Source organism: Ruditapes philippinarum, unplaced genomic scaffold (assembly GCF_026571515.1).
Source record: "Ruditapes philippinarum isolate M1 unplaced genomic scaffold, ASM2657151v2 ctg993_1_1_1_1, whole genome shotgun sequence".
Taxonomy (NCBI): domain Eukaryota; kingdom Metazoa; phylum Mollusca; class Bivalvia; order Venerida; family Veneridae; genus Ruditapes; species Ruditapes philippinarum.
Window position 1 is genome coordinate 1 of NW_026863595.1, and position 72,089 is coordinate 72,089.

At 33.2% G+C, this 72,089-nt stretch overlaps 2 protein-coding genes and 2 long non-coding RNA genes across 5 annotated transcripts in view; 3 read left to right on the plus strand and 1 right to left on the minus strand.

The window, feature by feature from the left end:
* Nucleotides 1-281: 281 nt before the first annotated feature.
* LOC132722626 (exonuclease 3'-5' domain-containing protein 2-like) lies at nucleotides 282-12,178 on the minus strand. The gene is made up of 5 exons (XM_060707150.1): nucleotides 11,980-12,178; nucleotides 8,069-8,223; nucleotides 6,138-6,292; nucleotides 3,620-3,742; nucleotides 282-3,333 (listed from the first exon to the last, which is right to left on the minus strand). The coding sequence occupies exons 1-5, from the start codon at nucleotides 12,029-12,031 to the stop codon at nucleotides 3,129-3,131; spliced, it is 690 nt and encodes a 229-aa protein (XP_060563133.1). The 5' UTR covers nucleotides 12,032-12,178; the 3' UTR covers nucleotides 282-3,128.
* Nucleotides 12,179-12,202: 24 nt separating this feature from the next.
* Nucleotides 12,203-30,404, plus strand: LOC132722627 (small ribosomal subunit protein mS26-like). Its single transcript, XM_060707152.1, has 4 exons — nucleotides 12,203-12,551; nucleotides 23,608-23,748; nucleotides 26,030-26,153; nucleotides 29,999-30,404. The coding sequence occupies exons 1-4, from the start codon at nucleotides 12,334-12,336 to the stop codon at nucleotides 30,152-30,154; spliced, it is 639 nt and encodes a 212-aa protein (XP_060563135.1). The 5' UTR covers nucleotides 12,203-12,333; the 3' UTR covers nucleotides 30,155-30,404.
* Nucleotides 30,405-46,345: 15,941 nt separating this feature from the next.
* On the plus strand, nucleotides 46,346-59,816 carry LOC132722628 (uncharacterized). 2 transcript variants are annotated; one of them, XR_009624632.1, is made up of 5 exons: nucleotides 46,346-46,537; nucleotides 52,860-52,972; nucleotides 53,489-53,618; nucleotides 55,617-55,773; nucleotides 59,388-59,816. It is a non-coding gene; the product is annotated as an uncharacterized LOC132722628 (long non-coding RNA). The 2 variants fall into 2 exon arrangements; XR_009624633.1 differs by lacking the exon at nucleotides 46,346-46,537 and adding an exon at nucleotides 49,823-51,955.
* Nucleotides 59,817-63,682: 3,866 nt separating this feature from the next.
* LOC132722629 (uncharacterized) overlaps nucleotides 63,683-72,089 on the plus strand; it is a 10,805-nt gene continuing 2,398 nt past the window's right edge. The window contains exons 1-3 of the long non-coding RNA XR_009624634.1: nucleotides 63,683-64,296; nucleotides 71,229-71,312; nucleotides 72,015-72,089. The exon at nucleotides 72,015-72,089 is cut by the window's right edge and continues 71 nt beyond it. This is a non-coding gene — a long non-coding RNA (uncharacterized LOC132722629). The remainder of the gene's footprint in view (nucleotides 64,297-71,228; nucleotides 71,313-72,014) is intronic.

Consider the following 72,089-nt stretch of genomic DNA (forward strand, 5'->3'; position numbering starts at 1 on the left):
TTTAAAAGGGAGATACCAGCTTACACGAAAAACTTAACCAAGAATTTCTAAGTCAAAAAGGGGCATAATTATGTAAAAAAGCAAATCAGAGTTATGGGACTTTGTGCCAATCATCTTAAATAATCACAGAGAACAAGTGTGTGAAGTTTCAATCCATTCCCTTCAGTAGTTATGGAGATACCAGCTTACATACAAAAACTTAACCAAGAATTTCTAAGTCGAAAAAGGGGCATAAAATTATGAAAAAAAGCAAATCAGAGTTTATGGACTTGGGTTGCCAATCATCTTAAATAATCACAGAGAACAAGTGTGTGAAGTTTCAATCCATTCCCTTCAGTAGTTATGGAGATACCAGCTTACATACAAAAACTTAACCAAGAATTTCTAAGTCGAAAAAGGGGCATAATTATGAAAAAAAGCAAATCAGAGTTATGGGACTTGTGCCAATCATCTTAGATAATCACAGAGAACAAGTGTGTGAAGTTTCAATCCATTCCATTCATTAGTTATGGAGATAACCAGCTTACATACAAAAACTTAACCAAGAATTTCTAAGTCGAAAAAGGGCATAATTATGAAAAAAGCAAATCAGAGTTATGGGACTTGTGCCAATCATCTTAGATAATCACAGAGAACAAGTGTGTGAAGTTTCAATCCATTCCCTTCAGTAGTTATGGAGATACCAGCTTACATACAAAAACTTAACCACAGGGACGCCGACGCCGACGCCGACAAATAGGTGACTGCATTAGCTCGATTATTCTGCGAATAGTCGAGCTAAAAATGGACCAAGGGCAATTTCTCCAAAATAACCCATTACTGCATGAGCATTTTGTGAAAAATGGCTGTTTTCATTGAAAAGTCTCCCGTTACAAGTTCAAATTGCTATAAAACTGCTTCAATTCTTAACAAACTTGGCACAAATGTTGACTGGACCATTGCCTTTGCAACAACATGCTCAGTCTTAAATTTCTTATTACCATGGCAATGAGGGGACATCTCAACATTGCCAAAAATCACTATTTTCCGTTGATTTTTTCAATCAAAATTGATTTCATAGTGCTGCAACATCACAATGGTTTTCGATAGAGTCAAAGGCTTTTCAGCATTGGTTACACGTTACCTTATGATCAGGCTGGGGTCACTTTTAGCCTCTCACCTGTCACATGTCCAAAATTTTCTTGGCGATGAGGGGGGCTGGTGCCCCCTTCAAACCCCTAAACAGAAGGGGGCACATCCCATTTCTGGCAACCCCTTGATGTATCTTTTGGATAGGGGGCGGCGCCAAAAAAGTTGTCACTTTTTTAAACATTTCTCAAACAAAAACATTTGTTGGGGGCCTTAATAGGCATTTTTTTACCATTAGAGACAACAAAATGAGGGAGGGGGTTGAAAAAGGCTTTAAAAGGCCTATATATCCGGTAATGGGTTAAGGAAGGCAGAGTTAATGTTTGATTGCATTGATCAATCTACCTACAAAATTTGTTGTTGATAACTCCCATGGTTTCTGACAAAGTTTAAAGTAAAAAAAATGAAAAAAGACAATAACTCCAAAATTAGGCAAGGCCGTGTTATGCTTCTTTGCACTACATTTTAATAAGATCTATCTACCTATAAAGTTTCATGTTGATATCTCTTATAGTTTCAGAGTTATGTCCCGGACAAAGTTTGAAGTGTCAAAATGAACAAAGGGCAATAACTCCAAAATTAGGCAAAGCAGAGTTAAGGTTCTTTTGCACTGCACTTCTATCCAATGAGATCTATCTACCTACAAAGTTTCATGTTGACATCTCTTATTCAACGTGTATAAATAAAACAAGACGGCCATGATGGCCCTGAGGTCGCTCACCTGTATATAGGCCCCCGGAGCAGGGCCAGTTTAAACCCCAGGGCTTTTATTTGAACAAACTTGGAAGACACCCATTAGTAGATGTTTCATGATGTTAAGTTTTTACTACACACATATAATGAAAAAAAAAATGACTTCCTCCACCCCCAACCCCCCCGGGCAGGGCCAATTTTAACCCAAGGGCTTTTATTTGAACAAACTTGGTAGACACCCATAAGAACATGTTTCATGCTAAACATCTAAGCTCTAGCTAATTGGGCTTTTTAAAAGAAGATTTTTTAAGTTTTACTATACACATATAGTTAAAAACAATGACACCCCTGAGGCGGGGCCAGTTTTGACCCCAGGGCTTTTATTTGAACAAACTTTGTAGACACTTTCTAGAAAATGTTTCATGCTTAATATCTTAACTCTAGCTATTTGGGTTTTTTCAAAGAAGATTTTTAAATTTTTGCTATACACATATAAGGAAAATCAATGACCCCCGGGGCGGGGCCAATTTTAACCCCAGGGCTTTTATTTGAACAAACTTGGTAGACACTCATTACAAGATGTTTCATGCTAAATATCTTAGCTCTAGCACTTTTGGTTCTTTAAAAGAAGATTTTTCAAGTTTTTACTATATGCATATAGGGAAAATCAATGACCCCCTGGGGCGGGGCCAATTTTGACCGCAGGGCTTTTATTTGAACAAACTTGGTAGACACTCACTAGAAGATGTTTCATGCCAAATATCTAAGCTATAGCTCTTTGGGTTTTTTAAAAGAAGATATTTAAAGTTTTTTCTTTCGGTTGCCATGGCAACCAGAGTTCTGCATGGAATTAAATTCTTTGAACAATTTTTAAAAGGTGACCACCAAAGGAACATTCCTGTGAAGTTTGGATGAAATTGGCTTAGTGGTTTAGGAGGAGATGTCATTTAAAGTAAAAGTTTACGGACGGACGACAGACGGATGGACACCGGACGGACGGACGCCGGACGAAAAGCGATCACAAAAGCTCACCCTGTCACTTTGTGACAGGTGAGCTAAAAAGGGCAAAAACTCCAAAATTAGGCAAGACATAGTTATGGTAATTAGGCACTGCACTTCTTCACAATTAGATCTATTTACCTACAAAGTTTCATGTTGATATCTCTTATAGTTTTAGAGTTATGTCCCGGACAAAGTTTAAAGTGTAAAAATGAAAAAAGGGCAATAACTCTAAAATTAGGTAAAACAGAGTTATGGTTCTTGAGCACTGCACATATACTCAATGAGATCTATCTACCTACAAAGTTTCATGTTGATACCTCTTGTTGTTTTAAAGTTATGTCCTGGACAAGAGTAACGAACGGACAGACAAAGCTGTGACTACGGGGAGCATAAAAAACCTGTTCTTGAGAGAGCTGTTCTGCCTCCCAATCTCCACATCGAATAGTTTGATCTTTAACCATTGAGACATCAAGAACTCCTTTTGCTATGCCTTGTAAGCTTTGACTTGGGCTGAAAAAAAGAGTGTAAATCTATTTTAGTCAAATTTGTAAAATCAAGTTTGACATAACAGACTATATAAAAGAATATTCTTCAATTTCATCAAATTTCAAAATAATATCTGATAGTAGGACCAAAATACAAACTAGCAGCAATATGGGTTAATGAAAGTCTCATTATTTTCAGTTGATCATAAAAGTCACCAATAGGCTCAACAAAAGTGAAATTGGTAAAAAAGGATGCCTTACAGAAAGGAAATTTTGAAAAAAAAGCAAGAAAAAAATTATAGTTGTATTACCATTGAAATGCTCTTGTTCTTGCTAAGATATGTCGAAGATCCACACATCCCGAGACCATAATACCATAATCTTTCAAAAGTTTTCTACCATCATCTCTGGAAGCTACTCCTACTTTCAAAATACTAAACAAGATGGCCATGATGGCCCTTATATTGCTCACCTGATGACTGAGGCTCTGAGCAATGAATGAAAGGCAAATATAATGACAAAAACTTAAACTGATTAGTATAGTGATATTATAACATTCATATTTGCACCCATCATATTTGCACCTAAAATAGTGCAGATAATATGGATTTTTCATATATGCCTTTTTATGTGCTGTGACCTTTCATGGACCTCAGATGACCCATATTCAAACCTGAACAAGAAATCATACAAACAACCTTTGTGACCATATTTCCAGGATATTTAGACTAAAAATGTAACCACTTTTTGGTCTGTGTGAACTAGATTTTGACCATGGATCACACATGTTCAAAGTTGAGCTAGATATCATCAAAACAACCTTTCTGACAAATTTTCAGGATATTTGGGATTAAATTGGTTTTCCATTATTTGGGTTTTTCACCAACTTTTTTACCCTAGATGACCCATCTAATTTCCAGGATATTTGGACATAAACAGTATCCTCTACAGTGTCAACAAGGTTCTCCCATATTTGGGCTGTTAGACCTAGTTTTTGACCACAGATTAACTATATTTTAATTTGAGCTAGAAATCATCTTAACAACCTTTCTGATCAATTTCCAGGATATTTGGACCAAAACAATAGCCTCTAAAGTGTAAAAAAAGGGTTTTCCATATTTGGGCTGTGTAACCTAGTTTCCGACCCAAGATGACCCATATTAGAAACTGGCCTAGAAATCATCAAAACAACCTTTCTGACCTGAATTTCAAGGATATCTGGACCAAAACATTAGCCTTTAAAGTGTTAAGAAGGTTTTCCATATTTGGGCTGTGTGACCTACTTTTTGACCCAGGATGACAAATATTCGAACTTGAGATAGAAATCATCTGAACAACCTTTCTGACCAATTTCCAGGATATTTGGACCAAAGTGTAACATGTGTTTTTTCCATATTTGGGCTGTATGACCTACTTTATGACCCAAGATGATCCATATTCAAACTTGAGTAATTATCATCTTAACAACCTTTTTGACCAATATCTAGAATATTTGGATATAAAAAAATAGCCTATTGAGTGTTAACATGTTTTTTCCATATTTGGGCTGTGTGACTAAGTTTTCGACCCCAGATCACCCATATTCAAAACTGGCCTAGAAATCATAAAAAAAACACTTTCTGTTCAATTTTCAAGATATTTGGACTGAAACAGTAGTCCCTAGAGTGTGTTTTTCTCCATGTTTAGAAAACCTATGCCCTCCCCCCCAGATGGTCCCAAATTTGTCACTTTTTAACAAAAACAAACTTTGAACAACTTTGTTAGAGGACTTATAGATATACCAAAAATCAAAGCTCTTAGCCTTATATCTTCAGAAGGAGACTTTTCAAAGTTTTAACTATATTAACATAATGAAAATCAATGACTACCAGGGTGGGGCAAATTTTGACCCCCAGGACTATAATTTGAACAATCTTAGTAAAGAATGTTACACAATGTTTCACCTCTAGCTTTTGTCAATCATAAAAAAATGATTTTTTAAGATTTTACTAAACATATATAGGGAAAATAAATGACCCCCTGGGGCGAGGCCAATCTTGACTCCCGGACTATGATTTGAACAATCTAAGTAGAGCATGTTACACTATATTTAACCTCTAGAAATGTCAATCAGAGAAAATAATTTTTTAAGATTTTACTTAACATATAGGAAAATAAATGAACCCCTGGGGCAAGGCCAATTTGGGGTATAATTTGAACAAGATTTGTAGAGTTTCCTTAGACGATGCATCACACAAAATATCTAAGCTCTAGGCCTTGCACTTTCAGATTTCATTTAAAAATCTATTTTTATCCCTTCTGACCCAGATGTTCAATGGAACAGAAAAATTTGAAAAATAATTGTACAGCTTCAAGCAAGAAACATCCCAGGAAAATTTCATCAAATTTGGCCTAGTGGTTTCTGAGAAGAAGTTGTTTTAAAAAAATTGATGATGGACAAAGTGACGACCGATGAACGCCCACAATAGCTCACCTTGACCAGCTTAGATGAGATAAAACGCATATGGTATAAAACTACTGATACATTGGGATACCTGTACTTGATAAAATATTTGTTTATATTAAGATAAGATTAATACCAAAGTAATTGAAAGTTTAGTGAGTATCTAAAAAAGAAACAACTGGTGGAATGTGCATGAAATCATTGATAAATCATCTGCATTCTTACATAGTATTTCTTTACATTACAAGAAACTCCAGAACATATTCCCCAAGGGAAAATTAGAACATGCACATGTACCAAGTAATATTTCAAATGCATAATCAAGTTTAGATAAATGATCTATTAAAGTCTTTAAATAATTAAATAAATCAGTACTATCTACATACCTTTTATCAGACAAGAACTGCCTCAATGTAACTGGTATACTCTTAAGCTGGAAAACTCTAACCAATACACAGTATCCATCATGAGTTGCTATTTGTATAAGAGCAACTGGAAGTCTGTGACCAACAAATACCCACTCACAGTCAAACCCAACAGCCTGGATCATATAAACAGTAAGTACATGTACAAACTTTTCCATTGAATGTTTGCAGATTTTTTTTCTAAATTTCTTAAATAATGAACAGATCTAGAATTAAACTGGGGTGTCATTATTTTGATACCTAATATATTTTTAGAGGTATAACCCACATAAAATACACAGAGCAACTTTTCTGTTTTACTGTTGGATGCACATGTAGGCATTATTCAGAAAGACCTCATATGTACACATGCAGGTATAATTCAGAGAGACCCCAGATACACATGCAGGCATTATTCAGAAAGATCCAGATACACATGCAGGTATAATTCAGAAAGACCCCAGATACACATGCAGGCATTATTCAGAAAGATCCAGAAACACATGCAGGCATTATTCAGAAAGACCCCAGATACACATGCAGGCATTATTCAGAAAGACCCCAGATACACATGCAGGCATTATTCAGAAAGATCCAGATACACATGCAGGCATTATTCAGAAAGATCCAGATACACATGCAGGTAAATTCAGAAAGACCCCAGATACACATGCAGGCATTATTCAGAAAGATCCAGATACACATGCAGGCATTATTCAGAAAGATCCAGATACACATGCAGGTATAATTCAGAGAGACCCCAGATACACATGCAGGTATAATTCAGAAAGACCCCAGATACACATGCAGGCATTATTCAGAAAGATCCAGATACACATGCAGGCATTATTCAGAAAGACCTCATATATACACATGCAGGCATTATTCAGAAAGACCCCAGATACACATGCAGGCATTATTCAGAAAGACCCCAGATACACATGCAGGCATTATTCAAAAAGACCCCAGATACACATGCAGGCATAATTCAGAAAGACCCCAGATACACATGCAGGCATTATTCAGAAAGATCCAGATACACATGCAGGCATTATTCAGAAAGATCCAGAAACACATGCAGGCATTATTCAGAAAGACCCCAGATACACATGCAGGCATTATTCAGAAAGACCCCAGATACACATGCAGGCATTATTCAGAAAGATCCAGATACACATGCATGCATTGTTTAGAAAGATCCAGATACACATGCAGGTATAATTCAGAAAGACCCCAGATACACATGCAGGCATTATTCAGAAAGATCCAGATACACATGCAGGTATAATTCAGAAAGACCCCAGATACACATGCAGGCATTATTCAGAAAGACCCCAGATACACATGCAGGCATTATTCAGAAAGATCCAGATACACATGCAGGCATTATTCAGAAAGATCCAGATACACATGCAGGCATAATTCAGAAAGACCCCAGATACACATGCAGGCATTATTCAGAAAGACCCCAGATACACATGCAGGCATTATTCAGAAAGATCCAGATACACATGCAGGCATTATTCAGAAAGACCCCAGATACACATGCAGGCATTATTCAGAAAGATCCAGATACACATGCAGGCATTATTCAGAAAGATCCAGAACACATGCAGGCATTATTCAGAAAGACCCCAGATACACATGCAGGCATTATTCAGAAAGATCCAGATACACATGCAGGCATAATTCAGAAAGATCCAGATACACATGCAGGCATAATTCAGAAAGACCTCAAACACATGCAGGCATTATTCAAAAAGACCCCAGATACACATGAAGGCGTTATTCAAGAAGGCCTCAAATACAGCTTCCTAACATGAAAAAAAATTAAAGTGCCTGGAAGAGTCAAACCAACTTTAATAACCAAATTAACTACCATCAAAAAATAGTTAATTCAGCATAGACCATACCTTTATCATTGTGCACCTTCTAACCAGCTCTATATAAATTTTCTCCCATTTTTCTACTGTATCAACCACATGAATCTCTCTTGAAAATTTGTCCCTAAATTTCAACTGTTGAACTGTTGACTTCAAATGCTTGTAAAGAACCCAAAGGGCTGCAACTGAACAAAAATAAGAAATAAATATCAGTAAACTCATCTTTAATCAATAAATCATTTAAAGACATTTCCTATAGCAAAGATTGAAAATTTTAACTAGTGGACAGAATTTTTTAAAACTTTGATGATTTGCGGGGTCAATATGACCCCGACAGGGCTTTTATTTGAACATGCTTTGTAAAGGTCCACTGTTTTATGCCATATATCTAAACTAGAAACTCTTAGTAGGATGAGAAGATGATTTTTAAAGATACATGTATCAATATACAGTGATACAAAATTACATGGACATGTGCTCTTTTGTTAACCCAAGTGTAAATGTCTGAAGACCTTGTTTTCAAGTTCTTAACTATTTTTTCATATAAATCAGAATTCTGTGTGTGAATGAAACCTAATAAATTGTTTTGGGCATGTGTATATCTGCCCTGGCCATTAACTTCATCTAGGTCAAAGGCCAAAATGGCCTATGACCTAAAAAAAATTAAATTGCAGATTGTTAAAGTGTTGTTTCATGTCTTCTGAAAAAAATCTCTTGAATCAGTCTAATTCAAGCATTTCTACAATAAAATTTCAAGGATATATCAGACAACCCTCAATGGCTCATATATAAATAAAAACTTTACATGCTAGTGAATGGAGCTAAATTATATTTTTACCATTTTAATTTAAGTTGAGTCTATGGATGAATTATATGCAACATTTTTTTTAATTTCATCATTCTATGGTTGAATGAAGTCCAGGGAAAAAGAAGATGTATGGATGGTAGAGAAAAAAGAACTTTTGTTTATAAAGGATTTGGGATACAACAATTTTAATTTGTATTTTGAAAAAAAATTATGACCCCATCATTTGTCACTCTAGTATGAAACTCATTTAAATTCATATATGCTGGATTTGCACAAGTCTTCGAGCACTATTAGAGAGTTATCATTATATTTCTTGGTTAAATGATCAATAAATAACAGATACTTGAGAAAACTTGTTTTTGATTAGGGATTATAAATTTCCCCTCTAAAAATCATGCAAAATTTCCCACTTCCAATTAGTTTAGTAGCTGAACCCTAACCCAAGCTTCACTGTCTAATGAGAGTCCTGTTAATACTATCATCTTCTAGAAATTTTCTCTTGTTGGCAAGATCGAGACTGTTACTCAGAAGCAAAGACTTATATATCAGATAGATAAGAAGCTCTAAAAATAGAAAATTTTCCAATTCTGACCCATAATCATTGGCCCTTAATGTTGATCAATTTCTGCCATCTTGTTTTACGTAACCAAACGTGTTTTAGTTTACATTTTTATCTATTTACTGGGAATAATTGTGAATGGCACCTTGATAATCCAAATTACTCTTTTTTTATATTTTTTCAAATTCTTTTTGTTTCTTAAAAATCTTTTAATTACAATAAGTAATAGATATACCATTGCTGCGTTGATGATTTCTGGGTTTGCGTAAATTATACCATAATCACGTGACAAAGTCAAGTGAGGTTGCATAAGAAAGGTCACGTGATTATGGTATAATTTACGCAAACCCAGAAATCATCATCGCACCAATGGTGTATCTGTTTTAACCTATAGCTTCGCCCAGAAACACTTACTCCTTCGATCTTCAAAACTGAAAATTATACCATAGTCTGGGTATGGTATAATTTACGGTTATTGGAAATTATACTTGGAAGAATTTTACATAAGAAGCGCTGAAGAGCTATAGGTTAATAAAGTTTAGATAACATGACAGGGTGCATGTATATCAGTTAATTTTTTCCATGTCAAACATGGTCTCGGTAAATCTAACAAAAATATGAACTTAAGGGTTACAATGACTTTATGTAGATGATATCATAGCTTCATCTCCATTTAAATATAGCTCTGTTGCATAAGTGACTGTTAGCTCATATGTTATACAGTATAGTGAAAAATGGCACTCCATTTAGTTTAGAAGTATCATCACAAATCCATGAAAAAAATAGCATCCTTTGTAATTTGCTGACTGCATTGCAAGCATGTATTTAAAACGTATAAATAATAATGTGGAAAGTCACAGACACTTCACTGAAAATATTTCACCTTTATCATAATTATTTAATTCCTAAATAATGGATAGTTTTATATGAAATAAAATATAATAATAACTTTTCAAGATGTTGTTACAGTGAAGGTTTGCTCATCCAAGCACTTCTTTTGCTGTACATATTTCATTACAGTGATCTGATAAAATAGCCAATGAATCAAAAGGTGTCATTTTATATGACTTTAAACAACAATGGATCTTAAATACAAAATTTCTATCTAGAAACAAACATAAAAAGGTTTGCAGTAAAGGACAACATGCCATAATTATATACTTAATAGTAATTGTATTTTATTTAATAATTAATGTTCATTTAAAAAAATGTGAAAGTTAAACAGCTAAATGTAATGAAAAATAATTCTTATATAATCAGTTTAACTTTCAATTCAAATTTAAAATTACAATCCTATCGCAGAAAAAATGTTGACATTCAAAAATTTAATGGTCGTTTTATTTGAATGTCTGTCTACCATTTTATTTATTTGCTTTTTCAAAAATATCACTGTAGTAGATTTATAGGAAAATAAAAACAACAACATTCTAATTTTTTTATTTTCTACATTTATCATAACATAATCAAATATCACAGACTTTTTTTTGCTTTTTTCATAGCCGATATCCGGTCATATACCCAATCGAAAATATTATATTTCCAATCCACAGAAAAAAATTCCTAAATGAAAGTTACATTTAATAAAAATATTGAATAACAAATTATAAAATCTTTGAAAATAAGGGCCTCTTCACTGTTATGGTGCTCCATTGCTTGAAGATGCCATCCTAGACATTGATTCTTTGCATTAATTTAAACTTTGCAGAATTTAATTCATGCATTTTTCCCCAATTTTTAACAAAACATCGCTGAAGTTCCCAATACCATGGGAAAGTGTGTATTGTACGTTTTAAATAAAATTACTATTGCTTCTTATATAAGTGAAAAATGTTTAGTCTTTTTTGTTGATGTACCTCCGGGAATTCAAGATGGTGGTATTTTGGCTACTTTTACCCATGATGCATCAAATCTCGCAAAATCTTGCGACATATGATAACTTGCGGGAACACAATTCTGCCAATACTGATTTTCACTGTGTGACCTCACAGTCTCTTCTCCATCTTATATTTAGCTCCATGACATTATTATGAAATAAGGTTTAAAATAATCAACAGATCAAAGTTCTCCGTTGAGAATATGTATGATAGCGAGCTCGAAGAGCTGGCCCGAAGGGCCTGTTTACAAAGCGAGATTAACGGTAACGGGAGTACCTCCTAGATAGTGATGGTTTTGAAAACTTTCGCCCGAAGTACCAAACTGACACATCGCAACTTTTCGAATTACAAGATAAAAACCGAGGTGTTCTGATTGAAAACAGGGAACCAGCATAAAGGGAACCAGTGTATAAAATACCGAATGACAATTTTAAATTGGAAAATATAAAATAAAATGAAAATTTCACGGGAAAGAAAATCGAGCTCACTTTAAATAACGGCTTTGCCTTTTTCATATTAATTCCTCTTAAAGGCAAAACCAAAAGTAAATAGATATTGAAAACCTCACTGAGTGTTGTTTTACAACAAACCCCACCATTGCTATTATTTCAACTTCAATCATACATGTGAAACACTGTAAACATGAGGGGTGAACAGGTGAAATGCCTACACGAAGAAAATTGTGTTAAAATTGTCTCACCACTAATGACAGCTACTGGAACAACAATTTTTTTAATATTTTCACCGTTCATGACTTTAATATTATAACTATTATTTTACAGTATTGACTATTCTTTTAAATTTAAAAATAGACGGAAATTTCACAAGTTAAATCATTTCTCATGGGCGCAGCCATGTTTATTTACCAGTCATTTCTTACATAAAATTTGATTGGATACAATTCTTTTCACTGGCCAATCCATGAATAGCTTACACATGAATAACGGCATGACAGACAAAATGGACGTCAATGTCGAAATCTGAAAAAAAAGAAAACGTTCTACACTTTTAAGCGTCTGGAACTTAATCAATGAAATAGTTTTTCTCCATCAACATGTCTTGTACAGCTTTTTGCGCTTGTAATATTCTCAGACGCACAAACAATGTTGTGAACTATAACCAAACATTTGTGAGGTTCAGAAAACCAAGATGGGTACCAAAGGCTCCAAGTAAAATTTTCAAAGTGAGAGAACCAACACCACTCGATCCAGTTGAAAATGAGAAAATGACAGAATGGTTAAATAGATATAACACAGCTAGGAAATCAATATTGTAAGATTTGTTTTTATTCCATTGATTCCAATTTCATTGAATAGACCACCTATTCTCACAAGATAGGCCCAACTTAAATTGACAAAATGTTAAAAAATGAACTTGTTTTTTATCAATTTTTTATTACATAGATGGTTAAAGAGATATGTGTCTGACAAATTGGGAAAGTTACAGCAATCAAACTCTGTTAATACCTGTAGAACAGCCACTGAAACAAATTGAGTACTTTTGTAAAATGTAATTTACGTTACCTTAACTTAAAATAAACCAATGGTTCATATTAAAGATATTTTGATTATATTCTATATAATAGCACTTGATACAGATTGTCACTTCGATAAAATTATTTGCCCAAAGTAACATTACATATTTTATGCACAGGTTTTAATAAAACCGTACACCAAGCTTTAACGTTTTCATTTATGTTGGGTTGAATATTTCTGGAAAATATGATCATCAGTAATAATAGCTACATTAAACAACTCATTGTTTGTACTTATATTAGCTGATTTTATTTGAATTATAAGCACCAAATATTAAACAGTACAAACAGTATTTTGACTTTGAAAAAATATTGTATGCAGCATACACCAATACAAACACAACTAGGAAATGTAACGTTTAAATTACACAAGTATGCATCTTTAACTGGCAACAGCAAAAAAAACTCCAAAGATTAAGGACTAAAATGACAGCTATGTTTCATTTTCTTTTGCTTTTGAATAATCTTAGATGTAATTATCAGTAATAAGTTTCAGTCGACTGAGATAAATTTATATGAAAGGTTTATGCTTCAAACATATTCATTTATCCATTTTCTTTAACCAAACTAATAGCTTAAGTCCGTAAAAATACCTCGTGATGAAGCCTATTAAGACATTATCTTTTTTATCAGTATATATAAAAAAGTTATTAAAATATAACAAAGCCTATGACTTGCGTTTAAAGCTGTTACTTTCAGACCAAAAATAACAAATGAAACAAAGTAAAAGAATTGGACCAGTCATGGTAACTAGATTACCTTTATATTCAAGGAAATTTTATATATTGTTGGAACATGTCAAACAATAAAATGTTGATGTTCCGAGCTATTAGCAAAAGGAAAATCAATTAATTCATAAAATTGAAAATAAGAAAAGTCGTGATCAAGCGCATAAGAAAATTTTCGTTTAATTTTTAGCTCGACTTTTCTATGAAAAAAAGGGGAGCTATCCTACTCGCCCCGCGTCGGCGTCGGCGTTGGCGTTGGCGTCACACCTTGGTTAAGTTTTTCGTACCACCCCACTTTATTTCAGAAGTAGTACAAGTATGGCTTTGAAAACTTACCATACTTGTTCACCATCATAACCTCCATCTACAGACAAGAGTACATAACTCTGTCAAGGTTTTTGACAGAATTATGGCCCTTTTTTGACTTAGAAAGTGTATTGAGCTTGGTTAAGTTTTTTGTACCACCTCACTTTATTTCAAAACCATTGAGGTATTGCTTTGAAACTGACCATACTTGTTTACCATCACAACCTTCATCAAACAGACAAGAGGACATAACTCTGTCAAGGTTTTTTGACAGAATTTATGCCCCTTTTTGACTTAGAAAATACATTGAATATGGGTAAAATCCACTTATTGCCTTAACCCTTTGAGATATTGCTTTGAAACTTTTAATGCTATTTCACATTATTACCCCCATCTGTACGCAAGAGAAGGTAACTCTGTCAAGGATTTGTTTTAAAAATTAAGGCCTTTTATCGACTTAGAATCTTGGTTAAGTTTTTAGTACCAGTCCACTTTTTGACTGAACTGTTTGAGATATTAATTTGAAAGTTGGAATACTTGTTTACAATCATGATTCCCAAACATGTCCAGGAGAAGGTAATTCTGTCAAAGATTTTATTTGAATTATGGCCCTTAAACTGTCAATGTTTTGTATTATAGGCAAGCACTAAAAAACTTAAAAAATCTAAAAAAATTCATTCCTATCCACTTGTTCACTTTACCATAAATTATGTCATATAAACATTGCTGTAATATTCAAGGGTATCAAACAACTAGTTCACTTTAAAAATACAGAGATTCTTGTATTGCCTTTTACTGCAAAAACTTTTTTTATTGGCAAGCAATAAAAAAGTCGAGCGCGCTGTCTTACGGACAGCTCTTGTTAAACATGATGTTTATTGAAGGTTAAAAAAGAAAAACAAAAACAAAAAAACAACGGATTTGTTTGAAACAAAGCCGTACAATCATTTATTTAAAGCGGCCTTCTGTTTATATAAAAGTCAAATAAAAAAATATGGTGGAAAATTATATTTGCCATCATAAATTACAGAATCAATAATTAAACTCCTGGATTCCTCTAATCTATATGTCCGCTATCTATTTGTATATTAGTAAAGCGTGTGATTCGTTTTCCGATTTTCTATTTTTTAGAAACAAACATCACCGTCGTTTTTAAAAAATTAAATAGATCTTTAGACACTGTTTTTTAAAAGTAGTACTTACAGTGATATGTTGCACTTTTCTTAAGATAAAATTACTGTAAATACTTTTAATTTTGGAAAAAAAAAAAACATTTTCGAACAAAAGTGAAAGCTTTGAATGTGGCGCCTTAAATTTATCTTATCTCTTCCTCTTTTAACCTGAAAGAGCGGCACATAACAACTAACTTTGTATGACTCATTCTATGCCAGAAAACCGTTCTTCTAACTTGACACAAATTTGTCGGCATTGTTTGGCCAATTGAAAGTTGCTGCTTTACATTTTCGATTTGCTAGTATGAAACAAGAAAAATCGTCATTAGCCTACGACAACCTGTTCAATCAGTCCAAGCCGGGTACCAATGTGCCTAACTACTATTTTTCATGTTTTCGGGTGCTTGAACGTACACATTTTCATCATCGACAATCAGTCTGTCTTCATTTGAACACAACCAGACCAATTAATTGTATTAACTTATATTTGTGTCTCAATCCTCTTTCATTCTGTGTCAATTTTGACATTTTTTTCGGGCCCATTCTATGTTCTGGTCGCTAAAGACCCCCCCCCCCCCCCCCCCCCCCCTGATCTATCTTTTAAACTGTTGTAGCTCAGTATATTTTTTCTTTTTTGTTCTTTTTTCTAGTTATTTTACTCCTTATGTTGATTTTTTCCTTCCACAAAAAGGCTCGCTGTATTTCAGCATATGATATACCCATTCTTGCTGAAACAAAGAAAAAGTAATCTACGTTACTTATTTTGTAATCAACGTTACCATTTTTAGAAACCATTTATTTATGCCTAAATTACAGTTTTTTCTCCATGGAACAAACAGAGTTATTACATTAAACTACCATATAATGATCTACAATATAGGAACATGTCAAATATTTGGAGAACTAACTTATTGGTGTTGCAGATATCACAAGTTGATATTTTTGTAATCTACGTTACCAACATTGGTATCACATTTGTTACACCTTTGGTAAAATCTTAGATGATCTGCTATAACACAGATAACATACATGTATCTGTGAAGATCAACATATGACAAAAAACTTTATGGACAAAATCTTTGGTAAGTAAAAATGGACACCAAAAAAAGGATTTGTTAATAACTTAGTGGGCCATGACGTAACTAATATATGCAATAAATGTTTGAATTATAAGTGTACAAGATTAATTTCATTGAAATTAAAGATGTATAATTCAATTATAATCTTAAAACTATAATAAACTAGAAATGTGTCCATAGGACACGGGTGCCCCCACCATCAATCTTTTTACTAAGTCAAGGGAAATAACTCTACAAATACTGGATAAATCCACAAGCCAAACCCCAGGTGCAAATCTAAAATATGCTGAGCAGCCTGCCCATAAGGTTTATTGACTATGTCAAATCCTTTTTGAGAAACTTGCGACACAAGTTGAAAATTGCAAAAATTTTCTAAGTTAAGGGGCAATAACTCTAAAAATACTAAATAAATCCATGACGAAAATATCTGGTGCACAACTGCACATGCTGATCAATATTCCTGTAAAGTTACATGACTCTAGGTCAAAATACTTTTTGAGTTATGTGCGACACATGTTGAAAATTTCCAAATTTTACTAAGTCAAGGGCAATAACTCTGAAAATACTAAAAATATCCAGACGAAAATACCCAGGTGCACAATACCACATGCTGATCAACATTTCTGTAAAGTTTCATGACTCTAGGTCAAATACTTTTTGAGTTATGTGCGACACAAGTTGAAAATTGCAAAATTTTACTAAGTCAAGGGCAATAACTCTAAAAATACTAAAAATATGCACACGAAAATACCCAGGTGCACAACTACACATGCTGATCAACATTCCTGTAAAGTTTCATGACTCTAGGTCAAATACTTTTTGAGTTACATGCGACACAAGTTGAAAATTGCAAAATTTTACTAAGTCAAGGGCAATAACTCTGAAAATACTAAAAAATATCCAGACGAAAATACCCAGGTGCACAACTACACATGCTGATCAACATTCCTGTAAAGTTTCAGTGTTTTTTTCCTTTATATAACTACTACCCTAAAACGGTACCATTCCAAATAGAAATTAGACGTTAAAATTCCCAATTTCCAATGTTAAATTCCCAAAATGGCTGTTCAAAATGCCCACAAGGCCAAGTGATTTTTCTAAAATCAGTTAAATCCAACATAATCATATAAATCACCACTCAATAGTTCTATCTGGACAGTAGAAGCTGTTAGCTATCTTTATTCATGATGTCAAATCTCATTTGTAGCTGAAAAAATGCATTGAAAAAATTCCTAATTTTAGTCAAAATAACGCATTTTTTCCCAAACAGTCTGGTACCGGCACCATTCCCAAAGTAGAGAAAAAAAACGCTGAGTTTCATAACTGTAGGTCAAATACTTTTTGAGTTACTTGCGACACAAGTTGAAAATTGCAAAATTTTACTAAGTCAAGGGCAATAACTCTGAAAATACTAACTCAAAAAGTATTTGACCTAGAGTCATGTAACTTTACAGAAATATTGATCAGCATGTGCAGTTGTGCACCAGGTATTTTTTTGTCTGGATTTATTTAGTATTTTTAGAGTTATTGCCCTTCACTTAGAAAATTTTTGCAATTTTCAACTTGGATTTGACATAGTCATTAAACCTTATGGGCAGGTTGCTCAGCATATTTTAGATTTGCACCTGGGGTTTCGCTTGTGGATTTATCAAATATTTGTAGAGTTATTTCCCTTGACTTAGTAAAAAGATTGACAGAACAGTGGCGCGGTGGGGGCACCCGTGTCCTATGGACACATTTCTAGTTTATGAAATGAGTTAATCATTGTATCGCGTATTGTTTATATACTATGTTTTGTTAGTATTTTCATCTGTTTAAACACCTTTTAATGTGTTTATTGCCTATGCATTTTTTGTGTGCAAACTAAGTAACGTAGATTACATTGGATTTGGAGACAAGAAAGTTTTATTTTATAACGAATAATGCAAAGAGCTTCACTCAGAAATTCTTTTAATTTTCAAACTTCAACATGTCGTGAAACAAAAATTAAAAAGATATGTTCAGTTTTTAACAAATTGATGCAGCACTTGTGTGTTAAATCATGTAACCCTTTACAGAGACAGCATATTTTTCTTTTAAATTGATATTATTTGTTCATTTCTTTTCCTAAATACCAGTTTCTGACATCTATTGTGAATATGATTTAAAAGAAGGAACCATATAATGTTGAAAAAATAACAAAACTCAACTGTATAATTGTATATGTTTTAACTTTTGTCAAGAGACACTCAAATTTCAAACTTGGGCCTATCTTGTGAGAATAGGTGGTCTACCCTCAAAATTATTTAGAACCCCCTTATGTTGGTCATTATTCATGTGTGATAACTGGTTATGACACCCAGGAAGCAGACAACAGTAGCATCATGATCATGATCATGCATTACTTATACATGGTAACTAGTTTTAAGTACATGTCTAGGTCAGTATGATGTAGAAAAATGAGTGAGACTAAAAAAAGGATTGGAGCACCACATTGATTAAACAGCTAAATTAAATATTGTATTCCGGACAAGGCGCTTAAATGATATTTAATGCTAAAATCTTGCCTTTTTACCACACCAATTTTTGTATGTCAATGCATGAAAAATGTAATAATCAGTGAAAAACACGATATTTGTCTAATCAACTTCTGTTTTGTGATCATGAATTTTGCAAGCGTCTACTGGTCGGGGACCATCAACCGGACACTTTTTTCACATTTTTCTGTACAGATTTCATAATTTTTAACCTAGAGACCTAATGAATTTGACACAGTTCAGCTAGGTTTTTCTCCTAACCAGCAAACTAGTTTGTTTATTTCTGATTGTATTGACACTTGTATCTGAGGCCCTACAAGGAGGGTATAAAAATTACCTAAATTGTTTACACTACAGTACCATGTGTCCGGACAGATATGTACATGATGTGATTTAATTCAGATAAAAGCTTGGGTGTTTTAATTTTTGATTTTTAACATGTTATACAATATTTCAGCAACAAATGCTGAAGTTTTGGATATTCTATTGTTTACTCTGCAAATGATTATAGCTGGTATATGAGGTCAGGCATTGCTTTCTTGACCCCCAAATTTCTATGTCAACATTCTTGAAATAGACATTAAAATATTACCATTTACGGAGGTTGAAATAAATTTATTTACTTAATTTTAGAAGAAACATGGATTTATTGTTGATAAAAAAAGGACTGACAACCACTGAACAAAGAAAATACTTAATTAAGCATTTTTTGGGCCGTCCGGGTTTGGTGGTTGTCCGGTTTTGGTGGTCCCCAACCAGTAGAGGTACTTCTCCAATCCTGTAATGAGTAAAATCCCCCCAAAAAAGCATGAAATATCTTCTAGTGAGTGTCTACCAGATTTGTTCAAATAAAAGCCCCAGGGTTAAATTGGCCCTGTCCCGGGGGTCTGATTTTCCTTACATGACTATAGTAAAAACTTTTAAAAATCTTCTTTAAAAAAAAACCCAAAGAGCAAGAGCTTAGATATTAAGCATAAGAGATTTTCAAATGGGTGTCGATCTACAAAGTTTGTTCAAATAATTTAAGCCCAAGGGTCAAAATAAACCCCATCCCAGGGGGTTATTGATTTTCCTTATATATACATATATATAGTTAAAACTTAAAGACTCTTCTTGTGAAATTCCAAAAGTGCTAGATCTTAGATATTTTGCATAAAACATCTTCTAGTGAATGTATACCAAGTTTGTTCAAATGAACGCCCTATCGTCAAATTGGCCCGGCCCCAGGGGTCATTGATTTTCCTTATAATTATGTACTGTAAATCCTGTATTTTTAGCTCACCTGTCACAAAGTGACAGGGTGAGCTTTTGTGATCGCTTTTCGTCCGGCGTCCGTCCGCACTCACAGGACAGTAATTATGTGGCTAGAGGGACAATAGGTAACTGTTCTTTCTCTTTGATGTCATTCATTCCGTAATGCTTTTATGTGGCTATTTTCTTTTGTGTGGCTAAAAAGAACAATAGAGAGAACAATAGAGTAGCCACATTATTACTCTCTTGTTAGAACTTCCGTCCGTCGTCCGTCCGTCCTTCCCTCCAACATTTTTGTCCGGAGCATATCTCTAAATGTATTTGAGTTATCAACTTGAAACTTCATAGGTGGATAGACCTTATTGAGGAGGAGTGCAGTGCACAAGAATGATAATTCTACCCTGCATAATTTTTGAGTTATTGCCCTTTGTTATTTTTCAAAATTGATTTTTGTCCAGAGCATAACTCAAAAAGCCTATGAGATATCAACATGAAACTTCATAGGTGCATAGATCTCACTCAGGAGGTGTGCAGTGCACAAGAATGATAACTCTACCTTTCATAATTTTTGAGTTATTGCCCTTTGTTATTTTTCATACCTAATTTTTCACCCGAGTGGAGCATAACTCAAAAGTGTTTGAGATGTCAACATGAAATGTCATAGGTGGATAGATATTATTGAGGAGGAATGCTGTGCACAAGAATGATAACTCTTCCCTATACAATTTTTGAGTTATTCCTCTTTGTTCTTTTTCTTAATATTTTGTCCGGAGCTTATCTCATAAAGTATTTGAGGTATCAACTTGAAACTTCATAGCTGGATGGATCTCATTGAGGAGGAGTGCAGTGCACAAGAACGATAATTCTACCCTGCATAATTGTTTAGTTATTGCCCTTTGTTATTTTTCAAAATTAATTTTTGTCCAGAGCATAATAATAATAATAATAATAATAATAATAACTTTATTTACCGAAGGTAACACATTAAGACATATACAGGTTGCAACATCTTATTTACAATGCGGCCTTCTAAAATAAAAATAAAAACACACACACACACACAAAAGAACACATAATTATCAATCAAAGAAAATATAACATGTAAAAAGAAATGATTAAATGGTTATCACAATTTTAACATATATTAACACATATACTGAACATTCATACAATTCATTTTATTTATCATTAAACATAATACTTTCATCAGTGCATCATTTTAATCTGCAATTTAAAAAGTAAAATTAACTTACAAAATTAACACAGTCAAAAAAACAAAAAAACTTGAAACTCTAAAAGCCTATGAGATATCAACATGAAACTTCATAGGTGCATAGATCTAACTCAGGAGGTTTGCAGTGCACAAGAATGATAAGTCTACCTTTTATAATTTTTAGCTCACCTTGCACAAAGTGCAGGTGAGCTTTTAGGATGGCCAACAAAATGACGTCCGTCGTCTGTCGTCCGTCCACATTTTAAATATTCTAAGGACATCTTCTATGATACCGCAAGGCCAATGTTAATGAAACTTGGCAGGAATACTCTTTGTATGAAGCTCTATCAAGATTGTTCAAAGAATTCCATTTCATGCAGAACTCTGGTTGCCATGGCAACCGAAAGAAAAATCTTTAAATATCTTCTTTTAAAGAACCGAAAGAGCTAGAGCTTAGATATTTGGCATGAAACATCTTCTAATGAGTGTCTACCAAGTTTGTTCAAATAAAAGCCCTAGGGTCAAAATTGGCCCGGCCCCAGGGGGTCATTGATTTTCCCTATATGCATATAGTAAAAACTTAAAAAATCTTCTTTTAAAGAACCCAAAGAGCTAGAGCTATGATATTTGGCATGAAACATCTTCTAGTGAATGTCTACCAAGTTTGTTCAAATAAAAGCCCTGGGGTCAAAATTGGCCCCGCCCCACTGGGTCATTGATTTTCCCTATATGCATATAGTAAAAACTTAAAAAATCTTCTTTTAAAGAACCCAAAGAGCTAGAGCTAAGATATTTAGCACGAAACATCTTCTAATGAGTGTCTACCAAGTTTGTTCAAATAAAGGCCCTGAGGTCAAAATTGGCCCTGTCCCAGGGGGTCATAGATTTTCCCTATATGCATATTGTAAAATCTTAAAAAATCTTCTTTTAAAGAACCCAAAGAGCTAGAGCTAAGATATTTGACATGAAATATCTTCTAGTGAGTGTCTACCAAGTTTGTTCAAATAAAAGCCCTGGGGTCAAAATTGGCCCCGCCCCGGGGGGTCATTGATTTTCCCTATATGCATATAGTAAAAACTTAAAAAAAACTTCTTTTAAAGAACCGTAAGAGCTAGAGCTTAGATATTTGACATGAAACATCTTCTAGTGAATGTCTACCAAGTTTGTTCAATTAAAAGCCCTGGGGTCAAAATTGGCCCTGTCCCAGGGGGTCATAGATTTTCCCTATATGCATATAGTAAAAACTTAAAAAATCTTCTTTTAAAGAACTCAAAGAGCTAGAGCTAAGATATTTAGCATGAAACATGTTCTAATGGGTGTCTACCAAGTATGTTCAAATAAAAGCCCTGGGGTCAAAACTGGCCCACCCCGGGGGTCATTGATTTTCCTTATATGTGTATAGCAAAAACTTAAAAATCTTCTTTGAAAAAACCCAAATAGCTTGAGTTTAGATATTATACATGAAACATTTTTAAGTAAATATCTACAAAGTTTGTTCAAATAAAAGCCCAGGGGTCAAAACTGGCCCTGCCCCAGGGGTGTCATTGTTTTTAACTATATGTGTATAGTAAAAACTTAAAAAATCTTCTTTTAAAAAACCCAATGAGCTAGAACTTAGATGTTTAGCATGAAACATCTTCTTATGGGTGTCTACCAAGTCTGTTCAAATAAAAGCCCTTGGGTAAAAATTTGCCCGGGGGGAGGGGGGGGGCTATATACAGGTGAGCGACCTCAGGGCCAACATGGCCCTCTTGTTTAGTTATTGCCCTTTGTTATTTTTCATACTTAATTTTTCAATTCAATTTTTTTCTTAAAAGTATTTGAGGTATCAACTTGAAACTTCATAGGTGGATAGATTTTACTGAGGAGGGATGCAGCACACAAGAAAGATAACCTACCCTGCATTATTTTTCAGTAATTGCCCTTTGTTATTTTAAGCCATCAGTATTCACATAGGTTTCAAATCTGTAATCACTATAGCCATCAGTTTTCATTACCAAAAGACCTTAAAATGGAGTTATTCTGCTCTACTACATATACATTCTTCCAATGAGCAAACACATTCGGCGGGGGATGGCCATGTTGACATGGCTCTTGTTATATTAGCCATGCACCTTTGGTTATAAATTACATTGCCAGTGTGTGATGTAGTGATTTATTTTTACTTTGAAAAAGTATGACTTTTCTAGCAAGCATCTCAGGTTAGCAGTCTAGTACCATAATGGCCCTCACATTCAGTAAATTTAATATTTTCATATGATTATTGAAATGATAATGATAAATCTTCTAATAAGTTCTGAAATTTCATCAGTAAGTTAGGGTGTAAGATGATTTGTGTATTCCAAAATGACTTCACTTCTGAACATTTTATATATGAACTGCAAGCCACTTTGTCTCCCAGTGAGCCAGTATATCCTTGGAGACAGAAATTCTGGTCCAGACCACAACATAATGATGGAAAATATCTATTTCTTCAAGCTCACTTGACTACCTTTACAAACTTTGAGAGTGTTTTGTTCTATTTTCCAGGATGTATCTGCAAACACATAGTGAGCTGATCAAGGCGAGGAAGAAGGAAATCATAGAAAAAACAACATTTTCAAATGAACAGTTGTTTTATATGATGGAAGTTAGAAATCGTGTGTGGAATGCTAAAACTGCTGTAATCAGGTATCTTATATTATTTATATTCAGGTATTGGGGCAGTGCACAGGTGTGACAGCACTTTACATAGAAAATGTAATATCATTACTGTCATGTAGCCCCAGTGCAAAGTGTAATTAATAAACATGGCAAAATGTATTGCCTTTTTGCTTTTCTTTGGCCAAAAACTTTTTAATTGAAATTTTTCAAAATTATTCAGTAGTGCATATTCTAACCACTTGGTTTTCCAAAAACTTAACTAGCTTTTTAGCTCACCTGAGCTACCTCAGGGTGAGCTTTTAGGATCGTTGTATGTCTGGCGTCTGTCGTCTGGCGTCCATCCATTCTTGTTCATTAACACTCTAGCGGTCACATTTTTGCCTCAAGCATCATCAAACTTTGTCAGAATGCTAATCTAGGTAATAACTCGGATGAGTTCGAACATGGGTCATCTTGGATGAAAAACTAGGTCACAAGAGCTAAAAATAGAAAAACCTTGTTAACACTTTAGCGGTCACATTTTTGCCTCAATCATCATCAAACTTGGTCAGGATGCTCAGGATGCATATCCTGGTAAAAGCTTGATGAGTTCGAACATGGGACATTTTGGATGAAAAACTAGGTCACAAGAGCTAAAAATAGAAAAACCTTGTTAACACTCTAGTGGTCACATTTTGGACTCGATCATCATAAAACTTGGTCAGGATGCTTGTCTAGGTAATTGCTCGGATGAATCAAACATAGGTCATATCAGATGAAAAACTAGGTCACAGGAGCTAAAAATAGAAAAACCTTGTTAACACTCTAGTGGTCACATTTTTGCCTCAATCATCATCAAACTTTGTCAGGATGCTTATCTAGTTGATAGCTCGGATGAGGTCGAACATGGGTCATCTCGGATCTAGGTTACAGGTGCTAAAAATAGAAAAACCTTGTTAACACTCTAGTGGCTACTGTTTTGATCCAAATATCCTGTTAATTGGTCTGAAAGTTTGTTTTGATGATTTCTAGGTCAAGTTCGAGCATGGGTCATCTCGGATGAAAAACTGGGTCACACTGCCTAAATATGGAAAAACCTTGTCAACACTCTAGTGGTCACATTTTGGAGTGTAGGACATTAAAAATCTAAATGTAAATTATCTTTAAAACAATTGCATTTATTTGTTAAATTAAACATACTGATTTTGACTTGTCTCAAGTTCCAGATTTAAACTGACGAGATTCTCAATAACAATTGTTTGATGGACTGGGGGGGGGGGGGGCTTTTACCTGTATTTTTGATGGGGGGGGGGGGCTTTTTTCCTACTTGTAAATTTCATGGGGTGGCTTTTGTCCACCTTGTCATTTTTAGATGGGGGGGGGGCTTTTGTCCGTAAATGTATTGTTTCGCGTCATTGTAAATTATCTGCCCTTAAATTTAACTCAAGGGCAGATACCTCGAAAATGAGAACAGTGACCTCAAATTTTTTTCTGTTTAAAATGTTTCTGTTATCATATTCTAATAGCATGCAAATTTTAAAGAAATTCTACGGAACAGTTTTAATTTTGCCTATATGTCTATATGAGAACTCCGGAAAAGGTCTTTAAAGCCCATTATGCCCTAAAATGTTTAAAGCCCATTATGCCCTAAAATGGTTTTATATTTATTTTTCAAAAATTTTTTTTTACTTTTTTTTTCCTGTCATATTTAAGTTTTGAAGTTTTTCATTGCCATCCTTGGCTAATGACCTGAATCATATTTGCTTCTATTGCTTTTCATCAATTAGTACAGTTGAAGTGATTTTAGTATATTGTATGTAAGTCAAAATACTACAATTTTTACATTTTACTACTTTTATGACAAATAGTTTCATATTTAGCGCTAAAGCACCTAGCATATGCTAAAACCATTATCTACAAAATGTAAGTGATATAAAACTCATGTTTGCCTTTTCTTGAGAAAGAAAAAAATATTCATTTCTGGGGCTCAAGTGCCTTTAACATGAAGTTTGATTTTGAACATTATAAACATTAAATAAACATTATTCACATATACATGTACATGTATTTAGATAAAATTTATAGGTTTGACACTCTTCATGAATGCATTGTGAGTGGTACAATATTTCAAGAATTTTTAGAAAAAACAAATCAACATCTATGTAAGAATTAATTGTTCCTCATTAAAAATATGGAATAATTTTATAGACTTAGTTTGATTGAATTTTTAATTTATTTTAAGGCATTTCAAATCATGCTTCAGTTTGTAAAATATGTGGAATTTCTTTTTATTTTAAACCACTAAAAAGATAGTTAACAATGTTTGTAGAGAAAATGATGTAAGAAGAAGAAATGCTGAACTTGCGATTCGTGATAAAGCATTTGCGGACAGAGATGAAAGGGAACTGTCTGCAATACAAGAAATGGCAAAACAGAAAGTAGTTCAAGCAAAGGTATGTTTGCCACTGTTCTTTCTTTTTATATTGAATGGCTGCACCCCTAAGAAAAGTGTGTCTTGTTTAGTCATAAAATTTGTTTATAGAAATTGTGGCCCTTATGGATAGTTACAAAATGTCATTACATTTATATGTGGGTTATGTAATATGAAGGGACAAGCAATTACTGACTTGGTAAATGGTCTTATGAGATGGAGAGCAATTGACAGCAGATTGATTGATAAGTGTAGCATATATCATTATTGTGACATCATAGAGATGGATCAAATTGATCAATTAATTTAAATGTATAATTAATTTATCAATTTGATCCATCTCTATGATGTCACAATGTTATAACATTATCATCTTATATATCACTGAATTGTGTATCTCAAATTTTGTTTTATAATTAACTTCCTTCAAAGAGGTGCTACTGGGATTTATTTTATTTTTTTTTGAATGACTGTAAAAAAGTTATTTATTCATTTATCACATAAACTGCGGGGCAGGAGTGTAAAAAAGCCATTTAATAAAAACGATATTACACTAGTGTAATAACACTTTGACCTGACGTCATTTGCCCTATATATTAACATAGCGTTAAAGCACGTTATTGTTAGCGTTACACTATAGGCGCGTCATTGAAAAATTACTCATTTTAACAGTTTACTGTTCTTATTTTATGTATGTGTTAAATAGAATATTATATTCGTGTAGATTCAATACTAAATTTATTGAACTTGTTGAATAAAATAATATTATGCTCGCCGGAGGCTCGCATAATATGATTTTATTCAACTTGTTCAATAAATTTATTATTAAACTACATTCATTCAATATCCTCTATATCTCCCTACTAGGAAATGTTACTTTGAGAATGTCAAATTATCTGTTAACTGTTTATTTTGTATTACTTGACGATCATTTTGAATTCATGTAACTTCATTTTGAGCGTGATTGTTCAATGATTATAGTGACATAGTCCAGCTGTAATTAGTATACATGTCCTGATTTGCTGCTGAAACTTAGAATGTAGAATAATTTTTACTCTGTATAAGAATACATGTATACTGCAATATTTGTTCTCATTTCACACATGGCAAGTTTCATTAATCTGGCATCGACATGTGTATCTTAAAAATCATTTCCCCACAACACATATATCAGGATTGGTAACATGATAATTGCTAATATCTGTATTTTAAGAATTACCTCCTTTCCTCTGAAAAAAAAAGAACAACATTTACTAGAAACGTTTTAATACATCACAGCATTTTATTTAAACTAATCATCGCCCATATGACATTATTGTGTCATTTTTTATTTCTCTAACACCAATGTCATGAAATTAATATCCCTTTGAGTAAAAATTGTTTTTGTTTATCATGTCTTTTTTATGCTCCCCGAAAAATTTCGGGGGAGCATATAGTCGTCGGGTTGTCCGTCCGTCCGTCCGTCCGTACGTACGTCCCGAATTCGTGTCCGGCCCATAACTTTGTGATTTGAAGTTGGATTTTAAAACTATTTCACAGAAATGATCACCATATTGAGACGACGTGTCGCGCGCAACATTTGGGTCGCTACCTTGAAGGTCAAGGTCACAGCATGACCTTGCAGCAAAATCGTGTCCGGTCCATAACTTCATTATTTGAAGTTGGATTTTAAAAATATTTCACAGAAATGATCACCATATTGAAACGACGTGTCGCGCGCAACATTTGGGTCGCTACCTTGAAGGTCAAGGTCACAACATGACCTTGCAGCAAAATCGTGTCCTGTCCATAACTTCACTATTTGAAGTCGGATTTTAAAAATATTTCACAGAAATGATCACCATATTGAGACGACGTGTCGCGCACACATTTGGGTCGCTACCTTGAAGGTCAAGGTCACAGCATGACCTTGCAGCAAAATCGTGTCTGGTCTATAACTTTGTTATTTGAAGTTGGATTTTAAAAATATTTCACAGAAATGATCACCATATTGAGACGACATGTCGCGCGCAACATTTGGGTCGCTACCTTGAAGGTCAAGGTCACAGCATGACCTTGCAGCAAAATCGTGTCCGGTCCATAACTTTGTTATTTGAAGTCGGATTTAAAAAATATTCCACAGAAATGATCACCATATTGAGACGATGTGTCGCGTGCAACATGTGGGTCGCTTCCTTGAAGGTCAAGGTCACAGCATGACCTTGCAGCAAAATCGTGTCCGGCCCATAACTTCCCTATTTGAAGTTAGATTTAAAAAGTATTTCACAGAAATGATCATCATATTAAGATGACGTGTCATGCACAACATTTAAGTCGCTACCTTGAAGGTCAAGGTCACAGCATGACCTTGCAGCAAAATTGTGTCCGGCCCATAACTTCCTTATTTGAAGTCAGATTTTAAAACTATTTCACAGAAATGATGACCATATTAAAATGGCGTGTCATGCGCAACATTTGGCTCGCTACCTTGAAGGTCAAGGTCACAGCATGACCTTGAAGCAAAATTGTGTCCGGCACATAACTTCATTACTTGAAGTCGGATTTTACAACTATTTCACAGAAATGATCACCACAATGAGACATTGTGTCGCGCGCAACATTAGGGTCGCTACCTTGAAGGTCAAGGTCACGGTATGACCTTGCAGCAAAATCGTGTCCGGCACATAACTTTGTTACTGGAAGTCGGATTTAACAACTATTTCACAGAGATGATCACCATATTGAATCGATGTGTCGCATGCAACATTTAGGTCACTACGTTGAAGGTCAAGGTCACAGCATGACCTTGCAGCAAAATAATGTCAGGCGCATAACTTTGTTATTTGAAATCGGATTTTACAACTATTTCACAAAAATGATCACCATATTTAGACAATGTGTCATGCACAATATTTGGGTTGTTTTTACACTTTGAACTTTGTCTGTGACATAACTCTGACACAACAAGAGGTATACCTTCCTGTGTCCAAAACCTGTTCGGGGAGCATCACCCGGTTCAACCGGCTCTTGTTTATTGTTTAATATTATTCATTATTCTGTCGGTTTTTCCTTTTACCCACAGTCTTCATATTTGGTATTAAGATTGATCATTATTAGTAGATGATCCCCTTTGATTTTGAGGTCAAAGGTCAAGGTCACAGGGGCCTTGACTTAAAAAAGCTTGTCCACCCAATAACTTAAGATTCCTTAGACCCACAGTCTTCATATTTAATATGAAGGTTGGTCATGACCATTAAATAACCCCTATTGATTTTGAGGTCACTGGGTCAAAGGTCAATGTCACAGGAGCCTTGACTAAAAAAAGCTTGTCTGCCCAATAACTTAAGATTCCTTTGACCCACAGTCTTCATAGTTGGCATTGAGGTTGATCTTAACCATTAGATGATCCCCATTGATTTTGAAGTCACTGGGTCAAAGGTCAAGGTCACAGGAGTCTTGACATAAAAACTATGTCGGCTCAAATGCTTAGGTCAACAGTCTTCATATTTAGTATTTAGGTTGTTTATGACTAGTAGATGACCCCCATTGATTTTTTGGTGACTGTGTCAAAGGTCAAGGTCACAGGGATTTTTACTATAATAAGCTTGTCTGCTCGATTGCTTAAGAATGCCTGTCCGCAGTGTATTGATTTTGACATTTTCACATTTGAAGCATGTAGAATACATAACTTAGCAATGCATTGGCTTTGGCAGGGAGGTTGTCCTTGAGCTCTAAATGGCCACTGTTGATTCTGACAAAGTGGTTTGCTGGGGTATTAACGCCATGATAGGGGCAGTTAAATTTGATCCTGATCCTGGACATGTCCATGTAGGATTTTCGAAAATACAGCAAGGAAAAGGTTAACCAGTACATTTTGTTTAATTACAGGATTGGAAAGATAATTATGTTACAGAGAAGAACATGGATGATGCATTGGAAGAGCTGTTAAACTCTCGTGTTCATTATGACTTTGCATTAAATCCAGATGGAACAAAAACAACTGATCCTGTTCAAACTGAAGCTGAACAAAAAAAATCTAGCTAGAAGGAAAATCAGATTGGAAACTTTTGCAGCTTTAATGTTTTATTTAACAAAATTGAATTTTACAATTGCATACAATATGTAATAAATTGAAATACAATTATTGAGTTGCCATTCAATTTTAATGAGATTCAAAAGGCAAAACGATGAAGTGGAGGAAAATTATTTTTCTATATTTTATGTGTATATGTTGTTGAAAGAATTTGTAAATGTCATCACAGATAACTGTTGGAATATAGATGATCATAATGGATTTCTCCTTATAATTTTTAGTTCCTTGAAATTAAGGAACCTCACTGGCCATTACAATCCTTTCACAACTGTTAGAATCCTGCCTAATGTACCCAGCTTGTGAAAGGTGGGTGTTCTACCAATGTGCTTTCTTGTGTCTGAAATAGACAAATTTTAGGTCTTCCTGTGTCATTAAAGCCATACATACACCTCTAGATTGGGAAACATCATACTTTCGCTGATGTTAAGATAATGACAATCAAAGCTGTTGAGAAATATTGAAGTGTTCATTATTCTTAAATGATAGAAATTTAATATGATAGAAAATGAGTGTATTTACTTTTTTAAACACCTGAAAACTATTTGATACACATTATAGTATGGCATTTTCCATAAGGCTGTACATCTGATTTTAGTGGATAGACATTTTGGGATAAGGGTTTTTAATAATAGGATGCAACATGAAACATAGACAGATGGTTAAATGGAGTGTTTGCACATCATTTGAGATCTTGAAACATGGACAGATGGTTAAATGGAGAGTTTGCACATCATTTGAGATCTTGAAACATGGACAGATGGTTAAATGGAGTGTTTGCACATCATTTGAGAAATGATGATGTATCTTGAAACATAGACAGATGGTTAAATGGAGTGTTTGCACATCATTTGAGATCTTGAAACATGGACAGATGGTTAAATGGAGAGTTTGCACATCATTTGAGATCTTGAAACATAGACAGATGGTTAAATGGAGAGTTGGCACATCATTTGAGATCTTGAAACATGGACAGATGGTTAAATGGAGTGTTTGCACATCATTTGAGATCTTGAAACATGGACAGATGGTTAAATGGAGTGTTTGCACATCATTTGAGAAACGAGGATGCATTTTGAAACATAGACATGTGGTTACATGGAGAGTCTGCACATCATTTGAGAAAGGAGGATGCATTTTGAAACATAGATAAATAGAAGTTTGCAGATTTTTTATACATCATTTTGAGATTTTTGGATGCTAAAGCAACAAAACAATATTTCATGAAACATGGAATACATATATATTCACATTACCATATATCAGGAATTTTTTGTCGCTATATTCATAGTCAAAAAATAAATAAGCTAAAATTAAATTCAGTACAAATAAGTATGTATGGTTTCATAACTGGATTCCCTACTTTAGTTTTGCTACTAGTAGAGTTGAAAATTATACATTTAAGTATTCTATTATAAAACTGCAATGCCCAGAGCTTGGATGCATCACCTTGTGGTGTTCTACATAAGTTATATAAATCCTGCCTCTTGCCAAACAATTGATCACTTAGTTTATATAGACTAGTATAGGAAAATACATTATACATTCTTTTGTGATTCTTCAAGTATGTATTTGGTATATAACATTCTCTAGTAGAATTCTACAAAAGATATGCCCCTTAGGACAAAAATTGCCCCACTCTGGGTGTCACTTTACATAGACTTGTATAGTAAAAATTAGTCAAAAATCTTTTCTGAAATTACAGTGCCCAAAGCTAGGAAATACATGTATATTGGTGTAGGATCACCTTGAAGTCTTCTACAAAAGTTATGTAATACAGAGGTCAAAATTTTCTCGGCCCGGCCCGGCAGTCACTTAGTTTATAAAGACTTGTATAGTAAAATAGTTTTTCAACTTGCATTGAAGTCTTCTGTTGTAAAGCTAAAATGCCAAGACCTTATATATTTGGTATGTAGGTTGTCTAGTGGACCTCTACAAGAGTTTTATGCCCCTAGGATCAAAATTGGCAGTGCCCTTGAGAGTCACCTAATTTATATAGACTTTATAGTAAAAATAACTTAAAAAAAAACTTCTGTCCAGAGCTTAGATATTTGACATGTAGCATCAACTTGTGGTCTACTATTTAAGTTACATAAATCATGCCCCTAGTTTATATAGACAAATATACACGTTCAGTCTTCTTCTGTGAAACTACAATGCCTAGAGCCTAAATAGTTAGTATGTTACATGTCTTCGTAAGTTATGTATACCCCATAATTAGAGTCACTAAGTTCATCGAATTGTAAAGGTAAAATATTTTTCTATGGATGTACAATACCCAGAGCATTGGGCATTATGTCCCTTGCAGTCTCCCACAAAAGTTATATAAATCATGCCCACCCTGGGAGCCACTTAGTTGATATAAACTTACATAGTAAAACAAGCCTACTTGTGTGAAATCAAAATGCCAAGAGCTTAGAGCTTCATTTTAAACTCTTAGAACATTTTCTGAAGTTTAAATTGCTTGAAATATTTCGCATGCACCTTTCAGTGATAAGCAACTAAAAGCTCTAAAACCTAGAATTTTCGAAAGTCGAATTTCGAGCTGGAGATGAAATAAGAGCTAGCTTGAAGATGGAATTTCAAACTTTTTCACAGCTGAATTTTGGCCTGAAGTTGAATTTCTAGCCAACTCAAATACCAGAATTCAAAATTTGCAAAGGCCAAATTTTGAGCTGGTGTCGAATTTCGAACGAAATTCTAAATTTTCAAAAGTCGAATTTCAACCTGGAGCTAGCTCGAAGATCGAAATTCAAAATATGCAAAGGCCGAATTACAAGCTGGAGGTGAGTTTCGATTAAAATTCGGTTTAAAGTTTCTTTATGAAACTGTCTGAATTTTGATCTTCAAGCTTGCTCGAACTTCAACTCTAGCTCGAAATTCACAATAATCTGAATTTCGATCTTCGATGTCACTGCTAACTTATCGTTGTCAGTTTCTCTATGCTGCTGTATACTTGTCCAAGTATATTCCAGCATTGTACAGTTAAAATTAATGTTAAATAAACTATAATTGGATCATAGTTTGGGGACCTTTCCTACGGAAGAGCATTAGTGTCAGGTGTGTGTTTTTCATTAAGTTACTTATCTCGAAATTTAGAGTTACTTACTAGAAATTTCGACTTACTAACTCGGAATTCCGAGTTACTCATCTCAAAATTTTAACTTATTAACTCGAAATTTAGACTTACTAGCTCGAAATAGTATAAATCCGTGGTAAGGTATACGCCAGTTAGTTTGTCACGTTTGTTTATACTTATATTTATATTTTTGTAACATTTTTCAAAGATGTTTTTCAATATTCTATTTTCTTTTATTTACTGAGACTTTGATTCATAGTGTGTTGATAGTAGTTGATAAAAGTGGAACTTGTTTTTTGATACTTGTCAGGAATAATATTAAAGCATCTGATTTTACAAGAAACGGAAAAATTCTCGTATAGTCAGCCCAACAAATTTGACAAAGGCCTCAGCACGCCCATTTCTTTGGCCACTCTGCGGTACTTTCGTCAGATGTGAAGTATAGAATCGTTTTATTAACAGGGGTGTGAAGAATATGATAAATGAAAGGTAAGTTCAAACGGATGGGTTACAATACAACGCCCGAAGAACGCCTGAACGTACAAATTTAAGGAAGCCTTGTGTTTTTGGGGTCAAATGTCAAAGTTGACCGAACTTAAGGTTAACTTATTTAAAAGTTTGTCCAGGCACCCGGTTCTCCATCTCCATCGTACAATCGCACTCCCTACTATATCTTATATTATCTAAACTCTTGGTAACTCATAACTTTTTTGCCATTCTGGTAATGTAACGAAGTCGAAATTTCGAGATACGTAACTGGAAATTTCAAGTTAGTAAGTCGAAATTTCGAGATAAGTAACTCGAAATTTCGAGTTAGTAAGTCGAAATTTCGAGTAAGTAACTCGAAATTTCGAGTTAATAAAAACACATACCTGGCACTAATATGCTCTTCCGTACCTTTTTGTCTAAAATGTGTCAGAGTTAAATCATGTACTTATACATGCACAGTGCGTTAACTGGGTATTAGTTACCCGCACTCTAGAGCATGCCCATTGATTGGCTCATTTTTTCTGGGGACGACAGAAAAAGGGAAAGCGACAGAAATATCATATTCAGATGCTCGTTTATTGGTTACTTTTATCTGGGGTTTCATATTAACGTGTTTTTATTTTTAACTATGATACAAAAGAGAAAGAACATGAGAACACTCGGCAATCTGATTTATATTCGGGGGCTATGCCCCCTCGTACAAATCAGATAGCCTTACGTTTCGATGCTCTTTCTATTACACAATTACAATAAAAGTAATAGTACACGAAAGAGCATTGTACCATAACTTGCCTCTATTGATATAGAAAATAGTTATCAAAATAGTTGAAAAATTAAACACAAATCTAGGTTCTCACGGGGGAGAATCACGCCGTTCGTTACCCAAACAAACAAGATGGCGGATGCAGCCAAAATTAGCTTTTCCCTTTTTTCTCTGAAATTCGTGATGTTCTAATGTAAAGGTACATATAATAACCTTCTCCACAATTTTCCTGGCACACAGGATTTTAACTAATGATGTTTCGTCCCGTACTTCATCTGAAATGCGCGTCACCAGATTAGAAGCGAGAGTATTTTCCACCGGTTTGGTCGTGGTAACGTACGGCTTCTATAAAATTCACTGTTTCGTTTACATATATGTATATAAGATGAAACCAAGGACTTTAAAATGTTGAAATATGTCGTCATCTAAGCATTCGTGCCCATTCTGGCGAGAATACTAGTAACCGCTGAAAATATTAATATCGGGGCATTTTCTGGAATTGATAACGTATAGCGCGCAAAATATCAATGATAACGTACGGCGCATTTTTTTCTGATTAATTGATTTTCTATATAATAGAAAAGTTATGTTTACCAGACATAAGAGGATGTGTAGAACCAAATAAAGGAACTGAAATAAACAATATTAGTGTCCAGCAAATGAAAACGCTGTATTTCGTGTAAATTTTCATAGAAGAACAAAAGTCGAGAATATATGAAAGTCCGTTCATAGCAGCCTTCTATTTTCCATTGTACTTCATAGAACCGCGTTCGTAATTAGAATAGGTATAGTGACGTCATAAAATGAATATTAATGAAGCCAAATAAAGCTTGACACTAGGTATGTTTGTATTCATACCTAGCTGTTCTATCGCTCCCGTCTAAGTTTCTAATTTCTGTAGAACAGCACTGATGAACATATACTTCGTAAATAATATTTTAAAAGTAGTGTAATAATTTTTACAACCGTTTTTTCATAAAGATAATGACGTCATCTGGCATTTAAGGTTTCACACGGGTTTTCCGGCATGGATAAGAACATCGAAATTAAAATCCGATTTGAAACTATATTTCATGGATAGAAATTAATAAGCAAATTCTTATGTCACTCTTTTATTGCTGATCAATACCTGTAATACTTTTTTGAAAAGAAATTATTGTTTTTGTGGAAAGAAAAAAAACCCAGAACAGAATATGATAGGCAAACTCTTGCATGTAATTGTTTTGATCAAATTATTACGTTCCTTTCATTTACAATCATGAAATCCGCAATTGATGCGAAGGGACCTTCAGTTTTTCAGGTTATGAGTATAAGCATAGGGTAATTGCATTTTTGTATTAAAAATCAATTAATATACAACAATTTTGCATTAATGGTTCATGTAATGCGTGTTTTTGTATGTATGTACATGTATATGTGTGTATGTATGTGTATATGTACATACAAGAGACCTATAAGTTAGTGCTTTAAAGATCAATTTTGATATGAAAATGTTCATTTTATAACTACTTAAGAAATTTCGGCTGGTGTTTACTTTATCAATCAAAATTGATCTTCTCAAAACTTTTTCATGATTTTTGATATTATGTAATATATATGTTTATGTCATACACTGTTCGTTATTGTGCATGTTTTATGTGCTTATCGGCTTTAAAGTCTATTGGAATAAGATAAAATGTCTGCTAAAAAACAACTGAAAGGCTATGTCGCGCAAATATATCTGACGTCATAGTGGCACAACGTCACGTTTCAATATTAACCGTCCGTCAAATAAACAGGTGATTTCTAAATTTATTGATTTTTTTCGCAAAACATTATTCTCTAACTCATTCAATAAATTAAATATAGAACTTACACTCATTCAATTTTATCTGTTATGTATTTTTCTTTCAATGAGCGACCAGATTGAATAACACAGGCTCATCTCATCTGGGTGTAAGCTAGCCGCAATCACTTTTCGTTTTGTTTATGTTTGACGCGGTTCAAATATTAAGATTTCCTTATCAGAAATTTGTTAGGAATGATTTTAGACTTTTTCTTTGGAAAAAAAAATATATCAAGCCGTCCGTACCTTTTTAACATTTTTGCTCTGCTGAATGCGTTTCTTCTTTTTGATAAGGGGATAAGACCATAATTATCGCACAACGCTGGCGAAATTTAATGTGAAGACAACAATACACAAATGTTTCCTAAAAGTGGAGGCTTTTAATTCTTTCCATTCTGCACACTGACACAATATTAGTACTCTGCATTTCGTACAAAATATTCTCAAACTATACACGTGTGTTTTAATTGGTATATTAACAACGAATATATATTATGCCACCAGCTAGAAAGATATTTATTATTTATACCCGATGGTGCAGCATTGTTCAATTAATTATTTCTGACCTGACAAACATTTTTTCAGATATCTTTCAGTTCCTACATACAAACAATTCATTATCAGCTGATTGGACAAATGGAAATACATTAAGTAGAAAAATGCGCCGTACATTATCATTGACATTTTGTGCGCCATACGCTATCATTTCCGGAAAATGCCCCGATATTAATATTTACAGCGGTAAATCAAGCTAGAATGGACATGTATGCTTATTTGACAACATATTACAACCTTTTAAAGTCGGTGGTTTAAGTTATAATACATATATGTAAAAGAAACTGAATTTTGTTGAAGAAGCCGTACGTTACCACGATCAAACCGGTGGAAAATTCTCGCGCATTTCAGATGAAATACGGGACATCATGAAATAAAATCCTGTGTGCCAGGAAAATTGTGGAGAAGGTTATAATATGTACCTTTACACGAGAACATCACGAATTTCAGAGTAAAAAGGGGAAAAGCTACATTTCGGCTGCATCCGCCATCTTGTTTGTTTGGGTAACGAACGGCGTGATTCCCCGATCCCCCACCCCCCTTGGGTTCTGTGGTATATAAGACTTAGTGACAGTTCTGACCGGTATGTATGCACCACAGGCGTACGGCACATTTGCCACGTCAATAATGGTCAAATTATCATAAAATAAACACTCCTTGATCATCAAGGACAAATTACTATCAAGGGGTGTTTCTTTTATGATAATTTGACTATTATTGACATGGCAAATGTGTCGTATGCATGTGGTATGAACAGAAAAAAAACTAAAAGAAAGAAAGAGAGATAACACCGACTCTTAGAGTTTTGAAAATCAATGACATTTTTAGAGCACATAGTCATTAAATAAAATAAAGTAGGTCAAATGAGTTGGTTTAACTTTTATTGACATGGTCATATGTATATTATGTGAACATTTTAGTGCTTTCTTAATACTGATATAGACATAATTATTATGTTTTGATGATAATTGATTTTTCACCCATAGTTTCATTATACTGTGTCCATTATTAAATTAGTCCAGTCTCGCTGTCTCTTGTGACAGCTTATGTTTATATTTTATCTTAAACATTTTCCATTACCAATTCTATATCCACTGAGTAGTTCAATATTGCAGAGTTTAGTGGCAATATTGTTATTGTATAAACAGCAGGAAAAATACAACACTTGTAACCACGGAAACGTAATAGCAATACTTTTTGTAAAATATATATGTTTTGAATTTCGCTTTAAATTGAGGTTATGTATTAAATGACAGTTATTATCGTTGTTCTTAATATTAGCAATATTTAAAATTTTCACGGAAGTCACAGTGAAGTGAAATATTTTATTATATATATGTGTTACCTGTGTATCGTTTTCTGTTTATCACTGGTATATTGTATCCTCCGTGTTATGTTGTATTAGGTTGGTATTTGCCTAACTGTTGTTGTCGTCGTTTGTTTGCCTAACTGTGGTAATGTTATTGTTAATGGTCTGGAGTCGGGCCAATTTTACGAAAACAGCTGTCTCGGTTGAGTCGCATGATTGGGTTATCTACCGGCTGTGATCTGGCTTCAAAAATCAAATTATAAGATATTGTTTTGTTAAGTCAATAAAAAAATTACTAAAAACTAACTCTGACTACATTATATCATCAGTTTTTACTTTAAAAGTAGCTTTTTCTTTCGTTCCCGGTGTCAAGGTAAAAAATATACTGCTCATATTTGAAAATAGGTCCGAGTTTCATGAGCTCATTGTTCAATGGCAAAAAAGAAATTGATTTTACAGAGAAAAGATGGTATTAAATCGTATCATGTAAATATATTATAATATTTCACGATGTTATTTGCAAATATTTGATGTTTAATTTGGTGCATTTTCAAAATGGCGCCGTTTATTGTCAAATATTCTGAACAAGCAATCCATGTTTTTCGACATATATGGCTTTAAAAAACATTATTTCTGAAATAGTTATTTTTTTCACAAATTTAAAGATTTTTAAATAACATCATGTCGTTTTTTTTTTATTTTTGCTCTTGTAATAATGTATTTAAATATTCGCCCTTTTCATGAACACTTACATAATTTGCGTATAGCAAACTATACCGAGTTATACCGAGACATGTTTAATTGTAGCAAGAAGGGTTTACATAGACCATTCTATTTCATGTATTTGAAAGACCCTGGTTCACTGTAAGTTGAAAGGTTGTATGGGTGTGTTCACTAATATTTCACGTGCATGACCCTAAAATCCCCGCGAAACATCTTCTTGCTTAAGTAAAATATTTTCCTTCGCCAGTTCCACATAGTACGAGTAACTGAGAACATACTTTACAGTATTGTTGTAATATTAGTTGTTACTTGATAGTAAACTTGAACAACATTGAAAGTTCTTGTATGCTGATCCTGGTAAGAATTTATATATTTCTAATGTCATATCCTTTTCCATTGATGAATTGGATGAAATGTGTAATTTTATTATTTGTAAATCAACTTCAAGTATTTGTAATACCTTTGTATTTTGTTTGAAGGCTCGTTTTGTGTATGTCCAACAATAAAAAGATGAAATAGAAGCAAGTCTTCACTCTTTTATCCCCGGTTACATATGTGTGCGCACGCGCGCGCGCGCGTGTGTGTGTGTGCGTGTGCGTGCGTGTGTGTGTATGTGTGTATCAGCTGTGATAAACTCTCGGAATTGCAGTCCATATAAGGCTGTGTAAACTAAGTGACGTATAAGTATCCTATATTATCTAAACTCTTGGTAACTTATAACTTTTTTGCCATTGTAATAATATAACTAAGTCGAAATTTCGAGTTAATAAGTTGAAATTTCGAGTTACCTAAGTCTAAATTTCGAGTTACGTTAGTCAAAATTTCCAGTTAGTAACTCGAAATTTCAAGTTAATAAGTGGAAATTTCTAGATAAGTAAGTTACACGAAATTTCGAGTTTAAAAGTCAAAATTTCGAGTAAGTAAGTCGAAAATTCGGGTAGTAAGTCGAAAATTCGAGCTAATAAGTCGAAATTTCGAGATTAATTACTCGAAAATCGAGCTATTGTCGTTCCTGTTCCCGTCCAGAAAGTTCAACATTGGCCTTTATTTTATTTTGTTTTATTTCTAAATGGATTTGTTTTCATACTTGGACACAACTCTTTAGACAAGACTTTCAAGTTGCCCATACTGAACTTGACATTTCCTCATAAATGACCTTGACCTCCAATGTCAAACGTTTGAATTTTGCTTGATTTTTGCTTTTATATTAATTGGCTAAAACTTTGTAATATATCAATACAAGAAAACAACAATCTTTAGGAAAAGATCTTCATGTACACCAAATTGATTTTGACTTCACTCATTTAATAACCTTAAACTGAAAGATCAAATTATTATGATTTCATAAATTTTTACTTAAATTGGCTGTAACTTTCTGAGAAATGAATGTATTGATTTCATACTTATGCACAAAATTCTCGGGACAAGACTTTAAAGAAGATTTAATTAAACATTACATTGGCCTTAATTTGATCTTTACACTAAAGGTCAAATATGTGAACTTTGCTACAATTGGTCATAACTTTATCATTTATTTATGGATTTGATTTATTTTTGGAAAAAACACATATGACCAAACCGAAATGTTGAATTATTCATATATGACCTTGACCATTGAGTGACCTTGACCGCAGAGGATAAATAATTAAATAATAGCTTAAATTTGTTATTTGTTTACAGATTTGATTAATATTAGAACAAAAAAGCATATAAGAAAACCGACATGTTAGATTTTTCTGATATGACCCAGACCTTTAATTGACCTTTTCCGTCAAGGTCAAATTATCGAAATTTGCTCAAATTGTCATAACAAAACTGAAGATACTTGACCGAAGTAAAAAAAATGGTTAGCTTGCATATGTTATTTCTAACTTTTCTATACATAATAATTTCTTGTAAGGTAAGAAAAACCAACATTTTGTAAACATAGAAATAAGATTATAAGCATATTGATATCAAATTGATGTCTTTTTCAGATATTTTACAGTATTTTTTAAGTGTCTTTATTACTAGATTTTTTTTTACGTTTGACTATAAATTTTGTAATTATATGCAATATTGACAGTGTTATTTTAAAGAATCACATATGAAATATTGCAAATACAAATAAAAGGATAATAAATTCTGAAATTATACACATTACATGTATATCAAATGGACTCATCAACTTACTGAACAACATAACCGAAGGGTACCAGATAAGTTCTTAAATTTTAGGGTGGTTTTCGAAATTTTCATATAAACTTAGTAATCTTACAGGACAGTGAACGTTATTGGTAGTCTCGTTATTTGGAACAATATTTATAAAACATTAAGTTATTGTATAGAATAAAATTATTAAGTTCTTAGGTTAGATAAACTGTTCACAAGATTATAATGAGATCTAAACGCAGTAAAATGTTTTCTGGGAGTAAGTATGGTTATATCTTAGCAATGAAACAATAAAGTTAAAGAACTATACTGTTCATTTTATTTTAGAACTATCCTTTACATTTTATTTTTAACAGCAAGAACTATCCTGTACATCTATCTTATTTTAGAACTATCCTTAACATTCTATTTTAGATTGGCAAGAACTGTTCTTTGCATTTTATTTGAGAATGGCCGATGAGATTCATAGATTTCAATTTGTAATTTAAAATGACCTTATATTTAGTTCTTTCTGTAAGTTTTACAGGAAATCAAACTGAATTCAAATGGCATCCGGTCAAAAAAATGTTTGCTAAGTCTACATGTATTTTAGTTCATTTGACCTGCTTAATTATGCATTAGACTGGAGCAATTTATTTTCTTTTGTAGAGGACCACGTAAGAATTATGTCTATGAAGTTTGATATACAAAATCCATGAAATGGTTTAGAAGGAGATGTTGTTCATACGACGGAAGGACGCATCTCAAAAGCTCAATTTTAAGGACTTTTTGATACCAATTTTTTATATACAAATTAGTGTTGTTTTATAACTAAATTGACAAGAAACATTCATTCCCACTAGCTATATATAGTTTGATCATTTTAAGCGAATTTTTTAGACAAAAACAAGTGTCAGATAGTAGATAATATTAATCTTAATAGCAATAATTAGTTTATCTGTTTCTTAAGGGCAGAACAAATTCATGTTCTTGGATTTTTTATTTTCAGTGTCATTCAAAGTGAGCGAAACGTAAGTGGGGGAACAAAATGGATGTCTACAGGGAAGTTAGTTCTTGCAAAGATTTATAAATGACAGTTAGGCATTCTACAATGTCTGCACAAATTCTTTTTATAACAAAGATTATTACGACACTAAATCACATTGTATTTATACTGATCACGAGATATCAAGCGTAGCTATAGCAACGCCATATATTCCAAAAGAGGTTATGATCGATAAAGGGTAATATGATAGACGTATTCACGGTGTTTTACAGAAATGATCGTAAACGAACACCAATTCTTTCCAAGGATGTGATGAATAATAACTTAAAACTAAATGTTGATGGAGCATGTAAGTCACACCTACCCAGTAAGGTCATAAGGAGCACATTATTGCTCAATCTACATCATGTATCCGTATTAACAATAAACAAACAAAATGGTTTTCATGTGACAATGGCCTCAAGCAGGAAGACAATTTATCGCCAACAATTTTCGCGATTTTTGCTAATGACCTGGTTAAAGAAATAAACGACCTTGACCTTGGGGTCAGTATCGACGATAACACAATACTGTCAATTCTCCTATACGCAGATGACGAAGAAAATTTACAAGCCATGCTTAATGTACTACATTGCTGGTGTAAAAAGTGGCGTGAGCTTATAAATACAGAGAAAAGCAAGTGCATGCATTTTAGAAAATCTCGTGCTGTGCAGACTACATTTAGTTTCCATGTAGGTGAAAATATTCTCGAAACAGTGGATCGATATAAGTATCTTGGTGTTGTTCTTAATGATAAAGGGGATTTTTCATATCACTGTGAAGCTTTGGCAAAAGGTGCTGGTCGTACATTGGGAAATACTATTTCTAAAATACATAACTATAAAGATTGTGGATATAAATCATTTACAAAACTGTTCGACTCATGTGTGATACCAATCTTAGACTATTGTGCTTCTGTATGGGGATTCAAACATTACCAATCAATAGACAATATACAATACCGTGCTATACGCTACAATGTATTATCTCGGTGTTCACCGTTTCGCCCCATTACTTGCACTCACTGGAGACACTGGATGGCTACCAAGTAACTGTCATTTTTATGAGGCCCGCATGGAAGATCGGGAAACTGAATGTGTTAGCCTCATAAAATAAAGTCGTTACTTACTTACTTACTTACTTACTATACGATATTTGAATAGGCTTATTTTATTCAGTGATAATAGGATTACTAAACGCGTCTTCAACATGGACTAATTGGTGCAGTGACGTTAAAACAGCTATGACAAAATTGAACTTGGTCGGTCATTTTGAGAACAAAACCGTTATAAGCAAAGATTATGTTAAAACCAGGATAACTCAATATTATACGGATATTTGGAAAACTGACATACAAAAAGTACCGAAATTACGAACCTATGTTACCCTTAAGGACAATTTTATAACAGAAAAATATGTAAAGTTAAATTTGAATAAAATGAAAGATCAATGTTATCTCAGTTTAGGTGTGGCATTCTCCTGTTAAGGATTGAAACTGGACGTTATATCAGTGAAACACCAGAGCAGAGAATTTATTTGTTTTGTACCGATAATAAAATAGAAGATGAAAAGCACTTTTTAGTCCAATGTCCTTTTTACAACAACATCAGAGTAGACATTTTAGTGAGCAATTCATGAATACAGATTTTATGAACATGAACGATGATATGAAAATGAAATATCTTGTTGTAAGTTTCCCACGAAAAATAGCTAAATACATTGTAAATGCTTATCTAAAGAGAAAGAAATGTTTGTTTAATCGTTGAAATACTTATCCTGCAATATTGATGTGTAACAGTTTAATAATTTCATGTGAACTACATGTAATGTATATATGTTTCAGGTGACTTATTGGTCCATTGGGCCGGGTGTTATGTTCAATTATTTAATTTCGTTATTTGTAAACTGTGATACGCATGTCACTATAATAAAATATTTATTTACTTACTTACTATATTGTTGTTTTCAACCGGTTTGAATTGTTGTTATAAAGATGAAAAAAAGCTATATATAATAAAAACGGAAAATGGACTTTCTGAGTTGTGTGTTTATAAGAACTAAAGGATTTTTAATTAAATATCGGAGATAAGTAACTATACGGACGATTATACTACATAGAAAACTATAACACAGAATTGTCTGATAAAATATTATTATGGAGACGAAAACCCACCTCCCCCCTCCAGGACCACCTTTAAAACCCCGCACCACAATACATTGAGAGTTAGACTGATGGACATTTACATTTCAGAGTGGCGGGCTAAAGTGAACGATAGCCTAAAAGTTTAATATTATTCAGGGAAATAAAAGAAAAGAATGAATTGCCAAAGTATCTATTAATAATTAAAAATAAGAAACATAGACAATATTTATCAAAGCTTAGAATGTCATCTTATTCTAAATGTAGAATGCTGCCAACATAGATATATAGAAAGACAAAACAGACTGTGGGAATTATGCGAGCAATGTAAAGTAGAAGATGAATATCATTTTGTCATGGAATGTAGCTTTAATAATACATTACGTATTTGGTATATCCCAAGATATTTCCGGGTTAGACCAAGCATGTTTAAATTTGTTGAACTGATGAAAACTTAGAGTAAATCATTGCTTTATAAAAATTTCAGTGTGTATAAAATATGCTTTCCATAAACAAGAATTTTTAAATGCCGCGTAGAGGAAGAACTACGCATGTATTGCATTTACTTGTATTCGGAAAGAGCACTATGAGTAACACTTTGTTAATCGATTCATTAAAAAGTGATATTAACTTTTGAAACACTCATAAATTGTGATGTTGATGTCGATGTGCTATATATATATATATATATATATATATATATATATATATATATATATATATATATATATATATATATATATATATATATAAGACTGAATAAATTTTCTGTTCTATAAAAGTACTGGTACTGATACTTAATTGCTTAATTCCTAAAAAAGGTTAGTGAGACTATTCTCTCCCTTACCAGTTCCTCCCCTAACGTTTCCTCTCTGACGGTTCTTACCCTATTTTAACCGTCTGCATATTTGCAAATAAACATAGAACATAAAATGCACTTAATATAAAACACATTCTTTTCTGTACGAAATCTGCTGTGGTCATAGTATTATTTTTACAATAGGTTTACGTCTAAGGCCGTCTTACAATTGGTCTAGATTTATGTGTTTGATCATGGTCATGTAAATACATCATTAAATAAAGAGAGAGACGCTTGTTTTGGGTTGAGTCCATTATGTTTTATCTAGGGGTGAAATGTGAAACCGGTATGCCTAAAATACGAAAGTGAGATTTTTGACGAAAGTGAGCGAAAGTGAGCGAAAGTGACTTTTAAAATTTGAATTGTACCGTTTTAATAGAATTTTACTGCAGTATAGTAAAATTGCTATTTGCAGACGTATATTATAAGAAACTTATAATATTTCTTTTCAAAAATAATCACTATGATGATTAAATCGCCATTTATTTGCATAATTTCTATGCACAAGTTCTGAAACTTTCCTTTCGCTCACTTTGAAAAATACGAAAGTGAATTGTAAAATATTAAATAAAGAAGTCTACTTATAGAGTTTAAATTGAAATTTATACTAAAATTGCAGTTTGTAGACGTATAGTATCAGAAATATATAATATTTATTTTCAAAAATAATCATTATGATGATTTAATCACCATTTGTTTGCATAATATCTATACACAAGTTCTGAGATCTTCCTTTCGTTCACATTAAATAATACGAAAGTGACTTGTCAAATATGAAATAAAGCGTTGAATTGAAAGTTATACTACTAATATTGCATATTCAGGCCTAATTTAATACATTTTCAGTTTAAACTCTATTTCTAATAGTTTACTAGTCACTTTCGTATTTTTCTATGCCAGCAAAAAGGAAGGTAACTAAACTTGAATATAGAAATTAGGCAAATAAATGGCGATTTAATCATGATTATGGTTATTTATTATGACATATATAATAAGTTGCTAATAATATACGTCTTCAAACAACTATTTTACCGTAAACTTCTATTAAAACGGTGCAATTTAAATTTTAAAAGTCACTTTCGCTCACTTTCGCTCACTTTCGTCAAAAATCTCACTTTCGTATTTTAGGCAAACCCATGTGAAACCTTAATTTACAATTTATATAACATTTAATGTTTTCGATAATTTTAATATTTGTAGTAATTCTGGAGTTGTTTCAACATATTTTTTTCGGGGATTAAATTGTGATAAAAACAATTAAAGTCAGAACTGCAATGGAAATAACTTAGTCCACACCTTTGTTGATTTGATCACGTGACAATGTAAGCCAATGAAAAAACATCAACAAACAGGCAGCCATTCAGGAAGAGGGAGGGTTTATTTCAGAGCGATAATTTAAATGTACTAGCAAGGTTAAACTGTAAGTATTGATTTTTTATGCTTTATTTATAATGTAGATAAGTATTTATTTAATGATGTGCTTGATTTTCAATTGGCAGTTAGTGTAAACTATGATTTAGAATGACTAGGTGACCTAATTTACAAGCTGGCTGGCCGTTTTGGCGGGGAAAAATGGATGGTTTGTTATTGTTTGTATATATCTGTGTGTTGCCTGCTCTGAAGGTTGTTTATTTTTTATAAAGTGATTTCAAGTAGTAAATAGTTTGTGCATTAAACTTACGTAGCACCACGGACTTTAATTGACGATATAAAATAAATGAGCGAGAGTTGTTTCGTCGAACTACCGGTTAGGCGAACTAATTACTAAATTAGTAATTTTATAGGAAGTGGCTAGCCGTACGGGCCCGTACGGCTAGCCAAAAGTTCTAGCCGTACGTGAGTCACGTACGACTAGCCTGGACACACTGTATTGGCTAGCCGTACGGCACTTTTCAAAATTATATGGAAGTCGAAAATGCATTTGTTATTTTGTGTCTTTAAACAACGATTTTAATCAAATCTCCACATTTGTCCTAGCACTTACAAACTTGCTCGCATAATTTCAGTCGGCCATATTCCCTAGCCATGAAAGATAACTCCCTGTTTCCCTGTCTAAAATTCCACCAAATTATTCCCCTTTCAAATGAACTCAAAGAAGGGACCTTTTAAAATGACTTTGTATTTATTTATTCGATTTTTTGTTCAGAAACGGACAATTTTTTCTTTACCTTTGTTTAATTTGCTTTCTATCGATATATGGTTCCTCTGGTAAACATATGAGTTTTGATGGTAAACAAATGAATTTTCTGAACCGAAAGTAATCTAACACACATCGTTGCTGTCATCACATGTAAACAATACATTAAATCAGTAAGAATATTGAGATATTTGTTTGACTATCAGTTTCACATGTAAAATATTAATATGGAAAACAACTATGTGTAGTTTATGTGCATTGTTTTAATGTGTTTGTCTGATATTTTAGTTGTAAACGCCATGTACACTTAGTGTCGCTTCATAGCAACCGATTTAAAACGTGAGCGGTAACTGAACGAGATATGGCAAAGCGCATGCTCGCGCACTGACTTCCGCTCTATCGAAATATTGCATAGACGTATAGAGAAAGTTCGTAAGTGCCTAGTGTGTTCACTTTAATAAAGATGCTCCGCAATTTTGCACACAAAAAATACGATCGAGTAAGCGTTGTATAATCTATCTTAATAAAATTGAGTGTCAAATTAAGTTGCATGTTATTTATAACGTCCTTAATTTTCATGCTTATGATTTGTATGAAAGATGAATTGTTAAATCTGTTAATTAAGCACATGGATCGAATAAATAATGATCGGAGGGAAGTAAATAAATAAATAAAAAGAATATTAAAAAAAACAGTGAAAAGGAAAAATAATTTAATAATGCAAACTTTTCTTAATGATGGACGATGGACATACTTCTATACCGGCGGTAATTGACGCAATTATCAGAGCCCAACAACAATTTTTTTTCGGTGTTTTTTTTAATTCAGTTTAAAAATTAAACTTAATGAAACAAAAAAAGATTATTATCAAATTTTGTAAACTATTTCAATTGATGTTATTTAACTGCAACCAAACGCTATTTTTTCTCGACGTCTTGAGATGACAAAGTAAATTATTTACTGTAGCCAACACGTCGATCTAAAAAGTAAACATTCTTGACTAAAACCCTCGCTTAAAGTCATAATTAACATATGCACTTTCGCCTTCAATGTATATTTTTGAAAAGTGCCGTACGGCTAGCCAATACAGTGTGTCCTAGCTAGTCGTACGTGACTCACGTACGGCTAGAACTTTTGGCTAGCCGTACGGGCCCGTACGGCTAGCCACTTCCAATTTTATATTTCAGAACTCAATTAATGTACACACATGCCAATATGAGCCATAGCATGTAAACGTACATTACATAAAGAGGCAGAGCAACAGATAAGGTGCGTATTTGCGTATTTACGCAATTTATTTCATAAAATACGCAATTGATTTTTTAAGAATGCGTATCAAAACCCATTAAAAAAAATAAAAAACGCAATTGTCTTAAAAACCTGTGCGTATTGTCATTTTAATCACCGTAAAATTAATCTGTCGTATGCACGTAGTTTTGGACAAATAATAGCGATATGCATGCTATCCGAATATTACCGAATCAATGCTAACTAATCAACGGTCTCCGGTCTTCGACGGTCCCCGGTCTCCAAAGACCGACTAAGTTAAATCAATAAAGCATGACACCGTCGTTTGTCTACTCAGGTCGACGGTCTTTACAGGCCGGCAGAGACCGTTGATTTTGTGGAGACCGTCAATAAGTAGGTCCCACCTGTATCAATAGACGCTTTGAAAGCAATATGGCGTCGTACAAAAGGGAAAATGATTTGAAACAAAACAATCGTAAATAATAAAAAATCGGTCAGAAAACGAACTTGTTAAAAATATTCTTATGAAATATAACTTGAGCATTTTATATAAAAAATAAAATAATTGTGAAAAGTTCTAGTAAATTGTTAATCCTATTTTCTTTTTAAAACAGTAAAATTTCATTGATATTGAAACCATAAAATTTTCATAATTGAATACCCAATTGATCTTGAAATCATAGGGTATCGAGTTTTGGAATACCCAATTAAATGTAGCCAATACCCAATTCCAAAAGAAATGATGGAGTAATACCCAATTCACTTTTAAAGCTTATCTGTTGCTCTGAAGAGGCATAGCATACACATGCAAATAATATTAAGACAATTCATCTTAACAAAATGGAGAGAAGCACGCATTTTCAAGGACATGTATTAAAGACAAGATATTGGAAATTATAAAAATTATATAAACCTTATATTTATTTTTTTATTTAGTATAGTAGTTATATTCTACATATAAAGCTTAACTCAACACTAAAGATCTCAGTAAACAAAACAACATAAAAATAGATACATGTTGTGATGTACGTATAAAAGTGAAGCCTGAAAAAAGAAAAATGATTTAAAATTTACACAAATATAGATAAAGTGAAGTCTGTAAAAACATAAAAAATATTTTTCTTAATCTATGTTGAACTGTATCCACAAATGGTAAAAGCTTAAACAGAAGGACAAATGTTATCAATGGGAATAAAATTAACATTATAATTTATACACAGAAAAGTAAAACCTGGAAGAGAAAGAATTAATTATGTATTTTATAATCTGATTATATATACACAAAAAACAAGGCATACAAAAAATAAATGTAAAAATATTTTTCTAAAAACCCAAATTAAGAATATTTGTGTCATGATTTTGTACGTATTATTTAAAATACTTTATTCATCTCTATATAAACAATTGATACAGGCATAGCATTAAAGAGAATCTACTATGGTTTTTTTACATAATAAACAACAACAATCTTTTTTCATTCTTTATCATCACTCAATATAAAACTTAAAAACTGTCCTCATAAATCCTGTCGTTGAAGTTATTGGATTGTGGGTGCATAATCTCAGTAGTTGGGAAGTAGTCATTACATCAACCAGGCGTCAAATGAGGCTTTAATGTATTTTTTTTTTTTAATATTTTTTTTTCTCAAAACTTATTGAATTAATCCAATAACAAACAAATCATTATCAAAATAGGTATAATAAATAGACATACTTCTTCAATGTATTCTATTCATTAATGAAATTTTGTGTCATAATTTGATTACAACAAACAAATTGATGATAAAACCACTTTATATACATGAACCATGCCTACTATGCCTTTAATTTTAAAATAAGATTGACGAAACCTCTTTCGCACCTCTTCATAATGTAAGTCCGCCGAAACAGTAGTTTGACGAAACCACCATAATTCATATAAATCCATGGTAGCACTTTCTCTCGGGCCTAATTTTTGTTGAAACGGTGGTTTTTTGTCGATTTAGTAATTTTCTCTACTCTAAGTACTGGCATGTGTGGCGGACATGGTAAGGTGCCTAAATGTTGACATGGTCATTGTAAATATTCAAGGTTTATTCGCCTGTGATTTTCTTTCTTTTATGACAAATTTCAATAAATGGTCTCTTTCAAAAGGAAATACAATGTATACATTAAATTTTAGATTGCGCAGTTTCCTAAAAAAATTTTATCTTAAATTGCTAATCAAATAAGAAATTTTTGCTATAGCTTTTCCGTCGAAGCCAGGAGGCTAACTTGGGGTTCTTAAAGGGAGAGAAATTGCTGCTGGCATGGCCTTTGTGTGTTTTTTTTTTGCCGCAAAGGGTCAACTTGGGCTTATACTAACTCGGACCAGGTCAACTCGGCCTTCTATTAGAAACCTATTTCGGTATGGATTGTTAACATTGTTATGAAAAAAATTTAGGAGTGAATTACTATAGAAGTATTCAAAGGTATGATCGCATGACCAACAGAAATTGAAAAAGTTGGCAGTGAACACGTACGTGTTGTTTGAAATAATCTTTGTTAGGAAGAGATGTCGCGACAATAAATGTTGAATATTGGTCTTTAACTAGAATTTTTATGACAATAATGGTACTTGTTTTTTGCACTGTTTGTTCCTTGAAATTATCTTTGTTAAGAAGAGATGTTCAAGTTGAGACAATAAATGTTGAATAGTGATCTTTAAATTGAATCTTTATGGAAATAAATGTAATTGTTGTTTACACTGTTTGTTCCTTGGCGGCCAATGCAGTTTGAACAGTACGTTGTGCAAAGAGCAGATGAAGTGGGCACAGGAAATTGGCATTCTATAAGGAAATAATTCTGAATTTACGACAAATGTACCCCTATATGCTATAAATATATGCAAGGAATGCATTGCTTTCTTCACAGTTAATACACATTTGATCTAATTACGCACATGGGAAATCAATGTCAACAAACTTGTTTTGATGCACAGTACAAATTTATTCCTTTTACAATTCAGGGGGTTTTTTTTACGGAAAGGGGAAGATGCTGGGTGCTGGTAGGGAGGGGAAAGATATGTGAAAAATGTCGATTTGGGGAAAATTATGAGGTTAATAATTCTATAATATATCTTTTTTCCCCTAAAAAACTTTATCATCATGCAAAAAAATCTTTGTGGTGTGACATCTTATTATGTATGGTGGTGAATGGTTTTTATACTTCCATTATTGTATGAAATTTAATGCGGCATACTATAGGTGTAATAGTGTATCTGTGACACACTTCGGCTCCATACAAGTCATTTTCAATACAAAATATATTACTTTCATAAAAATAACCAAGAAAATGGCAATATTTTGTTAGCAACTGATTTCCAGAAATAGTACCGTTCAGTACAGGATATAGCTAAGAAAAAAATGGCAACCTCCATGTTGAGATTTTGCTTGCAGTTTCCGGCAATTTTTTTGGTTATTTTTGGCTGCAATTGGTGGGTTATCCTTGATAAAACTCAGAAAGTTAATATTTTAAACCATAATAATATTTTATTTGATTTAGTTCAATAGGAAAAAATAATGTTTCAGGAAATATCACTCATGTGGTTATATATACTTGGTTTTTATTGCATACAGTATCGCTTAACAATGGTATTTCTGTTTATGTCCACCTTAAAATTTGATGATTCTTTTGAGGAAATTTTCAGTGTTGTCCTGGGGATTTATCGGTCATGGATTGGGGATTACTTGTCTATTTTCTATTGGGAGCGTTGCCTTTTTACCAGTATCAGTTGTATAGGGGAAAACCACTGCAACAGAATTTTGTGCACACTATGAAATGTCATGACAATTTCCTAATGAGAAGCCCAAATTACTTCCCTTTTATGCTAGAGTTGCATTTCCTTATTAGTTTTTGGGTATATTTTTTGTTCCTATTTAATGAAAAGAACAAAAACTATTTGTTAAACATTTGACATTTTGGTTAAGAATTTATTTAAGAACTAATGCTAGAGGGAACAGATTTTTCGGGAAAAATAAATAATTATCTTCAGTCGGTAGCAGTATAGTCAGTGACATCGGCGCATGGAGTGCCTGTGACTTTTTGTAGGGGAAAAGATAGGGCAATAAATTAGAAAAGGGGGGAACCTAAAATCAGATTTAAACATGTGAAAATGGTATTTACCTTCATATTTGTGGAAGAAGAAATTATTTCAATTTGATTTGCCATGCGTGGCTATTGTGGGGAAATGCTTTTTCCTTGATTAAAGGAAAATGTTACAAAAGTTGGGTTGAAAATAGACACATGTTATTTTATATAAAGGTGACACATGTTTTGTTTAGCACTATTTAGGACGTTTGGGTGGTTAAGATTTAATAGATTGTTTTATCCTTTTTTAGGCATAATGTGCTTGTGAAGTTTAAAAGTTAAGTGTAGATGTGTTTATGGAGTTAAAGCATTGGTATTGGCACAACTAAGGCGTTGGGAGGCACAGATATAGCGAAGTGTTCAGGTAAGTAATTTGTTTTCTTTGTGGAAATCATGGGTTTGGTTGGAGCTGCTATCAACATTTATAGTGCTTGTGCATGTGTGTGCTTTTGTTGTTGATGAATACTTTTTCTTATTAAAAAAAAGAAATTATGCATTTGCCTTAATATTTGGCAAGAAATTGTTACTGAATTTTTTATGTGCATTTGTTTTTCTAGAAAAATTTAAAGTTGAAGAAAGAAAATTTGGTGTGCATAAAAAATATCCAACAGTCTGTTAAAGATTTAGTTGATGGTTGCTCGAAACGATAAATGTAAAATCTTAAGTTTCTATTTTTTACCAATTTTGGGAAGCAAAGTTTATTGTAAATAAGCATGTCTGGAAACACAAAAGCCTTAAAGCAAGGTATATGCTTATCTTTTTAGGTTAAAAAGTAATTGCATCAAAAACTGGTAGTAGGCATGTGTGGTGTTGTGTTCCTGTGACAGTCCCTTTATTTATCATTGTTTGCCTTCATTATTGTTCTTTTCCCCCTTTTTAGGTTTGGCTTTGTTTGTGGAGTTGAAGAGTCGATATTGGCAAATTTGGAACATTGGTAGATTGATAGTAAAGTGTGCGTGTTATTGGCAAATGTAGAACATAGGAAGATAAGGTTATAGTGCATTGTGCAGGTATGTTGATTCCCCCCCTTTCTAGCCCTTGACTAACATAATTGGTAGGTTTTTTTTTATAGAAACTTGCCATAAATGGGTACATGGAAGTGTTCAATTATGGAAAACTGAAAAATAATGAAGACTTTGTGATAAATAGTTTTCAAGATAATGAGATATTAGAGAACAAGTGACCCAAAATCAGTAGGGGTTCTCTAATAGGTATCACCAATCAGTATTTGAAATATGAAGACTTTGTGATAAATAGTTTTCGAAATTAATAATAGGGGTCATCTACTGCTTATGAACATTCATTAATAAATAAATAAACATGGAATTTCAAAATGCTGGACAATATATGGTTTGATAATCTGGTAACAATTAATTAATTGATAACTGAATTCTAATTTAATAAGACCTACATTTTGTATCTTCTATTAACCTTTAAAAGAACGAAAACAAAGCGCAAGGCATAATTTTCTGATTCAAAAACCAGACCATGAAAGAATTTTTTGAGTAGGGGTAAATTTTGTGAGTCGGTCGCGTTACTGCAAACAAACATTTTTTTAAAGGATGTCCTAACTATGTAAATTTGAAGCATTTTTCATAGACACAGCAGTTTGAACTTGTTACAGGGACTTTTCAATGAAAACGGCCAATTTTTGCAATATGCTAATGGGGTAAAAGGTTAAGATAACCTACACTAACATAATATTCTATAAATCACATATCCTGCATTCAGACTGTTCAAGCAGAAAAGAATAATTTTTCATTGACACATCTATAGTGTTACACTGTGTATTTGCACTATGTTTGTATAAACATATGATGCCACGTCAAAATATCAAAATGTTTGTTGACACTTAGAACCACATTCATGAATTTTATAAGCCTGAATTTTAGCTAATATTTTAATAAAAAAAGTCATAGACCTATGACAAGCTTTCTAGAAAGGACATACAGTTCAACTTCGTTCGCTCGAGCTTGGATGGCTCGAATACCTCCCTCCGCTCGAACTCATCGCCAAGTCCCGGCAAATTCCTATATAATATATATTGTTCTACCTCGGATCGCTCGAACACCCATGGCTCGAACTCTCGAACCTGATCTCTGGTCCCTTCAGAAGAAATATAGTGTAAATCACACCTTTTTGGTCGAACACAAACAGGCAACAAAAGTTGCATGTCGACAGGTTCTAAATAATTGACAGGCGCGACACATGTTTTTAACACCATGTGATGGTGACAAGGGCAATTAAGGTTAACTGATACAAATTAAAAGGTGTTGATACCAATTTGTTTGTTATGATAAAATTGTATATTTGCCGTCTTTAGTAATAATAAAAAGAAAATAACCCCTGAAATGCCAAAAGTCAATAAATGAATGACGTTTACCTGGACGGCTTTAATTACAACCGTGGTTCATGTAATGTGAATTGTAACAGTGTAATCTATTTATAGAATGATACTTGTATGTGTGTTTATTTTAGTAAATGACTACAAAAATATGCTGCTGTAAGATGTTCTTTTGTTAATATTTAATTAATGCATTGTTTAAAATAAAATTCATAATAAACATATAAATATATTTTGAACATTGTTCACAGTTTTAATGATTGCCCAATCGAACCCAACCAATTACAATATGCATGAATATAGATTAACACAGTATACCGTTAATACTGTTTCAATAGGATAATAATTCTAACTAGGACAATTCAACAAATGAATGTACTGCAAACAATTATATTGACGTATTTATCATTTGACCGATGTAGGTTTGAAAACCTAGAGGCCTTTGTTCTATGTAATAATAGTTCAACCTCGGTTGGCTCGAACTACCGATCTCTTGAACAAATTTGCACAGGCCCTCGGACTTTGAGCGAACGAAGTTCGACTGTATATTAAAGGAATTACATTGGCAGCAAAACTTTGGGACTTTAGCAAAATCTGTTATATAAATTGTAAAAGCTGTATATCAGTAATACATAATTTATAAATTTACTACTGTACATTTCAGGCACTCTACCATGCACTCTTGATGTAGAGTACTCCTACCCTTTGGATTATGCCCAGCAAGTGCACTATCCCAATTCCCTATTCTCAATATGTTGGTTCAATATATATTAGGACCCCAAGAAAGTTCCATGAGATTTGTGTTTGTGCAGAGGGATCAGGTTAGTTTGCCATAATATTTTTATGCCCCCGCCATGTAATGGCCGGGGCATATAGTGTTACCCTGTTCCGTCCTTCCGTCATTCCGTCCTTCCGTCATTCTGTCATTCCGTCATCATCAGTTTCCGTTCATTATCTTAGTAGCGGTTGCACACATTCAACTCAAATTTGACATATGGATATGTCATGAGAAAATACAGGTCAATTTCGAATTTGGTCATGGTTCGATGATTTTTGGCAGAGTTATGCCCCTTTTAATTGAAAATAATATGAAATTTTCAGTTTCCGTTCATTATCTCCCCAACGGTACAACACATTCAACTCAAACTTGACATATGGATATGTCATGAGAAAATACAGGTCAAGTTCGAATTTGGTAATGGTTCGATGATTTTTGACAGAGTTATGCCCCTTTCACTTGAAAAAAATAATATGAAATTTACAGTTTCTGTTCATTATCTCCCCAACAGTACAACACATTCAACTCAAATTTGACATATGGATATGTCATGAGAAAATACAGGTCAAGTTTGAAGTTGGTAATGGTTCGATGATTTTTGGCAGAGTTATGCCCCTTTCACTTTGAAAATAATATGAAATTTTCATTTTCCGTTCATTATCTCCCCAACGGTACAACACATTCAACTCAAATTTGACATATGGATATGTCATGAGAAAATACAGGTCAAGTTTGAATTTGTTAATGGTTCAATGATTTTTGGCAGAGTTATGCCCCTTTCACTTTGAAAATAATATGAAATTTTCATTTTCCGTTCATTGTCTCCCCAACGGTACAACACATTCAACTCAAACTTGACATATGGATATGTCAAAGGAATGCACAGGTCAAGTTCAAATTTGGTAATGGTTCAATGATTTTTGGCAGAGTTATGCCCCTTTCACTTTGAAAATAATATGAAATTTTCAGTTTCTGTTCATTATCTCCCCAACGGTACAACACATTCAACTCAAATTTGACATATGGATATGTTTTTGAAATGCCCAGGCCAAGTTCCAATTAGGTCATGCTTCAATGATTTTTGGCAGAGTTATGCCCCTTTTACTTAAATAATATGAAATTTACAGTTTCTGTTCATTATCTACCCAACAGTGTTACATATTCAACTCAAATTTGACATATGGATATGTCAAAGGAATGGGCAGGTCAAGTTGGAATTTAGTCATGGTTCGATGATTTTTTGGCAGAGTTATGTCCCTTTCACTTTGAAAATAAAATAGATACATCTTAGGAATAAGCAGTTTAAGTTTGAATTTGGTTGTGGTTCAATGATTTTGGACAAACTTACCTTTCTTGAATGTTGGAAAAATTTTGAACTTTCAGTTTCAGCACTTATACTTTTGTGGAAATGTATGTAGCCATTTTTTTGGCTACAAATATGAAATATGCTATTTTCAAAAGGTTTAGACTGAATAATTTCAGTGCCTTGAACATTGTATGAAAATGGTTTGTGTTAACATTGAAAAGTTTTAAGGGCTTTGAACTTAAAATGAAGAAAATAATTTGTGCAAACAAATTTGGAACTAAATATTATAACATTTGAAATTTTGGCTGCATGCGGGGGCATCCGTGGCATGATGACACATTTCTAGTTTGACATTTTATCATGAGCATATTGTAAAAAATATTTAAGAATATTATAAATATAAAGGTATTTTTTTGTAATTTTCTAATGTCAAATGTGTTCCTTTGCCATACATTTTTAGCTCACCTGTCACAAAGTGACAGGTTGAGCTTTTGTGGTCGCTTTTCGTCCAGCGTCCGTCCGTCTGCCTTCCGGCCGTCCGTCTGTGAACTTTTACTTTAAATGACATCTCCTCATAAACCATTAAGCCAATTTCATCCAAACTTCTCAGGAATGTTCTTTGGTGGTCACCTTTAAAAATTGTTCAAAGAATTTAATTCCATGCAGAACTCTGGTTGCCATGGCAACCGAAAAGAAAAAAACTTTAATTATCTTCTTTTAAAAAAACCCAAAGAGCTAGAGCTTAGATATTTGGCATGAAACATCTTCTAGTGAGTGCCTACCAAGTTTGTTCAAAAACAAGCGCCCTGGAGTCAAAATTGGCCTGCCCAGGGGGTCATTGATTTTCCCAATATGCATATAGTAAAAACTTAAAAAAAATCTTCTTTTAAAGAACCAAAAGAGCTAGAGCTAAGATATGTAGCATGAAACATATTCTAAAGAGTGTCAACCAAGTTTGTTCAAATAAAAGCCCTGGGGTCAAAATTGGTCCCGCCCCAGGGGTCATTGATTTTCCCTATATGTATATAGTAAAAACTTAAAAAATCTTCTTTTAAAGAACTCAAAGAGCTAGAGCTGAGATATTTAGCATGAAACATGTTCCAATGGGTGTCTACCAAGTTTGTTCAAATAAAAGCCCTGGAGTCAAAATTGGCCCCGCCCCAGGGGGTCATTGATTTTCCCCATATGTATTTAGTAAAAACTAAAAAAATCTTCTTTTAAAAGAACTCAAAGAGCTAGAGCTAATATATTTAGCATGAAACATCTTCTTAGTGAGTGTCTACAAAGTTTGTTCAAATAAAAGCCCTTGGTTAAAATTGGCCCTGCCAGGGGTAGGGGACGGCAGATCATTGTTTTTCATTATAAGTGTGTATATCATGAATCATCTTCTTATAGGTGTCTTCCAAGTTTGTTCAAATAAAAGCCCTGGGGTTCAAACTGGCCCAGCTCCGAGGGCCTACATACAGGTGAGCGACCTTAGGGCCATCATGGCCCTCTTGTATAAATATTCTTTTATGCCATGGTATTTTTCAGTTGTGAAAAGAATATTCAGTTAAAAATAATCTTAATTATGCCCCCTTCGAAGAAAAGGGGGTATATTGTTTTGCTAATGTTGATCTGTCCGTCAGTAGACCACATGGTTTCCGCTGATTATCTTGAAAACTATTTATCACAAACTCTTTAATTTTTCACATAGTGATTGGCCATAACTAGTAGATGGTCCCTATTGATTTTGGGGTCACTATGTTAAAGGTCAGGGTCACAGAGGCTTCAAATGTCAAGATGGTTTCCGCTGATTATCTTGGAAAGTATTAAGCACAAAGAAGTCATATTTCACATATTGATTGGTCATAACTAGTAGATGGCCCCTATTGTTTTTTGGGTCACTATGTTAAAGGTCAAGCTCACAGGGGTCTTAAATGTCAGAATGGTTTTAGCTGATTATCTTGAAAAGTATTCATCACAAAGTTGTCATATTTCACATATTGATTAATCATAATTAGTGGATGAACCATAGTAATTTTTGGGTCAAAGGTCAAGGTCACAGGGTCATCATATTTCTGATTTTGATTGGTGGCCTCTATTGATTTTTGGTCTATAGTTTTCTAATATCTGATTATCATTTGAAAACTATTTATCACAAAGTCTCCATTATTTTTCTTTTTTCCATAATTGAACACTTCCATGTACCCATTTATGGCAAGTTTCTGTAACAAAACTACCAATTATGTGTGTCAAGGGCTAGAAAAGGGGGCATATGTGTCGTTCGACATTCTTGTTTTAAGTTTCATTTTAAGTGCTATTTATATCCTATACAATTTTTTTAAACTTCTAATTTATATGTATTTTAGGACTTCATGGAAGTGTCAGTCTCAACATGCTCTGGAAAGTGGAGAAACAATGCAACAGGTTGCCAGTATTGTCCACAGTCATCAAGACATGGTCACAATATCCCACTGCTTATAGATGATCTAAAAAGCCATTGAAAGTCATTTTAATAGTAAAACCCATGAGGCCTGCTGCTATAAGGACTAATGCTATATTGACTAGTGTGTGGATCATATTAATTAATGGTTGCCTATGTCAGCTTACCAGTAACTTACTTCCATAATGTTAAAACATTTCATGTGATTGTGTTTTGTGTAATACAACATTTGTCATGTCACTTTAAGTATAGAATTGCATTGAACCTATGCATTTTATGAATTGATCAACTGTAATCCTGTCTTTATAAGTTTTTAAAGTCTTGATTTCAAGATAAATAAACAGTTTTAGTTGTTTGTGTGACTATATCTCATTGAAAATGACTGCATAAAATGTGAAGTGATAAGCTTCAGTACTTGCTGTCAAGTTTTAAATATTTTATACTTTTAGGATATGAAAACTATTTTATCTATGACAATGATAGATGAGTTAATTTTTTATGTTGATATTAGTGTAGAATGACTTTGTAAAATTTACATAAATCCTGAACAGAAGCATCAAAATCAAAGAAATTTGCATGGTAGCTAGGCGACTAAAATTTCCTTCAGTTAAAAAGGATTTTTAACAGGAAGAACATATTAAAATTAAAAAGACTCTGTATGTTTGATATCATTGTAACTCTTTCAGAACTTAATCTCCTGCATGCCTGAAAATTTGGAAATTTGGAAATTTATAACAAAATAATATATGATAACCCGAAGTGCAGTGCAGTGCAAAAGAATTAGTACTCTGAACTTCTTAATTTTTTGAGTAATTGCCCTTTGTGTTAATTTTCATACTTTAATTTCGTCTGGGCCATTTCTCTTCAACTATAAAACCTATGGACTTAAACTTCATAGAATGATAGATCTCATTTTATTGCCCTTTGTTAATTTTCATATTTTATTTTTGTCCAGGTCATTTCTCCTAAAGTACAAAAGCTATGGACATGAAACTTCATAGGATGATAGATCTCAATAAAAAATGTGCATTGTACAAGAACCAATAATCTGCATTTCTTATTTTTGAGTTATTGCCCTTTATTAATTTTTCATAAATTATAAAAGCTATGGACTTGAAACTTCATAGGATGATATATCTTATTGATAAGAAGTATAGTGCAAAGAAAATGCTGCTCTGCACTTCTTATTTTTTGAGTTATTGCCCTTTGTTAATTTTCTTGTTCTGGCCATTTCTCCTAAACTACATTGTTCACAAGGCCACATATCCGACTCGGGAAGTTCTGGTTCATTCAAATAGCCAGTTGTGCACTTAAAATTTGTTAAATTTAAAACAAAATTATGGAATATATTGTGGCTGCTTGGCAACACTCTTTGATTTTAGCTTGACTGTTCGATTAAAAAAAGTAGAGCTTTTGTAGTCACCCAAACGTCGATGTAGACGTAACAACTTATGTTGAAGTTTTTATGATATACCTCAAATATTTTCAAAGTCCATTGCCATATGGCTTTGAAAATTTGCACAATTGTTCACCATCATGACCCCAACCTGTAGACAGGAGGAGGTGTCTGTATCAAGCATTTTGAGATAATTTTTTTACTTAGTATTTACGTTATAAAGTTTTTGTTATACCTCAAATATTTTCAAAGCCCATTCACATATGGCTTTGAAACTTTGTGCACTTATTCACCAGCATGACCCTTACCTGTAGACAGGAGCAGGTAACTACTAAGCATTTTGACAGAATTATGCCCCTTTTTTCGACTTAGAATTTACATTTAAGTTTGCATACCACCTCAGATATTTTCAAATTCTATTGACATCTAGCTTTGAAACAAGTTGAAATTTTATACTCTTCTTTGAGAGCATAATAGGACTCTCTTCAAGGCCTATAACTGTAACATGGTTTTAAAGGAAAATTATTCCCTTGTTAACTAAGAAAATTTTACATTATCGAGGCCTTTTTACTGTCAAGCACTAATAATAGTCCAGCATTGCTTCCCTACCTACAGCTCTTGTTTCTAATTGTTTAGGTATTAAGTAAACCAGTTATACAGCATTATATTATATGGAAATTAACACTTGATCAAACAATAACATACAGGCAAAAATACTGAGTTTCTGCTAAAATTAACATGGTTTTCTATCACTAGTCAAGTGTACAGAACCTGTATGTAATATCTTAAATGAAAGATTTTTTAAAAGTAAATAATAGACATTGTAATTTTATTTAAAATTAATTTATCTCTGCTGCTTTGTTAGCTGTATTTTGAAATATGTGAAAACTTTTAAAATAAAAAAATTCCACGGTTGCTAGCTACCTTTATGTTTTATTTGTGTAATGATGTCCTTTATTTGGTACAACTACCTTTTATGTTGTTACACTTTAGTCATATTTAATTTACTGTTGTATTAAACTGTTGTCTGTTGTCACAGTAAGTGTTTGTCAGAATAAGATTAAATAATAAATGAATAATAAATGGACACTGTGTTTAGTTCTTCTAGGTGTTTGGACTTTACACCTCCTGGATGTTTCACCCCTGGACGTTTCGCCCTCAAAACCCTGGTCTTTTCATCTCCACTTTTTATAATATTATGGTATCTCTAAACAGTATTATAACCTGTTAGCACTATAGAAATGCAATAGAACCATTTGGTATTGATTGTTGCAAGTGTTATAAAATACACATTACACAAAAAAAACCAGGAATAGGTCCGTTGCTATATCTCGTGACATGTTCATTTTACATTATACCTTTCATGCAGCAAACTTTAAGTCTTCACAAAAAGTAGTATGCAATCGTACCTATATTACATACGAATGTATGTAATATTTTTCTTGTTATAATATTCATTAAGAAATATTATTCGATCAAGTCAAAACTAAAATGATAACTATTAAAAAAATTGGGAAAGAACTGTCTGCATATTTCAAATTTGAGAGAGAACCGTCAGGGGAGGAAACGGATTGAGAGAGGATCATCAGGGGGAGGAACTGATAAGGGAGAGAATAGTCTGTCATTCCTAAAAAAGTATTGATACTTTAATACGGAGCTAAAATCTAGTACTTGTACTGGTAATGGTACTGTATAACTGGCAAGTACTGGTACTGGTACATAAGTTAGGGTTTGGGGTGTCATATAGAATTCATTTGTCTGTCCGTCTGTCATACTGGCCTGCTGTGCGTCATTAAACTGACAAAACAGTGAAATATAGGGGCACATTTCTAGTTTAGCTATGTAACAAGATACACATAGCATACTATTCCAATGAGATTACAAAGAAAGAGAGCAACATCTTAAGGCCTCAACAGACGGTAGGATTTTTAAGTACAACACCAATTAAAACTAAGATGTACAGACAAATCTTAATGTGTGAAGGCTACTATTTCTTGATTTCGGAAACCTTATGTCTAGATGTAAGGGATAGGACATGTTCTATTTTGGAAATCTTGTCGTACCGATTTTTTCAGACCTCCCACAGTGACAAGTAACAGATAACCAAAATATCTCCTGATAATGGGTGTAATGAATGAAATTCCAGAACAATTAGGGCTAAAAGGTAAACATAGAAGTAAGATGGGGTAAAAATGATGTTGGAGACCCAAAGCTGTGTTATGTTCGAATCCCAAATTATTCCGAAAATGATTATGTCATGGTATTGAATTGTTCTCTAATTAGGGGAGGGGAGGTAGTTTGTAGGCGGCCAGATAGCTTAGTCAGTAGAGCCTCAGTACGGTATTCTGAGGGTCCCAGGTTTGAGTCTCGGTCAGGCTTCACACGTTTATGTTTGATAGTTGTACACGAGTGCTATATTGCTGCTTGTTTTTGACCGTCACAAAATTATCCTATACGAATTTTTAATACTGAAATATACAAATTTAGCCCCATAAAAAAAAAAAAAAAAAAAAATATTTTTCTTTTTAAAAACGAAATATTATTAATATTTCAACAGACAAACATTCATTAGTCTTGTTGACATTAAAGCATGCTTTGAAAATAAGCGCAATATGCAGATTGACTAATCTATTGAGATCAGTTGTTCACGGTAAAAGTTTGTTTGTACCGGCGGATTAGCTCGGAAAACCCCACATTTCCGAATTGTGGATAACCTCTATTGTGATATATGTACTGTATAACTTTTATTAATTAAACAAGTTATATTCCAGAAGTTTCACCACGTCATTTTCCAATATAAATTAATATGGATACAATCTCGTTTTTGGGGGCGCAAGCCCCCAATGTAATTACGATAAATTCAGCTTACTACCCTTTGAACGCGTCTAGGCTATCTAGCTGCGCTGAGCAAAAATAGTTCCAATATTTTGCCATAATATTCAGATCATCATAATACCGTATCTATTTTGAAATTGACTGGTCATTTTATTACTAAATTTTAAATCCTTTTATCACAAAATTACATATACCATTGCTTTACGCGATTTGAATATTACTACGCTAGCAGTCGATAAAAATTTAATGAGAACCAGTTAATTTGTTCTACCTTCTGGTTCCCGATGCACGAGAGCCAAAGTACTTGCATACATTTGGTGCCAATTTTATCAAGTCATAAATTAACTAACTATCATAGAACACAATAATTCAGGAAAAATGGAATACGATTTTCATATTAGATAACTTTCAAGCTTAAAATGGTTAAAAAGTGTGAATGACAGAGTAAAAACTTGTATGCGTATGAATACGAACTATATTCCCTCTGACGTCATTTTCCCGAAATCGCCATCTTGGATAGTTATTCCGAGAAAAGGCTGAGAAGATTTGCTATCAATTACGAAGTCCCAGCTATTACGTTGATATTTTGGTTGCAATCTATTCTGTATGTATAATCATATAAGCTATTGATATATTTCGCTTGATAGACTGCAAATTTAAGTGCATTACAAACTCGGCCCTAAAACGTACTCGGCCCCGAGTCAGCTCGGCCTTTTTTCAACTCGGTCCACTTTTCAATTTATTAACATATTGGTTTGTTTTATCACTCTTTATTGTTGAAACCACATAATTAATATCTGGACTTATTCAGAAACATGGAAAGATATTTTCTTAAATTATTATTACATTTTTGACTACTTTTTGAACACATCTCTATAACTCAATTTACTGTATTAGCTATCTAAGCTAAACAAAATAGGCCCGCCCAAAACTTGTCATGGTATACAGGTAAAATGTTATAATTGGTGAAAAATGATAGTTTTCAATTTTGTGATCATGATTTTTGCAAGCGACTGGAGGTACTGCCCAAGCCCTGTAATGAATAAAATCTTATCCTAGAGGTCCCAAAATTTTAAAGGACTGGTAATAATTATAATTGTTAAATACAATATGACTTAAGTTCAGATATACTTATTTCCACGCCTACTAAACGGTGGCTCTTTCACATTTTGGTGATCTGTTTAAATGAGAGCCATCGACACTTCCGTTGCAGAGCCCTCGATGAAAACAAGGCTGAAAAAGGTAAGACATTTTAGTAAAAATATCAATTTAAAAAGATCATGCTTGTTTTTCAAAAATCGAAGAATGTCATGCCACGTAGAACATTTCTCTCATCATGTTGGATGAAGTTTCGATAAGAAATACCCTAAAATGACGTTGCTAGAACTTTTACCAAATATAACCTTGTGGGTTTTCTTTTACGAGGAGACACATTTTGAGTGATTTCCCAACCGTAAAGTACATGCTGGCCCATGTATTCGTGTATATAGCATTGTCCCAACCTCCTCTTTGGACCAACACAAAAAAAATAACTTACAGAACTAACTCGAAAACCAAATAATCAAATTTTTATTATTGTGATCGAGCCATCGACAAGGTGCTGGCGCCATCGGCAATGTGAATGAGCCCTCGAAAATGTGATGGAGCCAGCACTATCATTCATTTTGTGATAATATGATAGAGTTTAACCGTTATTATACCTAACTGATTAACATATACAATTTCGCATGCATCGTATCATTGGGTTGACATATTGAATTAAAATACGCGATTTGATTACAGTAAACTCCGCTTATAACGAACTCATTGGGACTTTCAAAATCTGTCCTTATATCCGGAGTTCCTTGTAAGCATATAGCGAATTAGTTCCTTGTATCAGGAGTTTTTATAGCGAACAGATTGACATATAACGAACTGAATTTTTACATTGTCCGCCATTTTGAAGAGCATTTATTTAAGAAATATTAGTCATTTATTTCTATTTTAGACACAATACCCGAGAGCGTACTTTTTGGAATTTGAAAATCATTGCTATTTTAGTTTTACCCCCTATCTCAATTTCTCATAAAATATAATATTTTGTTTCTAAACTCTTTTCGTTTTCTTTCCATGATTGAGAATAAACAAGATTTTCGATTTTTCCTTCCTTTTATAATGAATATCTTCTATTATAATCTAAGGGTATAAGATATAGATATCTTTTCATTTAAATCAAGCGTACTTTGGAGTTTGCAATGGATCATGCTTGCAAGCATGCGTGATTATGTTGAAAACCGATTATAAATTATTATAATTATTTTACTCGAGCAAAACTGTTGAAGAAAAAAATAAATAACCGTTTTATCTTGGTGAAAAGAGCTCATGCTAAAAATATCCTAAATAGAAAACTATACAAATTCATTTTAATAGATGTATTGAAGTACATACAACAATAAACTGTACATTCGGCCGAGTTTGAATCCGTGCCAATGAAAACGAAAGATGAAAATGCGGCATCTTCTTACGGATAGCCAATATTTTGGAGTTCGTTATAAAAGTGTAATTTTCTGTACTTTTAACTAAATTGGGACTAAGAAATGAGTTCCTTATAAGCGATAATTCCTTATAACCGTGTTCGCTATAACCATATATTTTTAAATTAAATAAAGAAGGGCAAAATTCGGGCCAAAATAAATTGTTCCTTATAACCGGAAGTTCGCTATAACCGTGTTCGCTATAAGTGAAGTTTACTGTATTCGAATTCATGAAAATTGAAGTAAAACCTCTTTGTATAAAATATTAACAGGTTAGCACAAAAAAAATAGTTTTTTACTTTTAGTCAGTAAAATTTCAGTTTTTAATTTTGAAATTTATGTAAATTTCAGGTGGAATCTCCGACTCACTGTCTGTCTGTCACTCACTCACTGTAACTCACTCACTCACTCACTCACTCACTCACTCACTCACTCACTCACTCACTCACTCACTCACTCACTCACTTTCACAGTAAATTAAATAAATTATAATAATTAATAATAATAATAATAATCTCGACATGAATAAGGGGATACAAATAAGATTTTCATGTGATGTGTGTAGAAAGACGTACGTCAATAAGGCCATGGTTAAATTTCATATAAAATCAAAGCACAGAAGGCGCTGAATTTGTTTGGGTCTCAGAATGTCAGAAAGGTGATCGAAGGTTGTGAGATTATAAACCAATTTGTTTTTGTAAAGTGCCACCAATGCTTTCCAGTGTTTTAACTGTAGTAAATTGGCTATAAGACTCATTGCAACACTGATAGTCAATTCAATGTTTATTTGACTTAATTTTTTTTAAATGAATTGCCTCAACGGGGATTTGAACTCGAGACCTCTCGATTCATAAGCGATCGTGCAAACCCCTCGGCCACGGTAAAATTATAATTTAACGACCTGAAGAAAACCATATTATTCTAAATTAGGGTTTGTAACTCTTATTATTTCGACGCTTAACACAGATGTAAATAATCAGGGAGCTTACTGTAAGCATGTATTTCTATAAAGAATGAAACAATATTAGAAATATTCGACCATTCGGGAACTACTTTGCTTGAAAATTAATGCGCCGGTCATTTGACAATCTTTACGCATTGATCTCCCCTGAAATTTTCGGCGTTAGTGTACATATAAAGGGAAATAACCGCTTAAAAAAAGTGGACTACTTTAGGCATTTGCAATTAACAGCATTAGGCTCTGAAATTTCGCTACCTTTATTTGTTTGGTCTGACGACCCAAACAAATAAAAACTGTCATGAGCAGGCGGCGACCAGTACATTATGTGGTATATGTGATGGGCGATACGCAACACCATCTTCTCTTAAAAGGCACGTTGATCATGTACATACACGAGAAAGGGAACTTGTGTGCACGATTAAAGAATGCAATAGTTCATTCTACACAAAAAAGACAGGACGGACCACATACGGAAAAAACACAATGTCAATGAGCTGAATTGTGGGAAGTGTGAGAAACATTTTACTTATGAACGCAACTTAAAACGACACCTCCAAAGATGCGAAAAAAGTATAAAGAAGAACCACACATGCAATTATTGTACCAAACAGTTCTGTAGTCGAGAGGCATTTTTTCCGTATGTGGTCCGTCCTGTCTTATTTGTATAGAATGAACTATTGCATTCTTCAATCGTGCACACAAGTTAAACACAAGTTCCCTTTCTCGTGTATGTACACGATCAACGTGCCTTTTGAGAGAAGATGGTGTTGCGTATCGCCCATCAAATTTACCACATAATGTACTGTTCGCCGCCTGCGCATGATAGATTTTTTTTTATATGAAATTTAACCATGGCCTTATTTGCGTACGTCTTTCTACACACATCACATGAAAATCTTTTTTGTATCCCCTTATTAATGTCGAGATTCCACCTGAAATTTTCATAAATTTCAAAATTAAAAACTGAAATTTTACTGACTAAAAGTAGAAAACTATTTTTGTGTGCTAATCTGTTAATATTTATACAAAGAGGTTTTACTTCAATTTTCATGAATTCGAATCATCAAATCGCGTATTTTAATTCAATATGTCAACCCAATGATACGATGCATGTGAAATTGTATATGATAATCAGTTAGGTTAAGTAACGGTTAAACTCCATCATATTATCACAAAATGAATGATAGTGTTGGCTCCATCACATTTCTGAGCGCTCATTCACATTGCCGATGGCGCCAGCACCTTGTCGATGGCTCGATCACAATAATAAAAATTTGATTATTTGGTTTTCAAGTAAGTTCTGTAAGTTATTTTTTGTGTTGGTCCAAAGAGGAGGTTGGGACAATGCTATATACACGAATACATGGGCCAGCATGTACTTTACGGTAGGGAAATCACTTAAAATGTGTCTCCTCGTAAAAGAAAACCCACAAGGTTATATTTGGTAAAAGTTCTAGCAACGTCATTTTAGGATATTTCTTATCGAAACTTCACCCAACATGATGAGAAAAATGTTCTACGTGGCATGACATTCTTCGATTCTTGAAAAACAAGCACGATCTTTTTAAATTGATATCTTTACTAAAATGTCTTACCTTTTTCAGTCTTGTTTTCATCGAGGGCTCTGCAACGGAAGTGTCGATGGCTCTCATTTAAACAGATCACGAAAATGTGAAAGAGCCACCGTTTAGTAGGCGTGTATTTCATACATGTAGATCTGATTTCCACAGTTTTGCCTTCATCAGATGTAGGATTTCATATTTATGGTCAGTCCATAATTTTATAGATTTTTTATTTGTAAATTTATAGACATTTATATGAAAAAAGTAGTTGTATTAAAATTCAAAACCACAGGTCAATAATAATAAGATTACTGATTATATTATTAAATATAACAGATTCCAGATAATGTGAGTATCGGCGTATTTTACGCTTTAAAATCAACTAAAAACGTACAACGTTACCAATTTGTTGCGTTCATTTACGCACTCTGTAAATTAATTACGCAAAGAATGTAAATTTGAAGCGTTTTTTGGTGTGTACTTTCATTTTCGAAACAGCTGATTGACCGCTTCCATTAACAGTTGACTGTGTATCTATTTCCAATTAATACCCGTCAAGATACTTTCAACTATTTTTCTCTGTAAACCAGTCAAATTACGTCTTTATTGCTTAGGTGCTTGATAAAACAATTGTTCTATTTTCTTGATGATTGCAAGGATTTATTAATACACATGTAGTGCATGGTTGCTTCAAGGGCTAATCAAATTGACATTTTTTTCACACAAAATTTTACTCGGTAGATTTTTGATCTATTTAAATTTACCCCCACATTCTGGAAAGTGGGGGTAAGTAATTACCCCCAGTGTCAAAAAATTATCTGGAACTCTGTATAACAGTATGGTAATATTTAGAACAATTTGATGACTATCAATTTTTACTTTAAACAAAAATTTAAAAGTCATCATACACTGATGAAACTTACCTCATTACCTTTGTTGATATAAACTATCAATAAAAACAACTTATCTTTAGCAGTGGAATTTTATATACATCATATTAAGTCATCATTACTTTTATTTTTTAACATCTATATGATTATTATACTAATAGTATTCAAAAATTTTGTTGATGGAAGTTTATGAATTGGTAGAGGAAGAAATAATTAATCATGGCAGTGGCTAGCAGTATGAACCAGTATTGTTTGACAAAAGTGCTGGCTGTATGCGAGTCGCATACGACTAGCATATAGCCATATACTCACTGTTGAGGCTAGCTGTACAGCATTTTAAAAATGAGTTGCCTAAAACAATAATATGCAAACTTGTTTTTCTAAAAGAAGATTTTATTGAATATCATATACAATTTCAGTCAATGCGAAAGTCAAAAAAAAATTCCTGCCGCAAGGACTTGAATCCTTAGATTTATTTCCGGCCCTGATGATTTTTTACCGGCCCAGACTCTGAAAGGTTTTTTTTGTAGGGATGGGGGAGGGATATTGCCATAATAATAAAGAAAAATATTTAGCATATATGAATTGTCAGACTCAACTATAAGATACTATGAAAAAAATATACAGAAACATAATTAATAAAACATTAGCATAATTCACAAGAAAACAATACATCTTTCAAAGGTTTAATTTTGAAGATTGGAGAAAAAATATGTTTTGGTAAGGAAATTATCAAAGACAAGATGGTGGCTTACATTACTTAGCAAAAACTGGTCGTATCCTGCGGTGATTTTGGTTATCTTGGTCTGTGAATACAAGCAAAAATTAAAAAAATAGATCGATCTTGGAAGCTTTGCATATTTTAGAAGGCCAAAAATTGTTTCAAACTGGCTGAAATTTTATGTGGACATGACAACTGACTGTATCGAAATTTATCTCGGCCCTACTGATTTTTAGTTGGCGAGGTCCGAGGACCGACAGTCTTTCGCACAGACTGCAATTTACAGTTGGTATAGTAATTTTAAGTATTTGATGATCAGAAGATTTGTTTTCCTTCTGAAAATCATGGAGTTGAATAATTTAAATCTGTGTGAAAGCGCAAAGAGAAAGAGACTGAAAATTAATTTATTATTTCTATGGACAATATAGATGTAATACATTTGTAATCAAACATGTGGGTCAATTTCCAACAGTAGTTGAATTATGACAAAGTATTTTTAATAATTTTATTTCACTTTTATCTACTTGAAAATTTCATGCTGGATGTTTGCTTACCATTACATTTTGCATAAGAGCTCTATGATTGACATTAAAAGTCCACGGGCCAATTCATTTCTGATATATCTTTCCGATATCTTGTTATAATATAAAAGGCTGAACGTCATCATAGAATTATTAGGAAAAAATATATATGTTCATTCTTTGTAAAAATGTTAGAAGACTTGCAAGTTACTGATTTTATCATTGCATTGATTTTATTTATTATTGAAAAATGCTGAACGGCTATCCTCAACAGTGTGTATAGGCTAGAACTTTCAGTTTGCATTTTAGGGTCATGACGGCTTTCCCGTTGCTGTCAACAAACTTTAACCTTTTTCATAACTTTTCAGATCTTGGTGTATTGTCTTCATACTTGGCCACAGCAACCCTTCAAATAGACCAGACTAAACTTGACCTCCATATAAACATTCAAGGTAAAATATTTAAATTTTCTTGATTTTTGCTATTAGTGGCTATGACTTTGTTATTTTTGAATGGATTGTCTTCAAACTTGTTCGCAACAATCTTTTAGGATAGGACCTGATTCACTCATTAATGTCCTTGAAGCTTTTGTGATGAGAAGTTGTGCAGAATAATACAAACCCAGAACAATTTCATTTACTTGGTTTTGCAACTTCTGAGACAATGGATTTTAAAGATAGTTGTTTTTTCTTAAAAATTTCAGGACAGTATAGTAGATTGTAAAGACATTTAGTACATACTGTATATACACTATAACTACTATAGTACTAGTATACTATAAAAAAATCTTTGTGCTTGGACAATTTTGAAACAAAATGTTTCTTAAACAGTGTAAGAAATTAGGATTTGAATCGACTAGTCTGGTCGGGCTACCGGATTGGAATATTCACTAGCCCAAAAAGACATTTCACTGGCACGATTCATTTGTTCAAAACAGTTGTTTATATTGCCTCTGAAAATACAGTAGCCTGGTCGGCTTTGTTACTGTGAAAAGTTGGTAGCCCGAGGAGAAATTTAGTAGTCAGGCCCTCGGACTACTGCTAATTTCGAACACTGCTTAAATTATTGATTTGATATCAACTAACATAATTATTGGGATACTATATGTATATCTAATAACAATTATATTTTATCTTTCCAACTTTCTGTTTCAGATGGTCGGCCTACATGTCAGATTTGTGAATGTGAACGGCAGGATATCTATTTTAAGGATGCTTTAGGGTCAATGA

Bases quoted from the DNA above. Each gene is read 5' to 3' on its own strand.
- LOC132722627 (XM_060707152.1), top strand. From the start codon at position 12,334: ATGTCTTGTACAGCTTTTTGCGCTTGTAATATTCTCAGACGCACAAAC. The intron at 12,552-23,607 runs GTAAGATTTGTT...TCTATTTTCCAG, and splicing joins ACAGCTAGGAAATCAATATT to GATGTATCTGCAAACACATA. The intron at 23,749-26,029 runs GTATCTTATATT...CAATGTTTGTAG, and splicing joins GCTAAAACTGCTGTAATCAG to AGAAAATGATGTAAGAAGAA.
- LOC132722626 (XM_060707150.1), bottom strand. From the start codon at position 12,031: ATGAACGGTGAAAATATTAAAAAAATTGTTGTTCCAGTAGCTGTCATT. The intron at 8,224-11,979 runs GTGAGACAATTT...ATTTTTGTTCAG, and splicing joins TCCAGTAGCTGTCATTAGTG to TTGCAGCCCTTTGGGTTCTT. The intron at 3,743-6,137 runs GTATGTAGATAG...CATCTTGTTTAG, and splicing joins CAGTTCTTGTCTGATAAAAG to TATTTTGAAAGTAGGAGTAG.